Source organism: Ranitomeya imitator, chromosome 7 (assembly GCF_032444005.1).
Source record: "Ranitomeya imitator isolate aRanImi1 chromosome 7, aRanImi1.pri, whole genome shotgun sequence".
In the NCBI taxonomy this organism is placed as follows: domain Eukaryota; kingdom Metazoa; phylum Chordata; class Amphibia; order Anura; family Dendrobatidae; genus Ranitomeya; species Ranitomeya imitator.
This window is the reverse complement of record NC_091288.1, coordinates 180,502,489-180,573,164: the sequence shown is the minus strand read 5'-3', so window position 1 is coordinate 180,573,164 and position 70,676 is coordinate 180,502,489. Positions and strand designations below refer to the sequence as shown.

Below are 70,676 nucleotides of genomic sequence, written 5' to 3'. Positions count from 1 at the left end.
CCATCTAGCAAAAAAAAGATATATTTTTTTTACTTTAAGAATTATTGTCTCACCTTTTCATACAATTTTTATATATTTAGTCATTTTCAATTGTTCACTTTTCGGCACAAAGAAAAAATATCAAAAGAAAAAAGAAATGTACTTGCTCCTATGTTATTTAAAGCGAACCTGTCATCGGGATTTTGCTAAGTAAACTACAGGCACGGTCAGGTTGGGGCAATTACACTGATTAAAATGATATCTTGGTTGATTAAATCTTGTCTTGTGGTTGTTGTTTAATCTGTATTTGCAGATTTCAGTTAATGAGATTCTGGTGCTTTGGGGCGGCCAGTTAACGGCTTAACTGACAACTCTCTGATCCTTCAATGGCCTGCCCCCTATTTTACATAATGCATATAATTTTGTGAAGTTAGAAGAAAAAAATTACCTCCACAAAAATGGCGCTGGAGCCAGCCCCTGCGCAGTAGCATCTATCGATAAAAGAGAGATGGTGCTGCACATGGGCCGCCAAAAAAAAAAATTGTCTGCAGCAAGATGGCAGCGGCACATGCACAGAAGCATCTATCGGTAATCGATAGATGCTACTGTGTAGGCACCACCCTCGGCGCCATTTTTCTGGAGGTAATTTTCTTTTTCAAACCCAACACTATTATATGCAGTATTTAAAACAGGAGGCAGGTCATTGAGGGATCAGTGACCTGTTAGTTAAGCCTGTAAGTATGAATATGTCAACAGAGCACCAAATGAACCCCCCCCCCTCTCCCCGCCCCCACAGCCGGCCCCAGAGCACATGAATCTCATTAACTGGAAACTACAAATAAAGATTAAACAAGAACCACAAGACGGATTTCATCAACCAAGGGATCATTTTAATCAGCATATCGGCGCCGACCTGACACTGTCTGTAGTTTTCTGAGCAAAATCCTGACTGACAGGTTCACTTTAATACTTTAGTGCTGCACCTCAATTACAAACCTGTGCTTTTGTGCTAATTTACTCAATAATAATTTTAAATCGGATAATTTTTTCACAATGTGACACCAAGGTTACATGATAAGCACTCAATAATATTTAGTTAAAAATACTATTTTATTTATTTTTTTTAATACCTGAGAACGCAAGACCAAAATGGAACAGAGACAATAGGAAAAACTTGACTTGCAGACGAGTTAGCATTTCCATCTTTTGATCTACAGAAAAAATAAAAATAAAACAAAAAGCACTATATTAAAAAAAATACAATGATCTATAAGGGTTTTCCAGCATTTTTTGTTTCTTTTTATTTTCTTTTTGCAGAAAAAAACATTTTACAGTACCAGCACAATGAATGAGATTTAAACACTCACATGTGCATGCTTGTTCTTTTTTTCCTGTCAATTTTTTTAGCTGCTAGCATTTGTTGATACAGTCATAGCCAAAAGTATTGACACCCCTGCAATTCTGTCAGATAATACTCATTTTCTTCCTGAAAATGATTCCAAACACAAATTATTTGGTATTATTATCTTCATTTAATTTGTCTTAAATGAAAAAACACAAAAAGAATTGTCCTAAAGCCAAATTGGATATAATTCCACACCAAACATAAAAAAGGTGGTGGACAAAAGTATTGGCACTGTTCGAAAAATCATGTGATGCTTCTCTAATTTGTGTATTTAACAGCACCTGTAACTTACCTGTGGCACCTAACAGGTGTTGGCAATAACTAAATCACACTTGCACCCAGCTGACATGGATTAAAGTTGACTCAACCTCTGTCCTGTGTCCTTGTGTGTACCACATTGAGCATGGAGAAAAGAAAGAAGACAAAAGAACTGTCTGAGGACTTGAGAAACCAAATTGTGAGGAAGCATGAGCAATCTCAAGGCTACAAGTCCATCTCCAAAGACCTGAATGTTCCTGTGTCTACCGTGCGCAGTGTCATCAAGAAGTTTAAAGCCCATGGCACTGTGGCTAACCTCCCTAGATGTGGACGGAAAAGAAAAATTGACAAGAGATTTCAACGCAAGATTGTGCGGATGTTGGATAAAGAACCTAGACTAACATCCAAACAAGTTCAAGCTGCCCTGCAGTCCGAGGGTACAACAGTGTCTACCCGTACTATCCATCGGTGTCTGAATGGAAAGGGACTGTATGGTAGGAGACCCAGGAAGACCCCACTTCTTACCCCGAGGCATAAACACCAGCCAGGCTGGAGTTTGCCAAAACTTACCCGAAAAAGCCTAAAACGTTTTGGAAGAATGTACTCTGGTCAGATGAGACAAAAGTAGAGCTTTTTGGGCAAAGGCATCAACATAGAGTTTACAGGAGAAAAAAGAGGCATTCAAAGAAAAGAACACGGTCCCTACAGTCAAACATGGCAGAGGTTCCCTGATGTTTTGGGGTTGCTTTGCTGCCTCTAGCACTGGACTGCTTGACCATGTGCATGGCATTATGAAGTCTGAAGACTACCAACAAATTTTGCAGCATAATGTAGGGCCCAGTGTGAAAAAGCTGGGTCTCCCTCAGAGGTCATGGGTCTTCCAGCAGGACAATGACCCAAAACACACTTCAAAAAAGCACGGTGGCCAGCAATGAGTCCAGACCTGAATCCCATAGAACACCTGTGGAGAGATCTAAAAATGGCAGTTTGGAGAAGGCACCCTTCAAATATCAGGGACCTGGAGCAGTTTGCCAAAGAAGAATGGTCTAAAATTCCAGCAGAGCATTGTAAGAAAATCATTGATGGTTACTGGAAGCGGTTGGTGGCAGTTATTTTGGCTAAAGGTTGTGCAACCAAGTATTAGGCTGAGGGTGCCAATACTTTTGTCTGGCCCATTTTTGGAGTTTTATGTGAAATGATCAATGTTTTGCTTTTTGCTTCATTCTCTTTTGTATTTTTTCATTTAAGACAAATTAAATGAAGATAATAATACCAAATAATTTGTGTTTGCAATCATTTTCAGGAAGAAAATGAGTATTATCTGACAGAATTGCAGGGGTGTCAATACTTTTGGCCATGACTCTATCTGCAGCATGTCAATGCTTTTAGCATTTTTGCAGAGTTGTTCAACCATACTAATACATGGGGAAAAAAATGCTGCAAAGCACACATAAAAATGTGGCAAAAGTGAGACAAAACTGCATTTATTGTAAACATTTTATCATGCTACCACTATGGATTTGTTGCAGAAAAAAAAAAGCTGTAAAAATGCAAGATGTAAATACTCGTGGCAAAAAAATGCGCATTTTCATCTAATTTTTGCATGCTTTTTTTCCCATATATTTGAATGGAGGAAAAACACAGCAAAAATGATGAAAGAATTGGCATGTAAAAGAAAACAAGAAAAAAAGCAGTGTGTGAATGAGATAGAAAAATAATGCTGCAAAAACGCCACATATGAACATACCGAGTTAGAAAACTAATTGTAAAAAACAACACTGACGTTTATCATTATGATGAACACAAAAATAATTAAATTCAGGTCTTACCTACAAGGTCTCAAATATTCAAGGTGGCTGTAAATTTTGGATATGGTTAGCTGTGTGCTATTAACTTCAATATATAATAGTGGCTCTTTCCTTATTACTGTATTTATCTGCATTATATATCAAAATTTGCATAAAAATCAAAGAAAAACAACCCTCTTATGAAAATCAAGTTATTGCAATCATTGCAAAAAAATTGCAATCTTTGCCAACTCACTTGGCAAACCTATGATCTTTACGCACGCAGCATGAAGTAAGATGACAAATTCAAGGATTTTATATCAATGATTTGTTTTATTGAAGCTATATCAGCATCAGTATAACAAGAAACGTGTTGGGCTATAGCATTATTCAGCAAGAGCGTATTTATAAAGAATTCCATTTCTCAAAATATTTGGGAAAATTTAAAGAAAACTTGGCCTGTACTTAGGAGTAATTACAACAACTGCAGACTAAAGTTGAGCGGATTGATCTGCAAAGGTTCGACTTGCGTTAAATTTAATGAAACTCATGGCTTCGTGCAAATTCAAACATTCTGAGATTCGATTTGCAGTTTGCTAATAAAAAAACTTGCTCAGCACGATTTCCCACACCGCTGAAGCACCAGAAAGTGGGATATTGTCATTTTGTGTTGCTGCGCAAGCCTCCCCATGATGTCTTGCAGCTATGACATCTTCTGGATTATCTTACCTAGTACAGTGGTGGTCAGTACCAGGGCCATCTCAGATCAGCTGTTCCTTGCAGAGCACAGTTTATATGACAGAGTCGTTTTCCATCTCCAGAGTCACAGGGTAAGTATTCTGTAGAGTGTAAGCTCTTATAGTCAGTGGGGTCTTCTCTCTCCTGTAGAGTGTAAGCTCTTATGGTGAGTGGGCTCCTCTCTCTCTCCTGTAGAGCGTAAGCTTTTATGATCAGCAGCGTCATCTCTCTCTCCTGTAGAGTGTAAGCTCTTATGATCAGCGGTCTCCTCTCTCTCCTGTAGAATGTAAGCTGTTATGGTCAGCACCGTCATCTCTCTCTCCTGTAGAGTGTAAGCTCTTATGATCAGCGGTCTCCTCTCTCTCTCCTGTAGAGTGTAAGCTGTTATGGTCAGTGGGGTCATCTCTCTCCTGTAGAGTGTAAGCTCTTATGGTCAGTGGGGTCCTCTCTTTTCTGTAGAGTGTAAGCTCTTATGGTCAGTGGGGTCCTCTCTCTCTCCTGTAGAGTGTAAGCTCTTATGGTCTGTGGGGTCCTCTCTCTCCTGTAGAGTGTAAGCTCTTATGGTCAGTGGGGTCCTCTCTCTCTTCTGTAGAGTGTAAGCTCTTATGGTCAGTGGGGTCCTCTCTCTTCTGTAGAGTGTAAGCTCTTATGGTCAGTGGGGTCCTCTCTCTCTCCTGTAGAGTGTAAGCTCTTATGGTCAGTGGGGTCCTCTCTCTTCTGTAGAGTGTAAGCTCTTATGGTCAGTGGGGTCATCTCTCTCCTGTAGAGTGTAAGCTCTTATGGTCAGTGGGGTCCTCTCTCTTCTGTAGAGTGTAAGCTCTTATGGTCTGTGGGGTCCTCTCTCTCTCCTGCAGAGTGTAAGCTCTTATGATCAACAGTCTCCTTTCTCTCATGTAGAGTGTAAGCTGTTATGGTCAGCGAAGTCCTCTCTCCTGTAGAGTTTATGAAACAAGAAAGAAACGCAAACAGCAAATAGGGTTTTATCCAGGTTATGCAAGGTGGGTAAACATATGGTATATTCCCCCTCGTGGGATTGTGTTTGACACAACCAGCAATAGCGTAAAGACAACAGCTGCTGCAGCATCGACGAAAATTCAACATATAGTATATCATATAGTATATCAGAAGAATTGTATTTGTTCTGCACTACTGGAAGACAGGAACCGAGGACGAGGGTGGATAAAAGTGGTATATTGTCAACGCGTTTCAAAGTCAAACCCACTCCTTCTTCAGGACTGCCACTTGTAAAGAAACAAGTTAAATTAAGTGCAGTAAAATACATAAAAAATTAGGAGTAGTAAAATCAATATGGAAAAGACTTAGCAGAAAAATAATTAAAGCAAATTGATTTTATTTCATTTAATAATGAAGACATGTGTTTAAAGTGAATGCAAAAAACTGACGTACATCTCATGTGACTGTTTCCCCCTCACTTTGCTTTTGGAGTCTTTATTTGAATTTTTTATGTATTTAGCGGCACACATTTTCTCTGGTCACATTACTAGTAGGTGTCCCGAAGAAGGAGTCGGTTTGACTTTGAAACACGTTGACAAAAAAAACACTTTTACAAACAAAAGTCAGATAACCAGTTTTATTTATGGGCCGAAAGAGGAAAACACCCCTCCACCAAAATAAATTCACCAAAGCATATAGTGAATAAAATGGAATACTCCAGACCGATGTATATATAGAGAAGAATGGATTGCAGAAGCACCACCAATAAAATAGAAAATCGTATTTTTATTTAAATATCATAAATAACAATTTTTGAAAACATCATGCCAAATGACGACAACAACAGGAAGACAAAAAAGGAAGGAGACAAGCTGATACAGCAGAGAGACAGTGAACACCTAAATAACCAAAGGGATGTGGGAATCCTATCCCAGAGTTATGAAGACCCAAATAAGCTATTGCCTTTTTTGCAGCATTTTTTCACCTTTTCATTGGTTTCTATGAGCGGAAAAAAAACTGCAAAAAAGACTGAAAGAATTGATATGTTGCAGATTTCAAAGTCGGGTGAAAAAACAAGCATGTGCATGAGATTTCTTAATAGCTGCAAAAAGCACAGAAAAAAAGAAACACTGCAAAAATGCAACTTGTGAACATAGCATTACCAATTCAAGGTACTAAGACTGTCCTTTTGCCATCTGTCAGGCTGTTTTTTTCTGTATTTTTTTCTGCAGTGCCATTCTATATGGGGTCATGCAGTAAAGAATCCTATATGTCAGAAACGTCAGTGGAGGTAAACAGGAAATCCTGGTACATACTGTACCTCTGGCAAACATTGTAAAAAGCTGCCAAATGGTGCTTATCCTCGATGATATGTTAAATGGATACTAATAATTTGTCTATGGAAAACACATGGTGAGGTCAAATCTTGACTTATTGCCACAATTACAGCAAAATCGCATTACAAAAAAGAAAGAGGGGGTTGAATGTATGTCCAAACTAGGATTGGTCAATATGGCCTAAAATAACATTTGCGTAAATTAAAATAAAACTAAAAGTTATAGACAATTTTCAATTGTAATCTCGGAATCCTTTTTGCTAATCTTCAGGTCATAGCTAACTGAAAACAGAAAAAAATCCCTAAAATTACAAGTTTATTATTTATTCGATAGAGCTTAGGTGACCCAAAGTTTATCACTTCATGTGGTATCACGTCAATACTTCAGAAAATTATAGAAATAAAATATATATTTTGTGTGTTGCGGAATCCCAAGAATCAAACTTTTTTCAAATTTTAATCTGCATTGCTGTATGAGGAGTTCAGTATAGGAATGCTTTTTTTTCTTGCTTTCCAATAATTTTTTTTTCCAGCTTTTATATGGCGGGTTGCTCAGAAAATAGCGATTACAGCATTGTTTTCAAGGTCATTTAAAAAAAAAAAAAAGAAATGCAAAAAAATTGTTAATTTTATAATAAATAAGAGCAATACTGCACCCTCACCACCCACTCCTATTCACATGATGAGATTGGGAGACGGGGTATAAAAGACAAGGGCCCCGATTCATTGACGCTTTTATGGCAGAATTCTGATTTAAAAAGTTTTGAAAAGTTGAACAGGTTTTGCTCAACATGAGGCTAGGTAAAATTGTTTTTTACCCATTTTGCCCGGCTGCAACAAAGTGTGTAGAGCTGGGACATGGCATGGTGTCTGCCTCTCATCAAATTCATCATGAGCGGTGGCGTTCCTTACGCCTCATATTTTATTCCTAATCTCTAAAAAACATTTAGAGATTGCGTAGATAGGGAGAAGTGTAAGGTGTTGTGTAATAAAGAAAATTACAAAAAATGGTTATGGTGTAAAGATATATAGTTAGAAAATATATTTTAGGTGACAGACCACTCCTTTAAGCAAAGGTACAAAAAGGCAGCATTTGCTGCCCCTAATAGACGTGTTGGACTTATCACCACTACTTTTAAGTGTATGGGGGCCAGAATGAGGAACAATCAGGCTTGGACTGGCCCATGGGAGAACAGGAGAATCCTCCGGTAGGCCGCCCCTGTGAAGGAGTACTAATGAATAATGCTATTACACTTCGCTCACAATTTGCAGAAAAAGGTATAATCGAATCATTCAATAAACAAGCTAGCCAAATTCATATTACATAGAGGCAAAAGGAAATTTATGTACTAAGGCAAGGTGCCTGAACAGTGGTCCCCGAGAATCAAAGTTCCTGGTGGGCCTTTGTCAACCCAATCCAACACTGGGAACAATACAAATATGTGGAGGCCAGTGTGGGGGCATTATAAGCATACAAGGTCTGTACGGAGACGTTACCCCTAATACCCTCGTATCGCCACTAAGCATGTTTGTAATGCTCTAGAGTCCAGTACTCATCTGATAGTTGGCATTGTACTTAATGACGTAAGGCTTGCCATCAATTGTTCAGAAATCCATGCCAATAAGTACCAAGTACAAAGCTTTTGCTCTAATGTTGATGCCAAATGATGTTTGGACTCTGCAGTTATGGAGTCAACAGAGCATTGAATACTTTCATGGACTTTGCTCTTCAGCACTCGGTGATCCCGTTCTGTAACATTACGTAGTTTCCACTTCACGACTGAGTCCTTGCAGTTCCTACATGCTTTCACTTTTCAATATTACCACTCACAGTTGATATTAACCCCTTCCCGACCTTTGACGCCACGTAGGCGTCATGAAAGTCGGTGCCATTCCGACCCATGACGCCTATGCGGCGTCATGGAAAGATCGCGTCCCTGCAGATCGGGTGAAAGGGTTAACTCCCATTTCACCCGATCTGCAGGGACAGGGGGAGTGGTAGTTTAGCCCAGGGGGGGTGGCTTCACCCCCTCGTGGCTACGATCGCTCTGATTGGCTGTTGAAAGTGAAACTGCCAATCAGAGCGATTTGTAATATTTCACCTATTATAACGGGTGAAATATTACAATCCAGCCATGGCCGATGCTGAAATATCATCGGCCATGGCTGGAAATACTAGTGTGCCCCCACCCCACCCCTCCGATCGCCCCCCACCCCCCCGATCTGGCCGGTACACTGCTCCGGCTCCCCTCCATCCAGTGCTCCGCTCCCCCCCGTGCTCGTGTCCGCTCCCCTCGTGCTCCAATCACCCCCCCGTGCTCCAATCACCCCCCCTGCACGCCGATCCACCCCCCCGGTGCTCCGTTCCACCCCCCCGTGCTCCGTTCCAGCCCCCCCGTGCTCCGTTCCACGCCCCCCGCGCTCCGTTCCACCCCTCCCGCGCTCCGATTCCCCCCCCCGTGCTCCGATCCCCCCCCCCGTGGTCCCCCCCCCACCCTATCATACTTACCGATCCAGCCGGGGTCCCGTCCGTCTTCTCCCGGGCGCCGCCATCTTCCAAAATGGCGGGCGCATGCGCAGTGCGCCCGCCGAATCTGCCGGCCGGCAGATTCGTTCCAAAGTGCATTTTGATCACTGAGATAGATTATATCTCAGTGATCAAAATAAAAAAAATAATAAATGACCCCCCCCCTTTGTCACCCCCATAGGTAGGGACAATAAAAAAATAAAGAAATTTTTTTTTTCCACTAATGTTAGAATAGGGTTAGGGGTAGGGGTAGGGGTAGGGTTAGGGGTAGGGTTAGGGGTAGGGTTAGGGTTAGGGTTAGGAATGTGCACACGTATTCTGGTCCTCTGCGGATTTTTCCGCTGCGGATTTGATAAATCCACAGTGCTAAACCGCTGCGGATTTATGGCGGATTTACCGCGTTTTTTTCTGCGCATTTCACTGCGGTTTTACAATTGCGATTTTCTATTGGAGCAGTTGTAAAACCGCTGCGGAATCCGCACAAAGAAGTGACATGCTGCGGAATGTAAACCGCTGCGTTTCCGTGCAGTTTTTCCGCAGCATGTGTACAGCGATTTTTGTTTCCCGTAGGTTTACATTGAACTGTAAACTCATGGGAAACTGCTGCGGATCCGCAGCGTTTTCTGCAGCGTGTGCACATACCTTTAGAATTAGGCTATGTGCACACGGTGCTGATTTGGCTGCGGATTCGCAGCAGTTTTCCATCAGGTTTACAGTACCATGTAAACCTATGAAAAACCAAATCCGCTGTGCCCATGGTGCGGAAAATACCGCGTGGGAACGCTGCGTTGTATTTTCCGCAGCATGTCAATTCTTTGTGCGGATTCCGCAGCGTTTTACACCTGTTCCTCAATAGGAATCCGCAGGTGAAATCCGCACAAAAAACACTGGAAATCCGCGGAAAATCCGCAGGTAAAACACAGTGCCTTTTACCCGCAGATTTTTCAAAAATGGTGCGGAAATATCTCACACGAATCCGCAACGTGGGCACATAGCCTTAGGGTTAGGGTTGGAATTAGGGTTGTGGTTAGGGTTAGGGGTGTGTTGGGGTTAGTGTTGTGGTTAGGGGTGTGTTGGGGTTAGGGTTGTGATTAGGATTATGGCTACAGTTGGGATAAGGTTTAGGGGTGTGTTGGAGTTAGAATTGAGGGGTTACCACTGTTTAGGCACATCAGGGGTCTCCAAACGCAATATGGCGCCACCATTGATTCCAGCCAATCTCGTATTCAAAAAGTCAAATGGTGCTCCCTCACTTCCGAGCCCTGACGTGTGCCCAAACAGTGGTTTACCCCCACATATGGGGTACCAGCATACTCAGGACAAACTGCGCAACAATTACTGGGGTCCAATTTCTCCTGTTACCCTTGTGAATCTAAAAAAATGCTTGCTAAAACATAATTTTTGAGGAAAGAAAAATGATTTTTTATTTTCACGGCTCTGCGTTGTAAACGTCTGTGAAGCACTTGGGGGTTCAAAGTGCTCACCACATATCTAGATAAGTTCCTTGGGGGGTCTAGTTTCTAAAATGGGGTCACTTGTGGGGGGTTTCTACTGTTTAGGCACACCAGGGGCTCTGCAAACGCAACGTGACACCCGCAGACCATTCCATCAAAGTCTGCATTTCAAAAGTCACTACTTCCCTTCTGAGCCCCGACGTGTGCCCAAACAGTGGTTTACCCCCACATATGGGGTATCAGCGTACTCAGGAGAAACTGGACAACAACTTTTGGGGTCCAATTTCTCCTGTAACCCTTGGGAAAATAAAAAATTCTGGGCTAAATAATTATTTTTGAGGAAAGAAAACGTATTTATTATTTTCACGGCTCTGCATTATAAACTTCTATGAAGCACTTGGGGGTTCAAAGTGCTCACCACACATCTAGATAAGTTCCTTTCAGGGTCTAGTTTCCAAAATGGGGTCACTTGTAGGGGTTTCTACTGTTTAGGCACATCAGGGGCTCTGCAAACGCAACGTGACGCCCGCAGAGCATTCCATCAAAGTCTGCATTTCAAAACGTCACTACTTCAATTCCAAGCCCCGGCATGTGCCCAAACAGTAGTTTACCCCCACATATGGGGTATCACCGTACTCAGGAGAAACTGGACAACAAATATTGGGGTCAAATTTCTCCTGTTACCCTTGGGAAAATTAAAAAATTCTGGGCTAAATAATTATTTTTGAGGAAAGAAAACATATTTATTATTTTCACGGCTCTGCATTATAAACTTCTATGAAGCACTTGGGGGTTCAAAGTGCTCACCACACATCTAGATAAGTTCCTTTGGGGGTCTAGTTTCCAAAATGGGGTCACTTGTGGGGGGTTTCTACTGTTAAGCCACATCAGGGGCTCTGCAAACGCAATGTGACGCCCACAGAGCATTCCATCAAAGTCTGCATTTCAAAACGTCACTACTTCACTTCCGAGCCCCGGCATGTGCCCAAACAGTGATTTACCCCCACATATGGGGTATCAGCGTACTCAGGAGAAACTGGACAACAACTTTTGGGGTCAAATTTCTCCTGTTACCCTTGGGAAAATAAAAAATTGCAGGCTAAAAGATCATTTTTGAGAAAATAATTTTTTTTTTTATTTTCATGGCTCTGCGTTATAAACTTCTGTGAAGCACTTGGGGGTTCAAAGTCCTCACCACACATCTAGATTAGTTCCTTTGGGGGTCTAGTTTCTAAAATGGTGTCATTTCTGGGGGATCTCCAATGTTTAGGCACACAGGGGCTCTCCAAACGTGACATGGTGTCCGCTAATGATTGGAGCTAATTTTCCATTTAAAAAGCCAAATGGCGTGCCATCCCTTCCGAGCCCTGCCGTGCGCCCAAACAGTGGTTTACCCCCACATATGGGGTATCAGCGTACTCAGGACAAACTGGACAACAATATTTGGGGTCCAATTTCTCCTATTATCCTTGGCAAAATAGGAAATTCCAGGCTAAAAAATCATTTTTGAGGAAAGAAAAATTATTTTTTATTTTCATGGCTCTGCGTTATAAACTTCTGTGAAGCACCTGGGGGTTTAAAGTGCTCAATATGCAACTAGATAAGTTCATTGGGGGGTCTAGTTTCCAAAATGGGGTCACTTGTGCGGGAGCTCCAATGTTTAGGCACACAGGGGCTCTCCAAACGCGACATGGTGTCCGCTAACAATTGGAGCTAATTTTCCATTCAAAAAGTCAAATGGCGCGCCTTCTCTTCCGAGCCCTGCCGAGTGCCCAAACAGTGGTTTACCCCCACATATGAGGTATCGGCGTACTCGGGAGAAATTGCCCAACAAATTTTATGATCCATTTTATCCTACTGCCCATGTGAAAATGAAAAAATTGAGGCGAAAAGAATTTTTTTGTGAAAAAAAATTACTTTTTCATTTTTACAGATCAATTTGTGAAGCACCTGAGGGTTTAAAGTGCTCACTAGGCATCTAAATTAGTTCCTTGGGGGGTCTAGTTTCCAAAATGGGGTCACTTGTGGGGGAGCGCCAATGTTTAGGCACACAGGAGCTATCCAAACGCGACATGGTGTCCGCTAACGATGGAAATAATTTTTCATTCAAAAAGTCAAATGGCGCTCCTTCCCTTCCGAGCCTTACCATGTGCCCAAACAGTGGTTTACCTCCACATGTGAGGTATTGGTGTACTCAGGAGAAATTGCCCAACACATTTTAGGATCCATTTTATCCTGTTGCCCATGTGAAAATGAAAAAATTGAGGCTAAAAGAATTTTTTTGTGAAAAAAAAGTACTTTTTCATTTTTACGGATAAATTTGTGAAGCACCTGGGGGTTCAAAGTGCTCACTATGCATCTAGATAAGTTCCTTGGGGCGTCTAGTTTCCAAAATGGGGTCACTTGTGGGGGAGCTCCAATTTTTAGGCACACGGGGGCTCTCCAAACGTGACATGGTGTCCGCTAAAGAGTGGAGCCAATTTTTGATTCAAAAAGTCAAATGGCGCTCCTTCCCTTCCAAGCCCTGCCGTGCGCCAAAACAGTGGTTTACCCCCACATATGAGGTATCAGCGTACTCAGGACAAATTGGACAACAACTTTCGTGGTTCAGTTTCTCCTTTTACCATTGGAAAAATAAAAAAATTGTTGCTAAAAGATAATTTTTGTGACTAAAAAGTTAAATGTTCATTTTTTCCTTCCATGTTGCTTCTGCTGCTGTGAAGCACCTGAAGGGTTAATAAACTTCTTGAATGTGGTTTTGAGTACCTTGAGGGGTGCAGTTTTTAGAATGGTGTCACTTTTGGGTATTTTCAGCCATATAGACCCCTCAAACTGACTTCAAATGTGAGGTGGTCCCTAAAAAAAATGGTTTTGTAAATTTCGTTGTAAAAATGACAAATCGCTGGTCGAATTTTAACCCTTATAACTTCCTAACAAAAAAAATTTTGTTTCCAAAATTGTGCTGATGTACAGTAAACATGTGGGAAATGTTATTTATTAACTATTTTGTGTCACATATCTCTCTGGTTTAACAGAATAAAAATTCAAAATGTGAAAATTGCGAAATTTTCAAAATTTTCGCCAAATTTCCGTGTTTATCACAAATAAATGCAGAATTTATTGACCTAAATTTACCACTAACATGAAGCCCAATATGTCACGAAAAAACAATCTCAGAACCGCTAGGATCCGTTGAAGCGTTCCTGAGTTATTACCTCATAAAGGGACACTGGTCAGAATTGCAAAAAACGGCAAGGTCTTTAAGGTCAAAATAGGCTGGGTCTTGAAGGGGTTAAGGAGAGAAATGTCTAGAACTGACATGTTATACAGGTGGCATCGTCGTGAAAACCATGCTAGTATCAGTGAAGGTTTTAGAATGAGTCACACACATTAATAAAGGCAGATGGCACGGAGACATGCCGGATGTCATACAATGGGGACAATGGGATGAATGAAATCAGTGAGTAAGAAGGATGTTCTAATACTTTGGTCTATGTAATGTACTGTATGTGCCATGATGCAAATATAGGTGTATGTTATATATAATATTATTACATTTTTTAATAAACAAATCAGTTGCACTTAGAATAAAAAAAGAGTTAACAAAAAAGAAAAAGAGAAAATGTAAGAGTTGCACCTACAGTGAACTTTTTCTTGTGGCAATCAGTTTATTGCTTTGTTTTTTGTTATTGTTAAAGTATTGTGCTTACACTTACATACTGATAAATACTCTTTCTTTCTTTTTTAGCTCTCTGATGTAGATATATATATATATGTATATATATATATATATGTATATATATATATACATATATATATACATACATATGAACTGTTCAGGAGAGTATGATACCATACTCTTTAGTAAACATATACAGACATTTTTTATTTATTTATGTCACTTATATAGCGTCATTAGTTCCGCAGCGCTTTGCAGACATTATCATCGCTGTCCACCGATGGGGCTCACAATCTAGATTCCCTATCAGTATGTCTTTGGAATGTGGGAATAAACCGGAGAACCCGGAGGAAACCCACACAAACACAGGGAGAACATACAAACTCCTTGCAGATGTTGTCCATGGTGGGATTTGAATCCAGGACCCCAGCGTTGCACATACATGTATGTGTGATTTGAAACTTTCCTGAACTGTTAAGGTACCGTTACACTAAACGACTTACCAACGATAACGACCAGCGATACGACCTGGCCGTGATCGTTGGTAAGTCGTTGTGTGGTCGCTGGGGAGCTGTCACACAGACAGCTCTCTCCAGCAACCAACAATCAGGGGAACGACTTCGGCATCGTTGAAACTGTCTTCAACGATGCCGAAGTCCCCGGGTAACCAGGGTGAACATTGGGTTACTAAGTGCAGGGCCGCGCTTAGTAACCCGATATTTACCCTGGTTACCATTGTAAAAGTAAAAAAAAAAACACTACATACTCACATTCCGATGTCTGTCATGTCCCCCGCCGTCAGCTTCTCGCACTGACTATGTCAGCGCCGGCCGTAAAGCAGAGCACAGCAGTGACGTCACCGCTGTGCTCTGCTTTAGGGCCGGCGCTGACAGTCAGTGCAGGGAAGCTGACGGCGGGGGACATGACAGACATCAGAATGTGAGTATGTACTGTTTTTTTTAACTTTTTATAACATCTCTGGGGGAGTTGCAATACCTAACACATGGGTATCATATCTTGTCTCTAAGAATCAATAACTAACTGGATGGGGGAAGGGAACATATATCAAAACTGCAGGTAGGTTCTGTTATAACTGCAGAAAATGCATGGACTGAACATCAAAAAAATTATACGTTTATCTATTGTGGCTAAGCAATAATTTACAAAACTGAACATGAGGTTCTAAGTTTTAATGTTCTGATCAAACTGTATGAAGCCCACTACCACATCATGATGAACCTCTCAGTGAGCCATTGACCTAGTTTGTGTTCTGCAACAGTGTGTTAGCTACTGTGTTAGCTACTGACAGGATTGACTAATGGGACCAGCCCAGGATGGGATGAGCTAAATGGGTACAACAGAATTTCCTGTTATCTGATAGATAGGGAAAGCATTGAGTAGACCTGTGGTCTTGTTTCACGCTGACCTGCTTGTGAATGGGGGTTCGTCTACCAAGAAGGGAAGCCACATCGAATAGCATGTTCTGAAGGAAAACAAGGATTAAATAGCAGATGGATTCCATATCTCAGGCAAAGGGTCTAGCAAGGACTTAGGGTACATTCACATTGCGTTTGGGTACCCATTTGGTGGCCCCGTAGGGGACTACAGAATCACAGCAAAGCATAGTAGACTGCGTCTGAGTGTGTGCCTCCAGTAGGCATACACTCTCGAAAATGATGCAGGGCAAAGCGCACGTTCGCTCTGCCGTCACCATTATAGTCCATGGCCCTATCGGCGCATACGTCCGAACCCCGACAGCACCCTAAAAGGAGAATATGTTCCTTATCTCAGGCCAGGAGTCATAAAACAAGAACTGAACTGAAGGAAGAATTCCTTATCTCAGGAAAGCAGGTTTTTGTCAAACTATTATCTATACTAGATAAGAAACTAGAGAGTAGCCAAGGCTGACGTATCTAATCCAGCTCCAGGATGTAAAATATCAAAAAATACTTTATTCAAACATTTTAAAATTGGAACAAGGGCTTACAAATGACCAGTGTTCTTAGTCTTCAATACTGAAGACTAAGAACACAGCAGTTGTTCGAAACGCGTTCAGTCGTCCATGGCTGCTCCCTAACTATTTTGCTGGTCATTTGTAAGACCTTGATCCAATTTTTAAATGTTTGAATAAAGTATTTTTTGATATTTTACATCCTGGAGCTGGATTCCTACATTTTTCTTCCCAACAGCAGCACATACACCTGGCTAGGACCCTCGTTTTCCTGTAGAGTGGTAGCCGCGGATCATGCAAGCCACGGCTATCGTTCCCCACATTACAATACACTGACCACCACCGAGTTGACAGTGCACAAGCAGTTGACAAAGCATCTATGCTGCAAGGAAAAGCCCCCACTGCTCAAGGTCACACCACTCCCACCACTCCCAAACCTCCATCCCCAACATTATTTATTATTTGTACTCACTTATATAGCACTATAATTTTCATAGCACTTTCCAGATATCATCCTTACTTTTCCCATGGGGCTCACGATCTAAATTCCATTTCAGTATGGTCTTTGGCATGTGAGAGGAAACCAGAGGAAAACTACACAGATACACAAACGTGAGGAGAACATACAAACTTCTTCAAGTTGTTGTCCTTGGTGGGATTTGAAACGTGGACCCCAGAGCTCCAAAGAAACAGTGCTAACCACTGATCCACCGTGTTGTATGGCATAAAAAAAACTGACAAAAATTGATTTTTTAAGCAATTTAGTTGACTAGGAAAGAAAAGGTATTTTCACATTGCAGCATGGCAACCACGCATTCCATGAATTGGTAGGTTGTGAGTGATTTTTTCAGCAGTATTTTGCACCTGTGTTGCATTTGCTTTTAGAAGGGGGCTGCAGCATCCTGTAGGTAAATTTGGATGCCTTTTTTCAGCTATTTTTTTTCTTTTGCTGTGCTTTGCTTGACATTAATCTAGTAGTGGGTCGCGAGCATGTGTATTTTAGCCATAATATCGACCAATACCTGATGTATTTTATATATGTTTCAAAGCACTTTTTTTTTTCATTTTTATGCCATCAATATTGGCCTTGTAAGCCCAGGTGCCTGACTCTGTGAGTTACACTTAGGCTACGTTCACACATTCAGTACTTGGTCAGTATTTTACCTCAGTATTTGTAAGCCAAAATCAGGAGTGGAACAATCAGATGAAAAGTATAATAGAAACGCGTCACCACTTCGGCATTTATCACCCACTCTTGGCTCAACGTTTAAAGGGGTGGTTCGAAACTAAATTATATTTTCATCCTAAACCCTATTTAATGTCATAATCTAATATCTTTTTTAATATACTTTAATTAAAAACTCCCAATCGTTTCCTAAATAATCTAACTCGTTTTTTTTCAACAACTTCCTCTTTGACTCTTAGCATGAAAAGTGCAGTGCATGTTGGGATACTTAAACGAGTTGTCATCAGGAGGTAGAAGCTATGGCCGCTGCCGCAGCCTCTGCCCCCTCTCTGAAAATAAGCCTAATCGGTGAGGTCCATTTCAGGGGCTGGGCTAGTCCCTGCTCTACTGAATATGTGCTGGTCGTCAATTCTGATGGATGCTCAGTAGATTCCCTTCACATTGCCCTTAGAGCATAGTGACAACACAGTCTATCGCCAGCTCTGATCAGAAGTGACCAGCCGACAACAGAGTGCACTGTCATTACACAGTGCAGGTAAAGAACGAGGAAGTAGGGACCAGCACTACCCCCTATAGTGATGTGAAGTGACAATGAATCTACTGAGCATACATCGAAACTGAAAAATGACACATACTGAGTAGGGCAGGGACTAGTCCAGCCCCTGAAATGGAGGTCATTGAAAAAACTTTGTTTCAGGGAGCTGCAGGAGCTGCAACAGTGACCGCAGCCTCTGTCCCTTGATGACCCTTCGTTTGAGTATACCAGCGTGCTTTAAACAAAGCATCATCCAAGAGGAAGTAGTGGAAAAAAATAACACAGATAGATAGTGTAGTTAGGGAAGGATTAGGAATTTTTTTTATTAAAGTTTATTAGAGAAAAGATTAGATTACAACATTAAATAGAGTTTAGGATGAAAATAAAATGTAGTTTCAGACCACCCATTTAATAGCCTGCTTAAACAGACCGACCACTGCCGATCAGTAATGATTTACTGATTGGTGAATATTTTGTGCCGCTGGGCAGTCTGTGTGTATCATAAATGAGGGAACCTTTAAAAGATTTGAACAGTTACAAAGTCAACTCAATAAATCCTCACTATTCAGACACGCTTATCATTTGCAGACAAGGATTTCATATTTTTTATTTACTTATCTTCGATAGAAAATTTGAGCCAAATTTCCTTGCAAATTAAACCTACTGTAAATAGAAGGAGACCTTTGGCTCTTTGGCTGAGGGTCAATGGAATACAGTCTTAGAATATTCTCCTCAACTGTCGCTTTATGAAGCGCAAAGACAATCACAGATTTGTACCCTATACGGAATAAATATTTACATCCAGTAACTCACCTGTAAGAAGATGGAAAAGTGAGAAGACCGCACAGTTAATATATAACAGAGTATCTGCAAGCGAATACCACGATCTGCTGGTCAAAGATTACAAGAAAGAGAAAAACATAGAGAATTGCATGGGCAGGAACTGATGATAGAAGTGCATGTTCCCTAAGGGGGGCAGACTAGGGGAGACACCGGGTCAGGTGATAGCTGTGTCACAGTTAGGAATTATATAAAGCTCAGGAGGGCAGAGAAGGAGGGGAGTCGATGCCTGAGCCTCTATAAGGCTTGTTTCACACTTGTGTCGGTACGTGTCCATCGCTAAGCGTCGGCGCAACGTACCGACGCACGTTGTGCGAGAGATGGTATAAGGTGCGTTCGCAGCCCGGGATCCACCATGTAGAGATGGAACCTGCTGCTGAGTAATGACAGACTATATGGCGGTACAATGTGGATACACACACGGGTTAACTTCACCCTGTGTGAAGGAAGCAAACCCTGTTGCGTCACAGGGTCGCAGTACCGCACCAAGAGCACAAGCAAGGAGTCTCAGGACTCTATCCCAAGACACAGGATTAGAGTATGTACAGACCACTTGCACTCGACACCGCAACTGGGGTGTCAAAGTAACAGAAAATATAACTTAAAGCACAAGAGTGCGTGCTGTGCCGCTTTGGCGGATGCCACTAACCACCCAGACTTGGGATAGGAAAGCGCTCTATAAGCGCACAGTGCTGCACTGGCGGTTACAGCAATAGACGCTGTATCGTGTGTCTTTATGTTGACAGCTTAGTCGGGCGCTAGACAGCAAGCATCCACCTTTTGTGAACAGTCATACACAAGGGAGGGGATTTTAAAGAATGACTTGCACTCATCAACACACACACGATTCCAAATGTACACTAGCGCATGGCCGTGCGGCCATGCGAACCTTTTATAGCTGCAGCAAGAACAGGACCTTCCTAGAAGGACCAATGGGAGTCAGCCACAGAAGAAGAACACCTTCAGGACCTTCCTAAAGGACCAATGGGATTTGCTGCAGCATCTAAGCATGTGACCCTTGATCTCCAACGAGAGATCTTGCCCTGGGCATGCTCAGAAAGGGAAGAGCAGGACTTAGTCCCAAACACGTCTGCTCGCCGCTGCCCAGTACTGGCTACAATGGTAGAAGCTGGAAAGGCAGCAGTAACCAGTCGTCCAGTATCAGCCTGAGCTAGACGTTGGGACCAACGTCTCCACTGAGCAGACTCCACTGTGGCTGGAGAAGAATGGGAGACCGCAGCGGAGATGGTTCAAGATTCCCCCTCTGCAGAGGCGGGATCTCGACACCTAACATTACCCCCCCTCCGAGGGCCCCCCTCCCTGGGCCTCGCTATGCTCGAAGGCAGCAATGAGCTGTGGAGCTCGAATGTGTTCAGCAGGCTTCAAGGACCTGTCCTCTGGGCCATAACCCTTCCAATCCACCAAATAGATTTTTTTTGCCACGTACCACCTTGCACCCCAAAATAGTATTCACCTCATAATCATCCGTAGACGAACCTGATGTCCCGGCAGATTACTCGGAAAACCAGGACATGTATACGGGCTTCAAGAGGGACACATGAAAGGTGTCAGTGATACCCAGGCGTGGAGGAAGGGCCAGATGGTAGACCACAGGGTTAACCTGTTTGAGGACCTTGAAGGGACCCAAGTAACGAGGTGCAAACTTAGTGGACTCAACTCGCAGCCTGATGTTATGGGCGGAGAGCCACACCAAGTCTCCAGGAGCAAAGGTCGGAGCGGGGCACCGATGAGCATCGGCGGAGGTCCTCATTCTCTCCTTGGAGGCCCGAAAGGCATCCTGAGTGCGGTCCCAAATGTCCCGTGCATCCACAGCCCAGTCTGCCACCCTGGAGTCAGTGGAAGACACGGGCATGGGCACAGGGACACGCGGATGCTGGCCGTAATTTAGGAGGAATGGAGTCTGACCGGTGGAGTCGGCTACAGCGTTGTTAAGCGCAAACTCTGTCCATGGTAGCAAGGATGCCCAGTCATCCTGCCTGGCAGAAACAAAATGTCGTAAATATGTGACCAGGGTCTGGTTGGCCCTCTCAGCCAACCCATTCGTCTCGGGATGATATGTCGAGGGGAGAGTCAACTCAATACTGAGTAGACGACAAAGCTCTCTCCAGAATCGAGATGCAAACTGGGGACCCCGGTCACTGACAATTTTGTCTGGCATACCGTGTAGGCAAAAGATATAGTTGATGAACAACGCTGCCAGAGCCCGTGCAGAAGGTAGCCGTGGAAGAGGCACTAAGTGCACCATTTTGGAAAAATGGTCGGTGATCACCCAGATAATAGTGCAGCTACAAGACTTGGGTAAGCCCACCACAAAGTCCATCCCGACCATCTCCCAAGGCCTGTCCTCCACCGGCAGGGGGTAAAGCAACCCAGCTGGCCGTTGCCGAGGAGACTTGTTCTTGGCGCAAGAGACAAACGCCCGAACATAGTCTGCGACGTCACGAGCCATATGCGTCCACCAATATGTCCTCGCCAGTAGCTCAGATGTCTGTTTGGACCCAAAATGTCCATTGCAGTTTTGGGGAATTTACATGGGAACCCCGACGTAAGCGCTCAGTGGAGAGTGCAGAAAAACATGAACCGAGCTTAATTCAGATTTTTGGGAGGTAGAATGAACAAATAACAGTACAAGAGTAATTCTTCTTTTTTTGCTCATTTCACTGTGCAGTATAAATGATAAGGCGGATTTATTCTTTGGGTTGGTGCGATTACAGTAATACCAGATTTATATTTTTTTTAGGTTTTTCTGCTATCACACAGTAAAAATGCTTTATTATAAAAAGTAGTTTTTTTTGTCGTCATATTCTGAGAGCTGTAACTTTTTTATATTTTGTCGGACAGAGCTTACCTTCATTGCTATCAACATTTTGGAGCTTTAGCCTTCCATTATTTCTGGTATCTATTCATAAATTTTATATAAAAAAATATTTTAAATAGATTTTTCTAAAAAAAAAATAATGATTTTATTATCAATTATTTGTTACTTGTAGTTTGTGCCGGGTGTTAATACCAGACATCTGGTATAAATTTTGTGCAGTGTAAGTACTAACCATGCAGGGTGCCCAAACTTTTGTATTGGCCCATTTTCCTTTTTGTAATTTTTACAATTTAAAAGATGAAGCGCATATTTGTTTTCCCTAAATGCAAAGGAATTCTATTATCTTTAACTTTTGGCCTTTTAGAGATTATTTTATCTTGAATTGCTTAACTATTCACAATAACAGTCATTTTGACCAGGGGTGCCCAAACTTTTATACCGATACCCGATATTTGCAGTATCAGAATGCTCAATACTAGTCGCTGTATAAGTTATCCTTTAGATTGCCCTTCTATTGTAGAGCCATTTGCTCCTGTCCCTCCTGTTTACCTCTTGTGCGGAGCTCAGAATTAAGCAAAAATACCTATGACAAAGTGCACACAAAATGTTGCCATTCTTCCCGCCCCACTCACCATTATACAGTATAGCCCATTCACCTTTTCAAATACATTGCACAAATTGATCTTCATTCCTATCTGCAAACGTGAACTTTCTCTCTATGGGTAACTGCTGCTATTATTGTACATGACTATTTTCAATTCTATTACTATATGACATTTCTCATTAAAGTCCATAATCTAGATTTATTAGACACTCATATTACACTCATTTTTATTATTGTGATGTTTACTTTTGCAGGACTCGCATACTCTCTGATGATCCACTGATTGCTTTTCAATTTAGTATTTGTAACTCAAGTCGTATTATTTGATTACTTAATCCATTTGCATAGTTTTTCCTCCTCTATTTTAAAAGTCAACAAACTAGCTGGCCTGGACAATGTATAATCAGCACATCAGCAAACATCATTATTCAGTGACCATGCATTAAAGAAGAGTCAGCATTTCAGAATCTTGCCCAACTGAAGAAAAAAACTCATAAATTCAAAAAATCAACATATAGATAACAGTCTATTCTTCCTGGCGTGCTGAAAATAGACATCTTGCTAATTAAGATGCAATGCTGTGTCCTCACATTGCTTATATGTTTATGCTTTAGAATATAATGGTTATATTTCTCACTTATTTTATATACCTCCAGATGCGTTGTCTTGCTTTATAAATAACATTTTCCTACAGTTTGTACAGATATTCTTGAAAAAAAACAAATTGGTTGAAACCTTGGATCAATATTATTTGTAAAATGCACTGGTCAGTTTAATTAAAATACAAACAACCATTGGATTTTTTGCAAATATTTATTGGCTACGCAATGTTATGTTATGATATGCTCCATTGTAATGATATAATGCACAGTTTACTTAGATTAACAGGGATGGACAGGTTCTGCGATAGATTTCGCCACCAGTGGCAGGTGACGGCAGGTTACTTGATTATATGGTCTACAAAGGCAGCTGTCACCAGGGGCGCAGTGCAAGGCTAGACGCCCATTTATTTAAATGAATATCAACAGATGATGAACTGAATCAGAACTCAATAATTTGCTTCATAGACTTTATTTCTATTTACAAGATATAATTAAGAAAAGTAGACACTACATATTGTCTACTGTAGAGTAATCGCTTATGTTACGCCTCTAAGATGCAGCAGATATGGGCAATTTGGAAAATGAAAATAGTGATTGATTAGTTCCTACAAACTATCGCTCTAGTTTTCATCTGCAGAACGTTTATTTATGAAGCCTTGTCCTGTGATGGTGAGAATTAGGAGACTACTTGACTACTCATGTACTGGGAAAGTATTTCAGCCACTATTGGGCTGCTGTGCTCTTTCTACTCCCTCTTGTCCAAGGTTTATCCAAAGGCATCAACCTTGGACAACCACAAGTAATGAAAGTATAACGACCAATAATTGAAGTCAAGGCTCACGGGACAAAACAATGTCATGCAATCCCCGGGGGACCCGGCACTGACATGGTTGGGAGGTGAATATATGGTCTTGTTATTTTACAAGGGGGACTACAAGAGATGTACCGGTAAAGGGCAAACTCTTTAAGAAAGTCTGGCTAGACAGGACCAATCAAAACCATAACGAATAGACAACTACTGACCAATCTTTTATCACCTTTGTTCTAGCTCATGTAGGAGAGCCCTCAGCAGGGATCTTGAAGGATGTCCATATGCTTTATTACAGGATATATAGTCTTCCCCTGACTATAGTGTATATTATGCATAATATACAATATGTAGAAAAAGTATTAATTTTGCATAAATTTTATGAGTAAAGCTATTTATACCAGACATTTTTGGCTTCTGATATAATCTACATCTGCTTCTAAGAACTGGCAACAAATGATGCTATATAGCCGAACAATCAACAACAATGAAGTCCATGCTACACAAGACATAGCGGTTATATAAAGTTACTATACGAGATAAATATGCTGAAGATAATAGATACTGAGAATATGGATGTCACTCCACTGATGGTCTACAGAGACCAAACTTGGGTCATCAAAAAGAGGACAAGGCCAAGGAGACCAGAAGATGCGTGAACTCCTGGAAAAGAAGAACATTTTGAATAAGAATTTAAATGATGAATTCAGTTTTAAAAGTCTTTTCCAAAATAATACAATATTTCTCTACCCGTAACATTACATAAAATATTGTATATTATAACACATAGTTTAATGTCTAGTAAATCAAATATTTATTAATGCTTCGGTGGGGATGGTCTAAAGCCGAGGTAGACAGCTATTGTGACAACTACCAGTTTTTTATCACCTATATGTAGAGAAGGACATCTTGATTCTAACGATGTGTCTCTTACTGGGCTTCTTGTTGTAGTTTTGATTTTAAAAAATCACTGATTCATCAGCAGGAGATTATCACTAGAGAACTAGTAAACCTGCTGCCCTGTAGTCCTCCATATTCATGAGCTCAGTATAACCCCACCCACATCACTGATTGGTTGCTTTCTGCTTATGCACAGTGTACACAGAAAACTACTAATCAGAAGTGTGGGCGGGGTTATACAGAGCTCAGCATTCAGAGAACTGCTAGATTTGCAGCAGATAAAATAGTAATTAAAAAAAACATAGCAAACAAAGCAAACGGCCCAGTAAATGAAAGATTGCTTGAATCTGGGTCCCTGTCCCTACATTATGCTGCTTTCAGATGGGTAGAAAAAAATCTTTAAGAATAGACCTTAATTACTCGAAGAGATTGTATCAAGCTAACGTAGGTGATCATTTGCACATAATTGGGACATCAGTCTTGAGAATAAAGTTCCACAGTACCATGTCTGATTGGTGCAGGAGAAGAATCACTCCATTAAAACACCACTCCAGCAGTTTTTTTGTATTGCACCTTTGGGGTGGTGACTTCCGGCCAATCAGAAGCTGCGCTCACAGGATGGCACCGCGGGACCTGAGTGGTGCCGGAAAACTATGAAGAACCCGTAGGGAGAGCAAAGGACAAAGCGGCAGGGGACTTATATCTAAAGCGCCTCTCCAGAGCTGGAAAAAAATGCTGGAGTGGTGCATTAATTTATCTGTTATACAGCTGGAGATAGTCAAATACCGTCCCAATCAAATTGTAGGGGTCCTAAAGTTTTCAATGGTGGTCTGCCTATCAAATTGACAACCTGGTCATTTGTCGTTATCTGTTATCTCGGCACATTTAATAATAATAATAATAATAATAATAATAATGTTTATTTCTATTGCGCCACAGTTCATTATTTCACATTAAAAGGGCAGGAACCATGAAATCAGGATGTCATTACCATTAAACATTTAGTAATCTCTGTATTACCACAGCACACCGCTGCTTCACATCACTAATGATTGAATATGTACCAATAAATGCCGAACTTACCCATGCAGCCGGAAGGAGAAGTTGTTGAAGAATCTGTAAAAGAATACATATGAAGAATAATCAGTATATATATATATATACTGGCTATACAGAAGACAGAACTTTATTACTGCCTACTAAATTACCACTACTACTAAACTGAAAAAATGTTAGTGAAAAAATGTGAAAAAAGGGCATATTTACTTTATTCACATTTTCACCATATCAGAAAAAAAAATCAAATATAAAAAGGGCCTAAAAACTTGACCTCACGTATCATGAAAAAGAAGGCAAAATTATCTGAATGACCAAGCAAAAATAAAAAGCTAGCCTTGTCCTGCTTGACTGACAGCCACTGTGTGACTTCAGGCAAAGGAGCTGTCAGTCAAGAAGGAAGTGGCGGCGCTGGGCAGGGAATAGAGCTGGAGTGACAGATGCTTCTGATCCTCATCCTCATTGGCATTTCAACTTGAACGCTGATCTCTCAGAGGAACAGACCGGCCATGTAAAAGTATTGTTGGACTTGTCTTTGAAAGAGCTACACGAATAGTTTGGGGGGTGGTTACATCATGCTGATAGATGCACTTTAAAACCACTTGTATAAAAAATAATTTCAATCACCCTTGTTAGGAAAGGGGGGAAATTGCTCTTTCTTGAAGTGGATGATTAATTTCAAGCTAAGGATGGAAAAAGACTTGAACTAAGAGAATGGGCGTGGATATACCTTTGTTTAGACCCTTCTATAGATGCAGAAACAAGTTAAAAAAAAGAACATAAAGCATTAATAAAACAACTCAAAATGGACAGATGTGTGTTAGGACTGGCGGAACGCACCAAGAGAGATGATATAGATGCGTTCGCAGTCCGGGGTCCACCGTGCAGGTGAAACCTGCTGCTAGGAAATGACAGACAATATGGCGGTATTCAAAAGTATACACGCGTGGGTTAAACCTCACCCAGCGTGAAGAAAGCGATCCTGTTGCGTCACAGGACCGCGGTACCGCACATACAGCGCGAGCAAGTGGTCAGCGAACTAAACCCCAACAGGGATTGTAGTCCGATTAGACCCTTGCTGGCACTACACCGCTACTGGGTGTGAAAGGAATTATATAATTAAGGCACCGAAGTGCGAACTGTGCCGTGCTGGCAGGCACCACTAAGCACCCAGACGTGGGTCAGGAAGCGCACACTGGCGCGTGGCACCACACTGGCGGTCACAGCAGTAGACGCTGACACGTTTGTAACACGTTGAGTGATAAGTCGGGCGCTAGATAGCAGCCATACTCCATACGCGAACAATCATACAATAGGGTAGGGGTATTTAAAGAACGACTTGCACTCACAACAAACACACGTATTAAATTGTACACTAGCGCATGGCCGTGCGGTCATGCGCAGTTTATATAGTTGCAGGACAGGAAGCGGCCACAGAAACTTTGCCCTTCCAAGACCTGCCAAGAGGACCAATAGAATGCGCTGCAGAGTCTGAGCACATGACCCTCGATCTCCAACGGGAGATCTTGCCCTGGGCATGCTCAGTGTGCGCAGACAAGGACTTAGTCCCAGAGAAGTCCACTCGCTGCTGACCAGTATAGGCTTTACAGGCAGAAGCTGGAGAAGCAGCAGTAACTCTTCTCACAGAGTCAGACTGAGCGAGACGCTGGGATCGACGTCCCTGCTGAGCAGGCTCCACTGCGGCTGGAGGAGAATGGGAGACCGCAGCGGAGATGGATCGAGATTCCCCCTGTGCAGCAGAGGAAACTCGACTCCTAACATTACCCCCCCTCCTAGGGCCCCCCCCTCCTTGGGCCTCGCTACGTTCGAAGGCAGCAATGAGCTGTGGGGCCCGAATGTTTTCAGCAGGCTCCCATGACCTGTTCTCTGGACCATAACCCTTCCAATCCACCAGATAGAACTTTTTGCCGCGTACCACCTTACACCCCAAAATAGCGTTCACCTCGTAATCGTCCGTAGACGAACCGGATGTCCCGGCAGATGACTCGGAAAACCGGGACATGTATACGGGTTTCAAGAGGGACACATGAAAGGTGTCGGTGATACCCAAGCGTGGTGGAAGAACCTTGAAGGGACCCAAGTAGCGAGACGCAAACTTAGTGGACTCAACTCGCAGCCTGATGTTACGGGCGGAGAGCCGCACCAAGTCGCCAGGAGCAAAGGTCGGAGCGGGGCGCCGATGAACATCGGCGGAGGACCTCATTCTCTCCTTGAAAGCCCGAATGGCATCCTGAGTGCGATCCCAAATGTCCCGTGCCTCCACAGCCCAGTCTGCCACCCTGGAATCGGCGGAAGACACGGGCATGGGCACAGGTACCCGCGGATGCTGACCATAGTTAACCCTGCTGTTCTGTTGGTCAAAAATGACCGACTTTGAACTTCAATATTCTTTAAAATATTCAAGATGCGGCTCTGAAACCCGTGGCCGACCGACCCATCCTCATTTAAGTCAATCAACCACAAGTTTCAGAACCGCATCTTGAACACCCCAAAAAATACCAAAGTTCAAAATAGGTCTCCCCAGACCGAACAGAACAGCAGGGTTTTAAGGAGGAATGGGGTCTGTCCAGTGGAGTCAGCTACAGCATTGTTAAGAGCAAACTCCGCCCACGGTAGCAAAGATGCCCAGTCATCTTGTTTAGCAGAGACAAAATGTCGCAGATATGTGACCAAGGTCTGGTTGGATCTCTTCACCAACCCATTCGTCTTGGGATGATATGCCGAAGAGAGATTCAACTCGATACTAAGAAGGCGACAAAGCTCTCTCCAGAACCGAGACGCAAACTGGGGAGCCCGGTCACTGACAATTTTGTCTGGCATACCGTGAAGACGGAAGATGTGTTTAACAAACAATGCTGCCAAGGCCCGTGCAGAAGGTAGCCGGGGAAGCGGCACCAAATGCACCATTTTAGAAAAATGGTCGGTGATAACCCAAATGACAGTACAGCCACGTGACTTGGGCAAACCCACCACAAAGTCCATCCCGACCATCTCCCAGGGCCTGTCTGCCACCGGCAGAGGGTATAACAACCTAGCTGGCCGTTGACGGAGAGACTTATTTTTGGCACAAGAGACACGAGCCCGAACGTAGTCTCCAACGTCACGAACCATATGTGGCCACCAATACATTCTCGCCAACAACTCAGATGTCCTCTTTGCCCCAAAGTGTCCACCCACTCTGGACGAATGAGCCCACGAGAGAACCTCCGGACGCAAATTGATGGGGACAAAAGTCTTGCCCGGAGGCACAGACTCAAGCGAAACCGGAGCTACGGTTCTCAGACTTTCTGAAGGGACAATGAGCCGAGGCTCGTCCTCCTCCTCCACAGTTGACACCAGGGAGCGAGAGAGAGCGTCAGCACGAATGTTCTTCTCCCCGGCGAGATAATGTAGAGTGAAGTGGAACCGGGAGAAAAACAAGGACCATCTGGCCTGACGAGAATTCAGCCGCTGGGCTATCTGTAAATAGACCAAATTCTTGTTGTCCGTGAAGACTTGGAATGGGAACCGAGCACCCTCCAAGAGATGTCTCCATTCCGAAAAAAGCCAACTTCATTGCCAGCAACTCCCTATCCCCGATGGAGTAATTTCTCTCCGCTGGTGAGAAGGTTTTTGAGAAGAAGAAGCATGGATGCTTCCGACCTTGAGCATCCTTTTGATAGAGGACTGCTCCTGCACCAACGGAAGAGGCATCCACCTCCATTAGGAATGGCTTATCCACATCGGGACGATGTAAGATGGGAGCGCTAGCAAAGTGGGACTTAATAGAAGTGAAGGCCTTGGAGACCTCTTCGGACCACGATTTAGGATTCGCTCCCTTCTTGGTGAGGGATACCAAGGGAGCTACCAGGGTTGAGAAGTGGGGAATGAACTGACGATAGTAATTTATGAACCCCATAAAGCGCTGCACCGCTTTCAGAGAATGGGGTTCCTGCCAGTCCATCACTGCCTGTAGTTTGGCAGGATCCATAGCCAATCCCTGGGCCGAGATGATGTAGCCCAGGAAAGGTAAAGACTCCTGCTCAAACATACACTTCTCCAATTTGGCATAGAGGAAGTTTGCCCGTAGGAGGTCGAAGATTTGCAAACATCTCTCCAGTGGGAGTCAATATCTGGAGAGTAGATAAGAATATCATCCAGATAGACTACGACCGAGGTGGAAAGCATATCCCGGAAGATATCGTTCACAAAGTCTTGGAAAACGGCTGGGGCATTACAGAGCCCGAAGGGCATCACCAGATATTCATAGTGCCCATCCCTGGTGTTAAAGGCCGTCTTCCATTTGTCCCCCTCACGGATGCGAATCAGGTTGTAAGCACCCCGCAAATCTAATTTAGTAAATACCCTTGCTCCCCGAAGTCTATCGAATAACTCAGATATCAAGGGCAAAGGATACTTATTCTTAACGGTGATGGCGTTAAGACCCCTGTAGTCTATGCATGGGCGCAATTCCCCATTCTTCTTCTGCACGAAGAAGAACCCTGCCCCAGCAGGTGACACTGACTTCCTAATGAATCCTCTTGCCAGATTTTCCTGGATGTACTGTGACATTGCCTCCGTCTCCGGGAGAGATAGCGGATAGACTCGACCCCGGGGAGGCTCAGCACCAGGCAAGAGATCAATAGGACAGTCATAGGGGCGATGAGGCGGAAGGACCTCCGCCGCCTTTTTGGAGAACACGTCTGCATAAGACCAATACTGCTTGGGGAGAGAGGATAGATCTGCGGGTACCTCAGTAGTAGCAACCTGAACGCACTCCCTCTGACACCTACCCCCATAAGATTCACCCCAACCCAGAATTCTGCCTGAGGACCACTCGATATGAGGAGAGTGGAACCGTAGCCAAGGTATTCCCAACAGGACCTCATCAATTCCTTCCGGAATGACGAGCAGAGAAATTATCTCCTGATGAGATGGCGACATGGACAGAGTAAAAGGTATGGTCTGGTGTGTTATCTGTGAGGGCAATGTCGACCCATTCACCACTCGCACCGTTACTGGTTGAGCAAGCATAACCAGGGGTATTGCGTGACGTTGGGCAAAGGCAGAAGACATAAAATTGCCCTCCGCCCCAGAATCCACGCAGAGCTCTACCGAGTGGGAGAATGAGCCAATAGTAATTGTCCCCTTAAAGGACAACTTAGAGGCAAACGTTGCCGTGTCTAGTGTACCTCCACCTACTACCACTAGACGCTGACGTTTCCTCGACCGCTGAGGACATCTGGTGGCTAGATGTCCTGACTGCTGGCAAACATTACAGACCCTGAGTGCACAAGCGGTCCGGGACTTAGATCCTGCTTGTGACACTTCCCTGGCCTCATGTGACTCAGGAACCAGGACCGGAAATTCCAGAGGTTTGGCGAAAGTAGGAGCCAGCCGAAACCTCTGCCTACACTGGGCTCGCTCTAACCTCCGCTCGTTAAAACGGAGGTCAATTCGAGTGGAGACAGTTATTAACTCCTCCAGTGTGGCAGGAATCTCCCTAGTGGCCAGAGCGTCCTTTACGTGGTCAGCCAAGCCCCTCCAAAATATGGGGATAAGAGCTTTATGCGACCAATCCAGCTCAGATGCTAAGGTGTTGGACGGCAAAATGACTGACCAAGGACTCACCCTGAGTTAATGCCAGCAATTGGAGCGCAGTATCATGGGTGACTTGAGGTCCTAAAAAGACCTGTTTCAGAGCGCTCAGAAACAGCGGAGCACTCTGCACCACATGATCGCCACGCTCCCACAGCGGCGTAGCCCATTCCAACGCCCTGTCCGACAATAGAGACAGAATAAATCCCACCTTAGCCCGCTCTGTGGGAAAACGTGTAGCCAGGAGCTCGAGGTGAATAGAGCACTGACTCACAAATCCCCTACAAAACTTGCCATCACCAGAAAATTTTTCTGGCAGCGGGAGGCGAGATAATGTCGGAACAAGGGTGGCAATGGACATAGTAGCTGCAGCCACGCTGGCAGCCTGTACAGCTACTGCAGTAACATCCACAGCTGAGGTCGCGCTCTCGAGAGCCGCCAACCTACCCTCCAGCTGCTGGATATGCCGCAGAGATTGCTGTTTGTCTGTCATCACTAGCCAGACCCTGGCGCTAGTGTAATGTTAGGACTGGCGGAACGCACCAAGAGAGATGATATAGATGCGTTCGCAGTCCGGGGTCCACCGTGCAGGTGAAACCTGCTGCTAGGAAATGACAGACAATATGGCGGTATTCAAAAGTATACACGCGTGGGTTAAACCTCACCCAGCGTGAAGAAAGCGATCCTGTTGCGTCACAGGACCGCGGTACCGCACATAGAGCGCGAGCAAGTGGTCAGCGAACTAAACCCCAACAGGGATTGTAGTCCGATTAGACCCTTGCTGGCACTACACCGCTACTGGGTGTGAAAGGAATTATATAATTAAGGCACCGAAGTGCGAACTGTGCCGTGCTGGCAGGCACCACTAAGCACCCAGACGTGGGTCAGGAAGCGCACACTGGCGCGTGGCACCGCACTGGCGGTCACAGCAGTAGACGCTGACACGTGTGTGACACGTTGAGTGATAAGTCGGGCGCTAGATAGCAGCCATACTCCATACGCGAACAATCATACAATAGGGTAGGGGTATTTAAAGAACGACTTGCACTCACAACAAACACACGTATTAAATTGTACACTAGCGCATGGCCGTGCGGTCATGCGCAGTTTATATAGTTGCAGAACAGGAAGCGGCCACAGAAACTTTGCCCTTCCAAGACCTGCCAAGAGGACCAATAGAATGCGCTGCAGAGTCTGAGCACATGACCCTCGATCTCCAACGGCAGATCTTGCCCTGGGCATGCTCAGTGTGCGCAGACAAGGACTTAGTCCCAGAGAAGTCCACTCGCTGCTGACCAGTATAGGCTTTACAGGCAGAAGCTGGAGAAGCAGCAGTAACTCTTCTCACAGAGTCAGACTGAGCGAGACGCTGGGATCGACGTCCCTGCTGAGCAGGCTCCACTGCGGCTGGAGGAGAATGGGAGACCGCAGCGGAGACGGATCGAGATTCCCCCTGTGCAGCAGATGAAACTCGACTCCTAACAATGTGTCCCCCCAATTCCAAATGGGGATCAGACTGGATAAACATTCCAAGAATTTTTTCTAAATTGCTTTTTCTAATATGAAATTTATATGAACGTCACAACCAAAGATGGTAATAATGAAGGCTACCTGAAAATACAGAATTGTTCTGCAGATCTCCATAACCCTATACATTCTCCACACACACCCCATAAAAAGTCTTCAACCAGTCATCACAAGGCCATATCTGCCCATCGGTTATCACCAGATCTTCTGTACACAGTTGTGATCTGACTAGTGTAAGACCTTGGATTATGAAGGACCAAACGAAACTCACCTTCTCTCTGCAATCTTTACCTCTCTCCATCTGTTCCTCAAAATCACGCTATCGCGGTCCCGATCTCCTTTCTCTCTTGCCACAGAACCCCCAATGCATGCGGCACTGCTCACACTAGACCTTAGGTCCTTTGTCTGCACACTCTGCTCGCTTTCTAATATGCTAGCAGGAAATCTGTATCGGTCCCTTGCACTATCCCCTCCCACTATGGGCTGATCCCAAACATTAACTCTAACTGTCCCTACTCATTGTCTGTTGCTAGGCAGAACTCAGCTTTCTCGCAGTACAGTGCAAAACATTACAATACATCAACCTTCACACATCATTAAATATGACATATCACAATAACATTGGTGTCTTCAAGGGGGAACAGGGCAATATGTCCATCTCCCTACAGGAGAAAATTTCAGATAATCAGTGCAAGTGCTGGATGTTGGACCCCCACCAGCCTCATATTGATGACCTATTCTACGGATAAGACATCAATACATCAGTCCCGGGAAACCCGTTATAAGCAAATATATGGTTATTATTCTTGTCATTATTGGTTTATTTCTAATACTGGAGAGCATAATTAGAATGGATATCACTGCACAATTGTATTTGGTCTAAATGCATTAAGTCTGTGAAAATATATATACTGTAGATAAACAGGATTCTTACCCTTAATACCTATTGGACCAACGTTTAGCATATAGCTTTGTTCAGTTGTTGCACTTCGGGACGAAATTCCTGAACACGACTGCAATAAAGCAATGATATCATTGTAAGAAAATTGTACTTTGTAAAACTTTACAAAATATAAACTGATATAAAGCAACATAACGTAAAAAAGCACCAAAATGCACAGCCGTACTTACAGGGGCGCAGGATCCAGCAGTGACGTCGCACAGACTGACAGCGCAGTGAACGTAGAAAGAGTTATAATTGCCAACAAATTTAAACACTTGCAGAGACAGGCGACCTTTTCTTGAGACGCCATTTTCTAGTACAGTGATTGTGGAGTCCTGTTTGTTAGGACAGCTACAGAGAAAAAATAATATAAACGCAAGTTACAGTAATGCAGTCAACATCTACAAAAATCAGTATGAAGTTTTTACATGCCTAAATAATTCTAAGAGGTGAAGATTCTGCTTGTGGAGAACACTACATGAAAACAGGGAGACTTATAGGCCATGCAATGTTCCCCTGAGAATGTAAACATTCAGAAAGTAATAGGATGGGAACCCTAGCACAAACCACAGGAAGTAGCAATCCTAAAAGTCATTATCGACTCTTTAAAGGGCCTTACCACATGACTTAGGATAAAAGCCAAACCGTACACTATATTTGCACACACGTGTATTGAGCTTCTTTCCTAAGTAATGTCGCAAGACCATTTAACCCTTTCACGACCCATGACGTATTTGTACGTCGTATGTTGTGTCTCAGTGCCAGAGCCTGCATCTTTCCCCACACATGACAGCTGATTTAATCAACTATGATGTGCCTTTAACAGCCATGGGTGGAGCGGAGCTCCATTCAAAACTGCTAATCAGTTAAATCCCGCTCTCAATACCTTAAAGAGTGATTTAACATGCACCAGCAACGTTTTACACAGGTCTTTGCTCAAGAGATATGTGTAACCCGTTGAGCCCTCACCCTTAACACCTCCCCTAATAATAGTTGACGGAAACCCAGAGTTTCCAAATTTGAGGATTGCAGAGTCTTGCCTCCAACATCGTTCATTTCAAAATTTGAGGATTGTAGATTCTCGCCTCCAAAGTCGTTCCCTACAATACTTGGTGCACTGGAAGGGTTATGGTCCAGAGGAAAGGATGTGGGTTTCTGCATCAGACGTGAACGCCCTCAAGTTGGTTCGTTCATTCCACACCTCTTATCCTGAGAAACCTTGTCTTGAGTGTCCTTGAGACCCCTTGTAGAAGGGATGGGACTATCACAGGTGTGTCAAAGGCTGCAGACCATCGCTCTGCATCTCACTGCAGACGGTCTCAGCAGTTTGCTTTGCAGACTTTTTCCTGGTCCTTCGACGCTATGACCCAGTGGCAACCCTCTCCTGGCTCTAGTTGGCACACCTGGACCAGGGTGTTTATAACTCCCAGCTTGCTGCTGGGAGTTGCCAGTGATATTTCCATTTCCATTTCCCTGTTGAGGCTCTTAGCTATAGCAGTCGGCTATCTACCTCTTTGTTGTTTGGAGGATGTCTGTGTTTCTCTCTGAGTCTACTCAAGCTAAGTATTCCCCTTGTTTGTGTATCCTAACTGTTTTTAGTTGTTGTGGGGATTGAATAGTGATTATCCTGTCCTTCCCTATGCAGGGCTTACTGATATTGTCAGGCAGGGTTTAGGTATCATGCTCGGCGATAGGTGCAGAACCTATATAGGGACGTTAGGGCAGACAAGGGTGGTGTTAGCTCTGCTTAGGGGTCTCCACTCCCCCCTTCTCAAGTGTTGGGTTCCCTTCCCCTTTTCCCTTCATGTTACACTCAGTCTTTCCTACATAGTGCGTTACAGTTATATGGCTTCTTTTTTGGATGATAGTACTTTAAGTTGCATATCTTGATTACAAAGTGAACTGTTTTCACAGATAATGATTTCTGGAAGTATTCTTGAGTCCATGCAGTGATTTGCTTAACTGAATCATGAAAATTTTTAGTGCAGTGCCGCCTGAGGACCTGAAGAACACAAACATCCAATACTGACCTTCGGCCTTATCCTTCTGCACATTAATTTCTACAGAATTTATTAACCTTTCAATGCTATTGTGTACTGTAAAAGGTAGGCTGTTCAAAGTCTTTACAATCTTATGTTGAGGAAATTTTTTTTAAAATAATTCCGCAGTTCTTAGATGCAGTTGATCACAAATTGGGGAACCTCTGACAATCTTCGTTTCTGAGAGGCTCTGCTTCTCTAACATGCTCTTTTTATACACACTTGCCATATTGTAATTGTTAGGATGCCAACCTCCGCAGCACCGTAGGCGTAGTTTTTAGAAAATTATAGGGAATTATTAGTTCCCACCCCCCTCCCCCAATGTCCTACCAAAATATTTTTCATGGGTCCGATATGCTCCACTTATGGATAATTACACCTCTATAATTTTTAAACTTCGGAATGTGTTTTTTTTTAGAGCATTGTTAATTTAAAAAATAATTATTAAAATCTGTATTTTGGGGGTCTACTTTCTCGCTGGTTATATTATATACCATTTACTTTTCCAGCTTTTTTTCCCTCTGATTTTAATAATACCCGATATAGCATTAATATTATATCAGGTAATATAAAAATAATCCTTTGTAAATCAGTTTCAGAACTTACTAGCTGAGAGACTATTGGTCTGTACCTGTCTTTAATGATGTCATACTTCAAGGGATCATCTGGGTTTGCTGAAGGTGTTGCATAACAGTTCTTCATTACAAGACTGTACTGAGAATAGTCTCCTCCCTGAACGAAGACACCAACATACATCATTGACTTAACGGGAAGCACAACTTGTGATCCTTCATATGGAGTAATATAGCTGCTGTCTTGATAAAGAGCCATGTATGCTGTGAATTTTCCCGTCCCTCCAACAGTGATATTCGTTGAGCTGTAGATATGAAAAGACTTATTTATAAGTAGTGTTCTACCGTGTCTAAGTGCAAAAAAGCAATATTTAAAAAATCAGGTAAAGTATCTGTCACACTGACAAACATTTAGCCAATAGATGTTAAATAACAAGGTTCATAGAGAAACTCCAGTCTTGTGACCTTTTTTACATGCGACAAAGAGACCACACCACGTATATGTAGGAAAGAGGTAAATAAATGATTTACCTAAATATTGGATTCACTGCTAAATTCAGACTGATCATCATGTCCAGTGCGTACGCACAATATATTCTCACAGTCAGTTCTTCATCTCTGACAATTATACCAGAAGATTCCATCGTAAGATACAATGTGTTCTCGTAAATTGCATGAGTTGCATTTTTCTAAATAGATATAAGATAAAAAAGACTTTGTACATTCCATGAAGTGTACCAGAGACTTACTAAGCAGTAAAGTACCACATAGACATACATATCAACCAGAGATAAGCGGACCTGACTAAATTCAAATTCGCCAAATCTTGCAGATTTTCTCGGAAATTTGGAATTGCAGTGAAGTTTTTCTTTGCGAAATGAATGGCCCTAATTATGTAATGTTGTTTCCTCAGATTCCAGAGCAAAATAAAGGTAAGATGTTAAAAACAAACAGAAAAATAATACTCACCTGTTCAGCCCCTCCTATGATCACTGGCCACTGTCCGGCCTTCAAAGCTGCCTCCCCTTTCGCCCACCACCAGCCACATCTCTTGGCTTTCTCACTCTAGACCTCTTCCTCCTGAAAATCTCAGCCTAAGGTGAATAGGCCCAGAGATGCACCTCAGGAAGAGAAGAGGCTGCTCTGCCGACCAGACAACGGATGAGCAGAGGAGAATATAATTTTTAGGAACAATATTTTGTGATGGCTCATATTATGTTCCATTAACCAGACATAATAATACCACCATACACAAGTAAAGAAAATAACTTGGATTATACCACTACAATGGCACTCATAAGGAGTGTGAAATATTGGAAAGTCATTAGTTCTTCAAGAAGAATAGACCAGAATAGTAATTTCAACAATGACAAAATTGTGATGGCTAGACAACTGGATCAGAAAGTTCCGAAACCAGCAAGTCTTGTGGGCTGTTCCACATATGCAGTGGTTAGTACCTACCAAAAGTGATCCAAGGAAACACAACTGATGAACTTTCAACAACTTCATGGATACCCAAAGTGTGTGTGGGAAGGCTAGCCCGTCTGTTACAATTTCTCAAAATAACTACTATAGCACAAATTTTGGAAAAGTTGATTCTGGCTAATGGCTATGATAGAAAGCTATCTGGACACTCAATGCTGCTATGCATGGGGGAGCATAGCACCAGAATGGACAGCGTACCTTTGGTGACCTCTGTTCAATGCTGAAATGGCCTACAATAGGCAAGCAAAGATTTGAATTGACCTACAGAGCAATGGAAGCAGGTGGCCTGAACCAATCAATCATATTTTCTAAATCATATAGAATGCCTACGTCCATGAAGTCTAAAGATTAAACTAATGGTTCTAATTTCTTTGGACAGGGTTGGTAATCTGGTAATCAAATGCCTGTGTATTTCTTTAATTTTTACTAGCTGTAAGCCGAATTCTAGAAACTTTCTCTTTAACTGAAAATCTCATGGCGTAAAAAAAAATGATATGCAGCTTTGACAGTCCGGTTTTATTCCTGGCACTATGGTGCTGCTTAATCAGGGAGATATGAGGTTCATTCTTGTCTGGTTTTATTATTCCTTCCTAAGAGCCCTGGAAGACGCTATCAGCAAATTAAACTCCTGAACCTCTGACTTCTACTGCCAGTCAATGAGTTCATCTTTTCTGGACAATAATCCTAATCCTTGCTCTTGTTCTATCTACTGATGTCTTCTGACCTCCTCTTGTTTTTTGACCCCCTGCTTGTCTTTAGATTTTGTCCCCAAAGTGAATTCTTTGTATTGACCCTGCATTACCTATTTTCTGGTTGCCAGTTTGCTCCCCCTGTCAGCAGGTGATTCCATGGCCCCAGCTCAGGGGATCCTGTGTAAGTTCAGATGGCCATACAGAAGTTAAATGGTGAAGGCCAGGTCAACCCTTAGGATCTGGTAAATGGAGTGGCTTGTGTTAAACCTGCCCATGGAATTATTAACGACTGCCTGGCTTCCACAAAAAGTGCAACTGTGACAGAATTTTATCTTGTGAGCCCCAGAGGCGAGAGCGATGATGAAGTCTGTAAAGCGCTGGGTAATGCATGGCACTTTTTAAGCATGTAAAATACAATATGAGCCATCTGCTCAATGTGTGGAAAGAATATAATAATCAAAGTTTGTCACATACCGTTATCTGAAGTCCGCATACTCCTGCTTGAAGTGTGGATGATACCGTAAATGTGTTTGTGCTCGAATCATCATGAATTCCAAAACAGCCAGCATTTCTCAGGTTAATATTAGTAGCATTGATGTTCTGGCTCGTCAGCTGACATTTATGAAAGGAAGCTCTCATGTCGTAGACATCACAGGTCAGCTCAGGACGGATGTCTGCAAGAGCTGCAATATGAGGTACAAAAAATGTTAATTATTTTACGTTCAGCCATGAAAGGTATTTAGGTCAAGGCCATAATGATGCTCATTAATCAAACATGATAATAACCTAAAGTCATCTAGACTTGGAGGCATTTTGTGTGGAGCCATGATGTTCCGCTCCATACACTATTTACAACATGTCACCACTGTAAGTTATAGCTGATCGGCGTGGTACTGAGAGTTACGTCATTCCAAACTCTATACTGATGACCAATCATAAAGATAAGTCATCAATATAAAGTACCAGAAAAATTATTAATTATGTCTTTTTTATTAGCACATTCCTAAAGACATTATTTTTTCACTGATGTCACTGAATAAGGATTTGTTTTTTTACGAGATGAATGGGAATTTTCAATTCCGCAATTTCTAGATACAGTTTACAGATTATATTCTAACTTTTTATATTTCCATCAACCGAGCTATATAAGTGTTGTTTGTATAATTTGTCCAATTTTGAGGTTTAAAAATATTTTAATAAATGTATATTCCTTTTCGGTAAAAAAAAAAAATATTTGGGAATTATTTTTTTTTCAATGGCTTATACCAGCCACCTCTCACTCTACTATGATCTTTCCTTTGGTCATACTGCTTTTGTATTGCTAGTGGAATATATGCTCTTTGAAAGTCCATATTACAGGAAAGGTACACTGAATGGTTTCCTGCTATTGGGATATTGGTTGGCTTGTCGTGACATTAAATAATGGTCCTTGACAATGTCGTTCCAGCTCGTTAATGTTGAATGGGGAATTTTCATAAGGAGTAAATCATTAGATTCACGTCTTTTAAAACATTAATATTTGAATAACCTTTTAAATTTTGGGATTTTTCTAGGAGGCTTTGTGTTATTGTGTCAATTACTATGAAAGACTTGGTGTTTTCCCATCCTCCGACTACTCTATATCAAACATACCAGCGACTTCATATTGGCTTTTGCAGTGACATCCATAAACGCCATCTTTCATTTTCCAATCTTCATCTGCGGCACAGGTCTTTGTATTATTTGTTGTGGAAGGATCTGAAAATAAGAAAAGGAATATTCTGCATCAACCAAGTCATCAGGTTGGTGATTGGTGACTGTTGACTATGAGATGACATGATAACCGGTGTCTGAATCCTGGTAGAGCCGTTGAGCTCTGGGCAGCGGTGTGTTATTATCAGGTAGGCCAACGATATATCAATGACTGTGGAATGTCCTTTAGCATTAAATCTTATATGTTTAGAAATTACAATGATTCGCATTAGCAAAATAAATATAAGTTATGGCGCTTATTTGTTACTATTCACACAATAATGTAGGTAATGATACATGATCCCAGTAAAATAGATCAACATCAATCAATGTCAGACATAGCCTATGGATAAAAGTGGAGCTCTGTGTCTTGAAGAAAAAGTAGACCTATCTTTTCATCTAATACAAAGTCTGCTCGACAACAGCTCTTCTTTTGTTAATAAATAGCCGAGTTTGTTTGGGCTAGTCCCTATAAGGACTGGTCTATTTAGGGCATCAATATGCAGAATTCTTTATATTTATAACAGCATTCCAAGAATGAAAACTAGGGCAATAAAATCAGCAGTAACCATAGTTGCCTACTGTCTGTCCCAGATTTCCCGGAACTCCTGGCCTTTGGGAGAATTGGCTTGCTGGTGTTTCAGGGGGAATTGGAGGCCATTTCCGAGACTGTTAGGGGCATTCCATAGAGAGGTGGTGCTGGTGGCAATGTAACCATTATCTCACCAATGTGAGAAGGTCATCTTACAATCCCATGTGTATTCAATCAGAATTTTTAGGCTTTTTATTACAGTTAGTAATGTACTTAAAACTAAATACCTGTGCAATAGGACAAGGAGCATGCGTTACTTGGGGTTCCTTCCAGTTTATATACATGGTATCCTCCAGGACAGGCTATTATCTGGACCGTTGATGACCATAAACAGCAGGATCCACTCCAGCTAGCACAAACTGTGCGAGTCACCTCACCATCACTTAGCATTGGATGTTTGCCATTCAACCATACTCCGGCATGGGTACCACAACCAAATTCTGGGGCACAACTTTCTGGCATGCGAACTCCCCCACTCCCAATAAAGCGATACCATCCGTGTTTGTAATAGTCACAGTTATACCGGTAATCGTACATATTGGATGTACTTCTCCAGGGCTCATCAAGAACAGTGTGGTTTGAACATGGATCAGAGCAGCGGTAAGACCCGAAAGATTTTATGCACTCAGTCCCCAGGCCGCAAACTCCATTTTTGCATTCGTCAACTTCGCAATGGAAACCATCACCAAAATACCCGTACTGGCAAACACAGGAATAGGAGCCGTAGTAGTTAATACATGATGCAGAAGAATGACAACGGTTTAGTTCAGGACTGGCACATTCATCTATATCAACACAGTAGCCCATTGAGCTGTAGTTGAAACCACTTGCACAAACACAAATGTAGGAGCCAAAGGTATTTTGGCATATGCCATATGAGCAATTATTTGACCAAGAGTAGGCACATTCATCTACGTCCGAACAGGAGAAACCATCTCCAATGAATCCATCCTTGCAGTTACATTGCACGTAGCCAAAATATTCTTCACATGTAGCATATGGGTGACATTTGGAACAATTCTCTGCAGCTGTTACAAAAAGAAATTAAGCATTAATTTTAATCTATAGGTATACACCAAAAAGTAATATCTAGAATACCCATCTCCTCCTATAATTCTCCCCTCCCCCACCATGTTAAATTAATAGGATACTTACATGAAATATTCACAGCTGAAAAAGAACAAAAGAATAATGTTAAATAAGCTGGTCATATTAAGAAAAGTGAGCACGTTCTTGGTAATTGTATGGACTTCCCAGTCTATATCTGTATAAATGGCAAATAAAACCTTCCAACTACATCTGAAAGAGCACAAAGAGTGCACGTACGAAGAGTGAAAGGCCAACCATGTCTAGCCTCCAGTATACAAACCCTTAGAAAGAAAAACTTCAAGGTTTTATCCAAAGGATTTGTGCACGGATCGACTTTTTCATGTGGATTTCGCTCTGAAAACCACCTGAAAAAGAATAACATGGATGCTAAAAATAATAAACAAATGCATTTCAATGCAAACACAACTTGCTGTTCATATTTTCAGGCTTTTGAGCGTCTTTTAGCCACTTCAGGTTTTCTAGTGATTAAAAAAAAGTGATCCGACCATTTTTCAGGCACTGTAGGTGCTCTATATTTTATATTTTTAATATAAGTCAATATGAAAGCTAAAAACACGTCCGTTTAGACAAATCTTTCAGGCATCTTTTTTTTAGCATTTTACAAGCGTTTTTTATGTAAAAACTGGCAGCAATGCCTTCATTGTTCAGTGACGTTAAAAAAGTCCAAAAAACACGAGTAAAAAATGCTCAAAAAGCACAACAAAAATCTGCAGTCAAAAACATTAAAAAATGCTCAAAAAAGTAACTAGATGATGCTAAAAGGACGCTTCAGGAAAAAAAAAGCTGGCATATCCTGAGGCATATTCCTCCTGAAAAACTCAGCAGGTTCATCTGTCTGAAAAAGACGTTGTGTGCACATACCCTTACAGTGCAGCCCTTGTGTGGGACAATACAATATTAACTTTAATAAGGCAGCAGACAATGAACAATAGTGGTGTTGTTTCTGAAAAAAAAGCCCTAATTCATAATTTGCTTTTTTTGAGTAAATTTTCGTTTTTGTCGCGTGTTATTTTTTTGTGCCAAATTCTTTAAAATGAATTTTGCGCAAAAACAAATATGCTCCTTTTTTCTTGTTTTTCAACTTTTTGGGAGCAAAAGGTCATATGATTCTAATGACACATCTGCTGTAGAATGTAAAATTGCAAAATAATATATAGGCAAAGATCAATATTCTCTCTACTTTTCTTGGTATAATGTAATTGTTAAATACTGAGATAGGAATCATTTCTATGCATGGATCGACGACACAGCAGGCATCCGGCACCCCAGATTTTACACCGGTTGTTAAAGTTTGAATAGACAACGATTGCCAATAGTAAATTACCTGTGAACCCCTCCACTCGTAAAGAATATCGACTTCCTGCATATATCACTATGGTCCATACTCCATTTCCTGGGTTTTTCAGCAAATACATTGAGCCCCAAAGTTCTGATACTATCTGTTTTAGTGGAAGTTCAAGAGCTACAGAAAAGAGAAATAGATATGTAACTATACATCAAGTGAGTGAGGTTCGTATTATGTCCATAATTATGGTACCTACAGTCAGGCCCCAATACTTGTATGGAATAGATCACCCCATCTGTGGTTATCACTAGGGCCGTATAATTGTCTTCTACGGCAAAGTTTGTAGAATTATATCCTTCGCTATACTCCCCAGAGAAGAGCCGCACCGAGCTGTTTGACGGCCTTGAAAGTGTGAAGTCCAAGTATTTAAAGACCTGAAAATGAAGAACATTATAGTTCAAAGTGTTTATAACAGGCAGCTCCACCAAACCAGGTTGGGCATAAGACCGGAAGGATTTTTCTTAAATGGGTTGTCCACATCTCAGATAAAATAACACCAAAAAAAAAACATTGGTGGCGCCCTACCGGGTTCATCATCCTTACCCACCCATCTTCCCCAGACAAGAATATAATTGTGAGCAATGACTGGTTTGGTTTCCTTTCACTTCCACAATTCAGATGGGGCCTGGTTTGGCACATGAAGAGGTAGCACATTAGTAAACATATAAAAAAGCAGCACTGCGTAATCCTGTCCAAACGAGAGAAGCCAGGCAGCCAAAAATCCAAAATGTAGAACAATATGCCCGAAACTCATGTATAGAAAAAGGGTGTAGTGCAGCCATCCAATACAATAGTCCATTGCAAGAAACAGGCCGCAACGTTTCGACTCTAAATGAGTCTTCCTCAAGTTAATGAGGTAGGACATAAGTGATAGGGAGCATCCATGTTTAGGTATACCTTGATACGGTTGGATGGCTTTTGTGCCCTTTGATCAAAAAACACTAAGTACTCTACTTTATTAACTTTTACAGCAATAGTGGAGTTCATGTATTTATTAATCGCAGTGTGCTGATGAATCATGTATGTATGTACTTTTCTCTGAGTGCATGTACTTCTCCCTGTATGGTGCTGACAAATCAACAGCAAAAATCAATACTCATGGAAATGGTGCCCCAAGTCATACGTTTTCCAAAATGAGCAAAAATGCCCCCAAATACTGCCATACTCAAAATTACATCCAGGGGAAACTGGAGTGGCGGTGCATCAAATTGTGAAACTTTATAAAAAGTCGCAATTGATAAATCCGGCAAAAATATATGAAAGTCTGCCAACAAAGCAAAAAAGAACAAAAAAAAACAGGCGAGCGCATATAAAGAAGGCTCAGAAAGTGTAAACAAATCAAGGCGTAAAACAAAGGAAATGAAAAATGAAATCGTAAAATGAAAATGTAAAATGAAAAATGAAAGGCAAAGGAAATGACTGATCAGGACTGATAACTTTTAAGGGAATGTAGAATACAACACATGATCTATACAGAATATAACTTATAAAAAGTCATTTACTTTATTCAGGTCTGAAAGGGAAACTTGAAAAACATGTCCGAAGCTGGCAGCAGCGATATCTCGATAGATAAGGAAATCTGCATCATATATGCTTCCGCAGAGGCCGGTTATAAGGAAGAAAACCTGAAAGGAAATATAATAATAAAGTTAAATTATCCATTAAAGATTCTATTCTTTGTAACTGATTTTACTCATTTCCTCAACGTCTAAAAAATATGATCTTCAAATATATTTGCCACCTATGGACAGGGATCACTTGGCAACAAAGGCAATCCATGCCCAGCCATGCATGGTTAGGTTGCACTTTCCTTTTCTCACCACGGCTTGCACTAAATTAGAAAAACAAAGAAGATATCTACTAGAAACAAAAACACTCCTGTAAATGTGGTATTGCAACTGAAATAAGTAGGGCTGTGCTCATGCTGTGAGACGAATAATTGGGGGAGTACACGGATTCATCAGAGCACACAGCACCGCCTCATACTAGGTACAGTCTGCCTACCTAGGGTAAAATCAATATTAAAGGAACCTGCCCTATTATACATGCTGTCCGATCTGTGGACAGCACAGAATAAAGGAGAAGCTGAGCAGAAATAAATATAGCTTTGTTGGAAAAAGAAATATTGCATAACTTGCATTTATTTATTGCAATCGCTAGTGTTTGTGTCACAGTTTTACCACTACAGAGAGTGGACAGAAGAAAGCAGCATCTGATTTCACGCACTCCATCATTGAATAGAAGCATTTATCCTTTATATTAAATGGTACAGGTTTATGTCAGAAGTGCATTCTTGTAATGCCTGGTGTGGAGTGGAGGTGTTGGTTGTTGGTAGAGTTGTTTGGAGTGCTGATCTGTAACTGTTGCTTAGTGTTTCGACTTTGTGCAAATTCTCATCTTTTCCTATTTAGTTTTCCTTCCTTTTCTCCCCAATGTTCCTCTCTTTTGTCTATGAGTGCATATTTGTTTGATTGGTATTTTCATTTATCCCTGTATGTCATCCCTTGTTAGTCTGGTTTGTGTATATACATACATTATTATTCCCCACTTCCCTGGGTGGGGAAGGGGACAGATATAGAGCTTATTGAGGAGTTCAGCAAGTTATGTGGACCTCTTCACCATCAGAAGTAAACCTGAGAGCAGGTATAGCTAAAGCACCCCTAACATTAGGGACAGGGAAGGAGCCCCTGGCCCCATGTAATCCGACAACAGAGTGTAAGAGTTTGTATGCATAGCATTACACTTGGCAGTCCTACTCAGTAATTGACAGAAATCTTCATGAACATTCATACAGGGAAGATTGTCAATCACTAAATAGGACCGCCCACTGGACTCCTGCATAGTGGTAGCCTAAAAATGTATATAAGCTCCTCCTACTCTATAGCATCCCACCTGCAGATCAGATACCATGTTCAATATGTGATTCCCTTTAAAAGGGAAAGAAAAGCATATGCAAGTAACACTGCGGGTAATTTTGAACATCCCTTACTGCACATAACCGAATACAAATCTATCTAAGGAGGGATTGTAATTTTTTTATTTATAATGATCCGTTAATTTCATTATCATCAACATCTGATAACTATATTATTATTCCAATAACTCTATTTTTCATACCTGGGATTGCGTTGATGCTATTAGTGAGTAGATATTGTTTACCAGGGCCGTTTCCCAGTAATCCAAAGCAGACGCATCTGTTAGTACCAGAATGAAAGAGTTGGGTGGGGAGTTTTGCAATGCCAGTTGAAGCCCCCGCATTGCCAACTCTGGACAATCACCACCTCCGTTGGCCACCAGACTGTTGAAAAAATAATTAAACTCATTCTTGGACGATGTTATCCTCACCGGCCCTACAGCTGCAACACAAATGAGGAAAAATAATTAATATTATTAAAGAAGTTTCCCAGCTTCTTACAAGATGGTCTCTGTCATAATTAAAGGGAACATGTGATTGGAAATTGCTATCTGATCAGTAGGCTGGAGATAAATATATATCTCCTATGAAAAGTTTCCCAATAATATTCATTGAATTACCATGTGTGTTTTGTATGAATAGGATTCCAGTGGGCGGTTCTATTCACAGATTGACAGTCTTCCCTGTATAACAGTGCCGGCACATAGCTGTCAATCTCTGAGGAGGACCGCCCACTGGACTCCTATATATACAAACACCAGGGATTTCAATGAATAAAATACAATTTAGACCAAAATTAAAAAGAAAAAAAATGATCTATCCTTGTTCTCAGCTTCGCCTTCTTTATACTGTGCTGTCAACAGATCGGACTCCATGCACAATGTTACAGGATCAATTTAATGGTCATTTGTCACTTAAAGAAATATTGTACGAAAACAGATAGGACTGGGAGCTCTACAGATGCTCAATACTAGTTTGGTGGTTTATGACTATACACCAAGGGTTCTGGAAACAATGACTTGTGTTTTCTTTGTGCTCTGGTCCCTAATTCATCCTCCTGATTGAATGACAGGTCTGATCTATTGGTGATCTGCCTCCTATTTTAAAAATCACATCGGCACTATAATTGCGGTGGTCTTGGCCTCTAAAAAACCCCCATTGTGTCAAAATAATTGGTGTTGTGGTGCATGCATGGTCATAGGTCCAAGTTATCCTCCTTGTTCTTAATCTGCGCATGTGCCGTCCACTGCCTTCACTAGCTAGATGTTTTGAGCAGTGCCGATGCATGTCTTCTCTACAGCCCATACACTGTATACAGAGGACCAGAGAGTGAGCACGCTGGAGAGGAGACCTATATCTCTGCTGCTCACAACGTCTAGCTATAGTGAAGGCAGTGGACGGCGCATGCGCAGATTAAGAGCAAGGGGGATAACTTGGAGATGTGACTATGCATGCACCGGCACCAACACACACAACAAGTGCTGTGACGGCACAATGTTGAAATAGAAGACTGATGGATAAATGACCTGTCATTCAAGCAGGACGATGAATAAGTCACCAGTGCAATGAGAAAAGACCCTGCCCACAAGCCCACCCCGATGATCGAAAATATCATTAAATGAAAACTTCATGCAAAGGTTACACAAAAACCACCAAATAGATTTCTTCATCATAGGTATCATTTTAACCCCTTAAGCCCCGAGGGTGGTTTGCACGTTGATGACCAGGCCAATTTTTACAATTCTGACCACTGTCCCTTTATGAGGTTGTAACTCTGGAACGCTTCAACGGATAATGGTGATTCTGACATGGTTTTCTCAAGACATATTGTACTTCATGATAGTGGTAAAATTTCTTTGATAATTCCTGCATTAATTTGTAAAAAAAAAAATGGAAATTTGGCAAAAATTTAGAAATTTTGCAATTTTCCAAATTTGAATTTTTATGCCCTTAAATCACAGAGATATGTCACACAAAATACTTAATAAGTAACATTTTCCACATATCTACTTTACATCAGCACAATTTTGGAACCAAAATTTTTTTTTTTATTAGGGAGTTATAAGGGTTAAATGTTGACCAGCAATTTCTCATTTTTACAACACCATTTTTTCTAGGGACCACATCACATTTCAAGTCATTTTGAGGGGTCTATATGATAGAAAATAACCAAGTGTGTCACCATTCTAAAAACTGCACCCCTCAAGGTGCTCAAAACAACATTCAGGAAGTTTATTAACCCTTCAGGTGTTTCACAGGAATTTTTGGAATGTTTAAAAAAATGAACATTTAACTTTTTTTTGTTTTCTTTTATTTTACCAAGAGTAACAGGAGAAAATGGACCCCAAAAGTTGTTGTACAATTTGTTCTGAGTACGCCAATACCCCATATGTGGGGGTAAACCACTGTTTGGGCGCATGGCAGAGATTGGAAGGGAAGGAGCTCCATTTGACTTTTCAATGCAAAATTGGCTGGAATTGAGATGGGACGCCATGTTGCGTTTAGAGAGCCACTAATGTGCCTAAACATTGATACCCCCCAGAAGTGAAACTATTTTGGAAAGTAGACCCCCTAAGAAACTTATCTAGATGTGTGGTGAGCACTTTGACCCATCAAGTGCTTCACAGAAGTTTATAATGTAGAGCCAAAAAAATAAAAAATTATATTTTTTCACAAAAATGAACTTTTCGTCCCCAATGGTTTATTTTTCCAAGGTTACCAGAAGAAATTGTACCCCAAACATTGTTGACCAATTTGTCCTGAGTACACTGATACCCCATATGTGAGGGTAAACCACTGTTTGGGCGCATGGCAGATCTCGGAAGGGAAGGAGCGCTGTTTGACTTTTCAATGCAAAATTGTCTGGAATTGAAATGGGACGCTGTTAGGGCTAGCGGAACGCACCAAATAATAAGACAGATAGAGTATGGTGCGTTCGCAGCCCGGGGTCCACCGTGCAGAGATGGAACCTGCTGCCAAGTAATGACGGACTATATGGCGGTACTCATAAGTATACACACGTGGGTTAAACTTCACCCAGCGTGAAGGAAGTGATCCTGTTGCGTCACAGGATCGCGGTACCGCACATAGAGGGCGAGCAAGTAGTCAGCGAACTCAACCCCAACTAGGATTGAAGTCTGATTAGACCCTTGCTGGCACGACACCGCAACTGGGTGTGTAAGGAAGCTCAATAACAATATTAGGGCACAAGAGTGCATGCGGTGCCGCACTGACGAACGCCACTAACCACCCAGGCTTGGGTAAGGAAAGCACAGAGGAAGTGCACGGCGCCGTACTGGCGGTCACAGCAACTGGACGCTGTAATGTGTGATTAGTGCTGTAGGATAAGTCGGGCGCTAGATAGCAACCATACACCTTCCGCGAACAGACATTCAATAGGGAAGGGGTATCCAAGGACGACTTGCACTCACAACAAACACACGTAAGCAAATGTACACTAGCGCATGGCCGTGCGGTCATGCGCAGTTTATATAGTTGCAGCACAGGAAGTGGCCACAGAAACGTTGCCCTTCCAAGACCTGCCAAGAGGACCAATGGAATGTGCTGCAGGGCCTGAGCACATGACCCTCGATCTCCAACGGGAGATCTTGCCCTGGGCATGCTCAGTGTGTGCAGACAAGGACTTAGTCCCAGAGAAGTCTGCTCGCTGCTTACCAGCACTGGCTTTAATGGCAGAAGCTGAAGAAGCAGCAGTAACTCTCTGTACAGAGTGAGACTGAGCAAGACGCTGGGACCGACGTCCCTGCTGAGCAGACTCCACTGCGGCTGGATAAGAATGGGAGACCGCAGCGGAGATGGCTCGAGATTCCCCCTGTGCAAAAGCGGGAACTCGAGACCTAACATTACCCCCCCTCCTAGGGCCCCCCCCTCCTTGGGCCTCGCTACGCTCGAAGGCAGCAATGAGCTGTGGGGCCCGAATGTTTTCAGCAGGCTCCCATGACCTGTCCTCTGGGCCATAACCCTTCCAATCCACCAGGTAGAACTTTTTGCCGCGTACCACCTTGCACCCCAAAATAGCGTTCACCTCGTAATCGTCCGTAGACGAACCCGATGTCCCGGCAGATGACTCGGAAAACCGGGACATGTATACGGGTTTCAAGAGGGACACATGAAAGGTGTCGGTGATACCCAAGCGTGGAGGAAGAGCCAAACGGTAGACCACAGGATTAACCTGTTCGAGAACCTTGAAGGGACCCAAGTAGCGAGGAGCAAACTTAGTGGACTCAACTCGCAGCCTGATGTTACGGGCGGAGAGCCACACCAAGTTGCCAGGAGCAAAGGTCGGAGCGGGGCGCCGATGAACATCGGCGGAGGACCTCATTCTCTCCTTGGAGGCCCGAATGGCATCCTGCGTGCGGTCCCAAATGTCCCGTGCCTCCACAGCCCAGTCTGCCACCCTGGAGTTAGCAGAAGACACAGGCATGGGCACAGGAACACGCGGATGCTGGCCGTAATTTAGGAGGAATGAAGTCTGACCGGTGGAGTCGGCTACGGCATTGTTAAGTGCAAACTCTGCCCACGGTAGCAGGGATGCCCAGTCATCCTGCCTGGCATAAACAAAATGTCGTAAATATGTGACCAAGGTCTGGTTGGCCCTCTCTACCAAGCCATTCGTCTCGGGATGATATGCCGAAGAGAGATTCAACTCAATACTGAGTAGACGACAAAGCTCTCTCCAGAATCGAGACGCAAACTGAGGACCCCGGTCACTAACAATTTTGTCTGGCATACCGTGTAGGCGAAAGATATGCTTGACGAACAAGATAGGCAACGCCCGTGCAGAAGGTAGCCGTGGAAGAGGCACCAAGTGCACCATTTTGGAAAAATGGTCGGTGATCACCCAGATAATTGTGCAGTTACGAGACTTGGGTAAGCCCACCACAAAGTCCATCCCGACCATCTCCCAGGGCCTGTCCGCCACCGGCAGAGGATAAAGCAAACCAGCTGGCCGTTGCCGAGGAGTCTTGTTCTTGGCGCAAGAGACACACGCCCGAACATACTCTGCGACATCACGAGCCATATGCGGCCACCAGTATGTCCTCGCCAGTAACTCAGATGTCCTTTTGGTACCAAAATGTCCACCCACCCTGGACGAGTGTGCCCAAGAGAGAACTTCCGGTCGCAAACTGGATGGTACAAAAGTCTTGCCCGGAGGCACAGACTCTAGCGAAACCGGGGCCACAGTTCTCAAGCTCTCGGTGGGGACAATAAGCCGAGGCTCCTCCTCCTCCTCCGCAGATGACACAACGGAGCGAGAGAGAGCGTCAGCCCGAATGTTCTTCTCCCCAGAAAGAAAATGGAGGGTGAAATGAAACCGGGAGAAGAATAAGGACCATCTGGCCTGGCGAGAATTCAACCGCTGGGCTGTCTGCAGGTACACCAAATTTTTATGGTCTGTGAAGACTTGGAAGGGAAAACGTGCTCCCTCCAAGAGATGTCTCCACTCCGAGAAAGCCAACTTCATGGCTAGCAACTCCCTGTCCCTGATGGAATAATTCCTCTCTGCTGGTGAGAAGGTCTTGGAGAAAAAGAAGCAAGGATGCTTCCGACCTTGAGCATCCTTTTGGAAGAGGACTGCTCCAGCACCAACAGAAGAGGCATCCACCTCCATGATAAATGGCTTATCAACATCGGGGCGATGTAGGATGGGAGCGCTAGCGAAGTGTGACTTTATAGAGTTAAAGGCCTTGGAGACCTCCTCAGACCACAATTTGGGATTCGCCCCCTTCTTGGTGAGGGCAACCAAGGGAGCTACCAAAGTTGAGAAGTGCGGAATGAACTGGCGATAATAATTAATGAACCCCATAAAGCGCTGCACCGCTTTAAGAGAATGGGGTTCCTGCCAGTCCATCACAGCCTGTAGTTTGGCAGGATCCATAGCCAATCCCTGGGCAGAGATGATGTAGACTAGGAAAGGTAAGGACTCCTGCTCAAACATACACTTCTCCAACTTGGCATAGAGGGAGTTTGCCCGTAGGAGGTCGAAGACTTTGCAAACATCTCTCCGGTGGGAGTCAATATCTGGAGAGTAGATGAGAATATCATCCAGATAGACAACGACCGAGGTGTAAACCATATCCCGGAAGATATCGTTCACAAAGTCTTGGAAAACGGCTGGGGCATTACAGAGCCCGAAGGGCATCACCAGATATTCATAGTGCCCATCCCTGGTGTTAAAAGCCGTCTTTCATTCGTCCCCCTCACGGATGCGAATCAGGTTGTAAGCACCCCGCAGATCTAGTTTAGTAAATACCCTTGCTCCCCGAAGCCTATCGAAGAGCTCAGATATCAAGGGCAAAGGATACTTATTTTTAACGGTAATGGCATTAAGACCCCTGTAGTCTATGCATGGACGCAATTCCCCATTCTTCTTCTGCACGAAGAAGAACCCTGCCCCAGCAGGTGACACTGACTTCCTAATGAATCCTTTTGCCAGATTTTCCTGGATGTACTGTGACATTGCCTCCGTCTCCGGGAGAGATAGCGGATAGACTCGACCCCGGGGAGGCTCAGCACCAGGCAAGAGATCAATAGGACAGTCATAGGGGCGATGGGGCAGAAGCAGGGGCGGATTATCAGAGGGTCAATATGGGCGGTAGCCCAGGGCCCAGTGGTCTGGGGGGGCCCTGGGCTACCGCACTGTTGACCCTCTGATCATCTGTTATTCGAATGCCGCTGCCGGCGGCCGCCGCCGGCATTTATGTGCCCGCCCCCGGCCCCCTGCCGTAGCCGGTGGGCAGAGAGAGGGGGCCCGCATCGGGCCCCTTCTCATCTGCTCACCGGGCCCCTTCCGGCGCTGCCTGCGGCGGTTTCCTATTGACGTGCGGGCACGCGCCCGCACGTCAATAGTTAACACCAGCCGCCAGCCAATTGGAGGCTGGCGGCTGATGTCGGCCGCAGGCGCACACGGCGCCGGCGTCTGACGTCATTGTCAGTCGCCGGCGAGTGTGCTCTGTTGGAGGGAGCTCACCGCGGCGCTGGAGCGAGGACAGGTGAGGAGACTTTGTTTTTTTTTTGTTTTTTTTTTTACAACGGTGGACTGGACACACTGAGGGCAATGCTGGAGGACACTGGGGCAGATGGCTGGAGGACACTGGGGCAGATGGCAGGAGGACACTGGGGCAATGCTGGAGGACACTGGGGCAGATGGCTGGAGGACACTGGGGCAATGCTGGAGGACACTGGGGCAGATGGCTGGAGGACACTGGGGCAATGCTGGAGGACACTGGGGCAATGCTGGAGGACACTGGGGCAATGCTGGAGGACACTGGGGCAGATGGCTGGAGGACACTGGGGCAGATGGCTGGAGGACACTGGGGCAGATGGCTGGAGGACACTGGGGCAATGCTGGAGGACACTGGGGCAATGCTGGAGGACACTGGGGCAGATGGCTGGAGGACACTGGGGCAGATGGCTGGAGGACACTGGGGCAGATGGCTGGAAGACACTGGGGCAGATTGTTGGAGGACACTGGGGCAATGCTGGAAGACACTGGGGCAATGCTGGAGGACACGGGCAGATGGCTGGATGACACTGGGGCAATGCTGCATGACACTGGGGCAGATTGCTGGATGACACTGGGACAGATTGCTGGATGACACTGGGGCAGATTGCTGGAAGACACTGGGGCAATGCTGGAGGACACTGGGGCAATGCTGGAGGACATTGGGGCAGATTGCTGGAGCTGGAGGACACTGGGGCAATGCTGGAGACACTGGGGGAAATGCTGGACTTACTGGGGCAGATTTCTGGACACTGGTGGTAATATTCTGGACACACTGTCTGGGGGCAATGCTGGACGCACTGGGGCAGATTGCTGGACACACTGTCTGGGGGCAATGCTGGACACACTGGGGGCAATATGCTGGAGACACTGGGGCAGATTGCTGGACACTGGGGCAATATGCTGGACATACTGGGGCAGATTGCTGGACACAATGGGGGCAGGACTGGAGGCATGGGCAGAATGTAGACACGGGGCATGATTGGAGACACGGGGCAGAATTAAAGACATGGGGCAGGATTGGATCATGTGGCAGGATGGATACGATGGAGACATATGGGGCAGGATGTGGAGATCATATGGGGTAGAATGGATACTCATGAGGGCAGGATGCGAGAACATATGGCTGGAGCCAGGAATGAGACACACGGGGCCAGAATGTGGAATATTATTACCATAGGGGCTAATTTAGGGATATTATTACTGCAGTGATGTATTTATTTTATTTTTTGAGTATACTGTTTTAAATGGGGGGCGGTCCTGTTACTGTGCAGAGTGACACTATATCACCTTTTTTTCTTCATGTGGTGTAATGTAGAAGTTGTGAAAATTAAGTAATGTGTTCTGCAAGCGGAGCTCGAGATAACTGTGTTATTTCCTGCAGAAACGAGTCCTGGCTGGAAGAAATGATGGCGGTCTGTGCTGGCTGAAAGATGAAGGACTTCACCCAGAGACGTCACTGGTGAGTCAGTGTTACCTATACACTGACACTATACAATGTATACTATATTGAGCTCCTGTGTATAATACCACCAGTGATCTCTGTATTACCTCTACACAGACACTGCATACTAAGTACAGATCTCCTGTGAATACTGGCACTTATGGTGATAGTATTGTGTTGTTGTTTTTTACTGATCAGTATTGTAGTATTCAGTCACTATGTGGTGGTAATATGTGGTCTGGAAATGGTGTTGTGGTATTTGTCCCTTGTATGTGATATTATTCGATCACTGTGGTTGTAATTTGTGGTCTGGTCATGGCGCGGTGGTATTTGATCCTTGTATGTGATATTATTCGATCACTGTGGTTGTAATTTGTGGTCTGGTCATGGCGCGGTGGTATTTGATCCTTGTATGTGATATTATTCGATCACTGTGGTTGTAATTTGTGGTCTGGTCACGGTGCGGTGGTATTTGTTCCTTGTATGTGATATTATTGGTCAAAATATACCTAAATTGTATTGCAGATTCTAACAAATATTTAATAGGTTACAGTAGAGTAGGGCCCGGCCATTTTTCTGGAATAATCTGGTTCGGGTATATCATGACCCCCGTCACATGACCCCCGTCACATGACCCCCGTCACATGACCCCCGTCACATGACCCCCGTCACATGACCGGGGGGGGCCCACAGTGTCTGAACAGCCCGGGGCCCTGGCTACCCTTAATCCACCCCTGGGCAGAAGGATCTCCGCCGCCTATTTGGAGAACACGTCTGCATAAGACCAATACTGCTTGGGGAGAGAGGAAAGATCTGCGGGTACCTCTGTAGTAGCAACCTGAACGCACTCCCTCTGACACCTACCCCCACAAGATTCACCCCATCCCAGGATTCTGCCAGAGGACCACTCGATATGAGGAGAGTGGTACCGTAGCCAAGGTATTCCCAACAGGACCTCATCAATTCCCTCAGGAATGACGAGCAGAGATATAATCTCCTGATGAGATGGCGACATTGACAGAGTAAAAGGGATGGTCTGGTGTGTTTTCTGTGAGGGCAGTGTCGACCCATTCACCACTCGTACCGTTACTGGTTGAGCTAGCATAACCAGGGGTATTGCGTGACGTTGGGCGAAGGCAGAAGACATAAAATTGCCCTCCGCCCCAGAATCCACGCGGAGCTCTACCGAGTGGGAGAATGAGCCTATAGTAATTGTCCCCTTAAAGGACAATTTAGAGGCAAACGTCGCCGTGTCTAGTGTACCTCCACCGACTACCACTAGATGCTGACGTTTCCTCGACCGCTGAGGACATCTGGTGGCTAGATGTCCTGACTGCTGGCAAACATGACAGACCTTGAGTGCACAAGCGGTCCGGGACTTAGATCCCGCTTGTGACACTTCCCTGGCCTCATGTGACTCAGGAACCAGGACCGGAGATTCCAGAGGTTTGGCGACGGTAGGAGCCAGCCGAAACCTCTGCCTACACTGGGCTCGCTCTAACCTCCGCTCGTTAAAACGGAGGTCAATTCGAGTGGAGACAGTTATTAACTCCTCCAGTGTGGCAGGAATCTCCCTAGTGGCCAGAGCGTCCTTAACGTGGTCAGCCAGGCCCCTCCAAAATATGGGGATAAGAGCTTTATCCGACCAATCCAGCTCAGAAGCTAAAGTGCGGAATTGAACGGCAAAATGACTGACCAAGGACTCACCCTGAGTTAATGCCAGCAGTTGGAGCGCAGTATCATGGGTGACTTGAGGTCCTAAAAAGACCTGTTTCAGAGTGCTCAGAAACAGCGGAGCACTCTGCACCACATGATCGCCACGCTCCCACAGCGGCGTAGCCCATTCCAACGCCCTGTCCGACAAGAGAGACACTATAAATCCCACCTTAGCCCGCTCTGTGGGAAAACGTGCAGCCAGGAGCTCGAGGTGAATAGAGCACTGACTCACAAATCCCCTACAAAATTTGCTATCACCAGAAAATTTTTCTGGCAGCGGGAGGCGAGAAAATGTCGGAGCAGGGGTGGCAATGGACAGGGTTGCTGCAGCCACGCTAGCAGCCTGTACAGCAACTGCGGTAACATCCACAGCTGAGGTTGCGCTCTCAGGAGCCGCCAACCTACCCTCCAGCTGCTGGATATACCGCAAGGATTGCTGTTTGTCCGTCATTACTAGCCAGACCCTGGAGCTAGTGTAATGTTAGGGCTAGCGGAACGCACCAAATAATAAGACAGATAGAGTATGGTGCGTTCGCAGCCCGGGGTCCACCGTGCAGAGATGGAACCTGCTGCCAAGTAATGACGGACTATATGGCGGTACTCATAAGTATACACACGTGGGTTAAACTTCACCCAGCGTGAAGGAAGCGATCCTGTTGCGTCACAGGATCGCGGTACCGCACATAGAGGGCGAGCAAGTAGTCAGCGAACTCAACCCCAACTAGGATTGAAGTCCGATTAGACCCTTGCTGGCACGACACCGCAACTGGGTGTGTAAGGAAGCTCAATAACAATATTAGGGCACAAGAGTGCATGCGGTGCCGCACTGACGAACGCCACTAACCACCCAGGCTTGGGTAAGGAAAGCACAGAGGAAGTGCACGGCGCCGTACTGGCGGTCACAGCAACTGGACTCTGTAATGTGTGATTAGTGCTGTAGGATAAGTCGGGCGCTAGATAGCAACCATACACCTTCCGCGAACAGACATTCAATAGGGAAGGGGTATCCAAGGACGACTTGTACTCACAACAAACACACGTAAGCAAATGTACACTAGCTCATGGCCGTGCGGTCATGCGCAGTTTATATAGTTGCAGCACAGGAAGTGGCCACAGAAACTTTGCCCTTCCAAGACCTGCCAAGAGGACCAATGGAATGTGCTGCAGGGCCTGAGCACATGACTCTCAATCTCCAACGGGAGATCTTGCCCTGGGCATGCTCAGTGTGTGCAGACAAGGACTTAGTCCCAGAGAAGTCCGCTCGCTGCTGACCAGCACTGGCTTTAATGGCAGAAGCTGAAGAAGCAGCAGTAACTTTCTGTACAGAGTGAGACTGAGCAAGACGCTGGGACCGACGTCCCTGCTGAGCAGACTCCACGCGGCTGGATAAGAATGGGAGACCGCAGCGGAGATGGCTCGAGATTCCCCCTGTGCAGAAGCGGGAACTCGAGACCTAACAGACGCCATGTTGCATTTGGAGAGCCCCCTAATGTGCCTAAACATTGAAACCCCCCACAAGTGACACCATTTTGGAAAGTAGACCCCCTAAGGATCTTATCTAGATGTGTTGTGAGAGCTTTGAACCCCCAAGTGTTTCACTACAGTTTATAACGCAGAGCCATGAAAATAAAAATTATTTTTTTTCCCACAAAAATTATATTTTAGCCCCCAGTTTTGTATTTTCCCAAGGGCAACAGGAGAAGTTGGACCCCAAAGGTTGTTGTGCAATTTGTCCTGAGTACGCTGATACCCCATATGTGGGGGGGGGGAACAACCGTTTGGGCGCATGGCAGAGCTCGGAAGTGAAGGAGCGCCATTTGGAATGCAGACTTAGATGGATAGGTCTGCAGGCGTCATGTTGCATTTGCAGAGCCACTGATGTACCTAAACAGTAGAAACCCCCCCACAAGTGACCACATATTAGAAACTAGACCCCCCCAGGGAACTTATCTAGATGTGTTGTGAGAACTTTGAACCCCCAGGTATTTCACTACAGTTTATAACGCAGAGCCGTGAAAATAAAAAATATTTTTTTCCCACAAAAATGGTTTTTTAGCCCCCCAATTTTTTTCCCAAGGGTAACAAGAGAAATTGGACCCCAGAAGTTGTTGTCCAATTTGTCCTGAGTACGCTGATACCCCATATGTTGGGGTAAACCCCTGTTTGAGTGCACGGGAAAGCTCAGAAGGGAAGGAGCACTGTTTTACTTTTTCAACGCAGAATTGGCTGGAATTGAGATCATGTCACGTTTGGAGAGCCCCTGATGTGCCTAAACAGTGGAAACCCCCAATTCTAACTGAAACTCTATCCCAAGCACGCCCCTAACCCCCACCCTAACCACACCCCTAACTCCAACACACCCCTAACCCTAATCCCAACCATAACCCTAACCACACCCCTAACCCTGACACACCCCTAACCCTAATCCCAACCGTAAATGTAATCCAAACCCTAACCCTAGCCCTAACCCTAGCCCTAACCCTAGCCCCAACCCTAGCCCCAACCCTAGCCCCAACCCTAACCCTAGCCCTAACTCTAGCCCTAACCCTAGCCCTAACCCTAGCCCCAACCCTAGCCTCAACCCTAACCCTAGCCCTAACCCTACCCCAACCTTAGCCCCAACCCTAGCCCTAACCTTAGCCCTAACCCTAGCCCTAACCCTAGCCCTAACCCTAATGGGAAAATGGAAATAAATACATTTTTACATTTTTTTTATTTTTCCCAAACTAAGGGGGTGATGAAGGAGGTTTGATTTACTTTTATAGCGGGTTCTTTAGCGGATTTTTATGATTGGCAGCTGTCACAAACTAAAAGACGATTTTTATTGCAAAAAATATTTTTTGCGTTACCACATTTTGAGAGCTATAATTTTTCAATATTTTGGTCCACCGAGTCATGTGAGGTCTTGTTTTTTGCAGAACGAGTTGTCATTTTTATTGGTAACATTTTTGGGCACATGACATTTTTTGATTGCTTTTGATTTTAATTTTTGTGAGGCAGTATGACCAAAAACCAGCTATTCATGAATTTCTTTTGGGTAGGGGGGGCCTTTATAAAATGGATAAAGCAGTTTTATTCTTCGGGTCAGTACGATTACAGCAACACCTCATTTATATCATTTCTTTATGTTTTGGCACTTTTATACAATAAAAACTATTTTCTATAAAAAATTATTTTTGCATCGCTTTATTCTGAGGACTATAACTTTTTTATTTTTTCGTTGATGATGCTGTATGGCAGCTCGTTTTTTGCGGGACAAGATGACGCTTTCAGCGGTACCATGGTTATTTATATCTGTGTTTTTGATCGCGTGTTATTCCACTTTTTGTTCGGCGGTATGATAATAAAGCGTTGTTTTTTGCCTCTGTTTTTTTTTTACGGTGTTCACTGAAGGGGTAAACTAGTAGGACAGTTTTATAGGTCGGGTTGTTACGGATGCGGCGATACTAAATATGTGTACTTTTATTGTTTTTTTTTTATTTAGATAAAGGAATGTATTTATGGGAACAATATATTTTTTTCTTCTTTATTTAGGAATTTATTTTTTTATTTTTTTATTACACATCTAAATATATATATTTTTTTACTTTATAACATTGCCCCAGGGGAGGGGCATCATGTTATAAGGTCAGATCGCTGATCTGACACTTTGCAATGCACTATGTCAGATCAGCGATCTGACGTGCACTGCTCCTGGCTTACCAGCGCTTGCTCTGAGAAGGTGCTGGTAAGCCATCTCCCTGCAGGACCTGGATGCAGCCCCATGGCCATTTTGGATCCGGGGCCTGCAGGGAGGAGACGCTCGGTACAAGGTGAGCACAACGCCTTGTACCGAGGGTCTCAGGGAAGCACACAAGGAGCCCCCTCCCTGCATGATGCTTCCCTATGCCCCAGGAACGCTGCGATCATGTTTGGGGGTTAATGTGACGGGGCGGTCCGTAACCACTCCTGGCTCATAGTGCCGGATGTCAGCTGCGATAGTCAGCTGACACCCGGCCGCGCTCCCCCCCGTGAGCGCGGCCGATCACTGTGACGCACTATTCCGTCCCTAGGAATTAAGTCCCAGGTCACCTTGACGGGATAGTACGTCATATGGGATTAAGGGGTTAATCAGTATTACTGCACCAATATGACTTTACTTAGCAAAATCCTGCTGACAGGTTCTCTTTAAGCAAATTCTCTATCTACTATATAATTGTCTAAGGGTCACTTCCGTCTGTCTGTCTGTCTGTCCTTCTGTCACGGTTATTCATTCACTGATTGGTCTCGCCAGCTGCCTGTCATGGCTGCTGTGACCAATCAGCGACGGAAACAGTCCGGAATAAAATGGCCGCTCCTTACTCCCCGCAGTCAGTGCCTGTCACCCGCATACTCCCGTCTGGTCACCGCTAACACAGGGTTAATGCCGGCAGTAACGGACCACGTTATGCCGCGGGTAACGTACTCCGTTACCGCCGCTATTAACCCTGTGTGTCCCCAACTTTTTACTATTGACGCTGCCTATGCGGCATCAATAGTAAAAAATGTAATGTTAAAAATAATTAAAAAAAAAAAAACCTGCTATACTCACCCTCCGTTGCAGCTCGCGCCGGCCGCCATCTTCCATTGCAGGTTCCGGTGGCAGAAGGACCTGCCATGACATCACGGTCATGTGACCGCGATGTCATCACAGGCCCTACGCGCCTGCGCGACAAGGACCTGCCATGACGTCACGGTCATGTGACCGCGACGTCATCACAGGCCCTGCGCGCCTGCGCTACAAAGACCTGCCATGACGTCACGGTCATGTGACCGCGACGTCATCACTGGTCCTGCGCTAATACCAACCCTGGGACCGGAACCTGCCGTGGACTACAAGGGCTCCCTTGGAAAGGTGAGTACATGTTTATTTTTTATTTTTTCACCTGTCACAAACCTGGCTGGGCAATATACTACATAGCTGGGCAATATACTACGTGACTGGGCAATATACTACGTGACTGGTCAATATACTACGTGGCTCTGTGCTGTATACTACTTCACTGTGCAATATACTATGTGGCTGGGCAATATACTACGTCACTGGGCAATATACTATGTCACTGGGCAATATACTATGTGGCTGGGCAATATACTACGTGGCTCTGTGCTGTATACTACTTCGCTGTGCAATATACTACGTGGCTGGACAATATACTACGTCAATGGGCAATATACTACGTCACTGGGCAATATACTACGTGGCTGCGCAATATACTACGCGGCTGGACAATATACTACGTGGCTGCGCAATATACTACGTGGCTGGACAATATACTACGTGGCTGGCCAACATATTACATCACTGGGCAATATACTACATGGGCTGTGCAATATACTACGGGGATGGGCAAATATACTACGTTGCTGGGCAATATACTACGTGGCCATGCATATTCTAGAATACCCGATGCGTTAGAATCGGGCAACCATCTAGTAAAGCTATAAAGCCCTATTTCTTTTACCCTTAATAATAAAGACCTTCAGTTATGAACTGCATTTTGTGATTACTTGTGTTATCTTTGTCTAATATCAAAATTTATTTGGTGATCTGAAACATTTACCTGTAACAAACATGCAAAAGAATAAGAAATCAAGAAGGGGGCAAATATCTTTTCACACCACTGTAGGAGTGATATCCTGTTGAGATACTTTTAATTTTTGTGCTTTCTTTCCACACTTTTATTAATACTACTAGTATCAATGTTCTTTCATCTCTACACTTAGAAGATTTTCATGTATTGAAATTAATAATTTTTGGTAAATGAACTTTGCAGTTTTGTGGAATTTTCCTATATTGTTTCAAAAGTACTATGTATACTGTAAGTATGCTCTAAACATTTTGCATTAACTTTTTTAATAAAGTAATGATAACAACCTGCAAATATTCAATTCATAGTATAAAACGTGCATGTAAATCCATTATTGCCTTGTAAGCCCAATTACAGTCATGGTAACATACTTGGATCATTGAACTCCACCATGGTATATTGGCGAACACCGCAAGGGAATCGAGCGGTCACACGGTCCAGGAGCCAACTATTTACAGCCTTCAGCTCTATGAAATCATCATACATCGACCCTGTGGTGTCCACCAGGTAAGTCAAGGAAGATGATTCTGGAGGAAACAAAAGAATATAATAGTGATTTGATAAATCAAGCGACACCCTATAGATCTAGGGCTCTTGGAAGTGTTCACTTTAATATTACTTAAAACTATTGCTAGCCTTGTGAAGTCTATTTTCATGAAATCCAAATGAATAATAATCTGATAATACTATAGTGAAGTGTGTTGTACAATGTGTTGCATTATTCCGCATCTCTAGGTTGGAAAGTTTCCTTATTTTCTTGTGATGACTATGGTTTTACAACAAAGGTTAAGAATTGCTCATTATTAGTTACAATTTTAGCTTTGTTCATTGTTATAGATGTAAGTGATGAATATATAGCAGCAAATAATAAACATTCCACCTTCTTAACAGTATTTTCAATAGTAAAAGGAAAATAAAAAAAATCCTTCTGAGCAGTAATGAACTCTCGTTCCTCATCAAGAGAGAAAATAATATTTCTTCGTTAGCCCACAAGGTCATCAGAATTGGGGACTCAACTGGCAAACTAAGTGAACTGTATTCAAAAACTCAGGAATTAAAGCATAACAGTAAAAAACTCAAGATGACAAGAAACCAATGACCATATTCCTGGGTGTTACATGTACTAAGTATCAAAAACTGATCATCACTACCAAAAGAAAGACAAATGTGAACAGGTGCAAGCTAACAGAGCCACTCTATATATGACTAACAAAATAAAGCTGCACTCTGAGACGCTATAGTAGGGGAACATTGAATATATGAAATTGGCCAACTCACATGAGGCCAACAGCCAACGAAAAGGCTTACCCTATATTGTTAGTCATATACAGAGTGGCTCTGTTAGCTTGCACCTGTTCACATTTGCCTTTTTGTTTGGAAGTTTCCTGAGCTGATTGATTTCCATGTGCTTGAAGCAGAATTTTAAGTTATCAGTGTTCAGTACAGAGTATCTCACTCTCCCTGACCCTCTTCCTGTCCCTCTCCATGTCTCTCACCCTTTCCCTCCTTCTATCTCTGCCCCTCTCCCGCTCCAAATTACTCTTCCTGTACTTTCTCTTTCTCTCCCTCTCTCCTTCATTCTAGCCCTCTCCCTCTTTGTATCCCTCTCTCTTTTATCCCTCTCCCTCTTTCTTCCCTTCTCTCTTTTCCCCCTCTCCCTCCCGCTCTCCCTTTCCCCCACACTCTCTGTCCCTCTACCTCCTCTTCTCCCTCCCTCTTTCTATCCCTCTATCTCACTCTTTCTCCACCTCTCTCTTTTCCCCCTTTCCCTGTCTCTCTACCTCCTCTTCTCCCTCCCTCTTTCTATCCCTCTATCTCACTCTTTCTCCACCTCTCTCTCTTTTCCCCCTTTCCCTGTCTCTCTACCTCCTCTTCTCCCTCCCTCTTTCTATCCCTCTATCTCACTCTTTCTCCACCTCTCTCTCTTTTCCCCCTTTCCCTGTCTCTCTACCTCCTCTTCTCCCTCCCTCTTTCTTTCCCTCTATCTCACTCTTTCTCCACCTCTCTCTCTTTTCCCCCTTTCCCTGTCTCTCTACCTCCTCTTCTCCCTCCCTCTTTCTATCCCTCTATCTCACTCTTTCTCCACCTCTCTCTCTTTTCCCCCTTTCCCCGTCTCTCTACCTCCCTCTCTCAGTTGTCTTATTTTGTGAACCCAAAAATACTTTATTGCAATTCTGTCCAATTCTTACCGGTTGGGGAAGAACAATGTTTTTCACCATCTGTAAAGTCAGTAACTGTAAATGTATTAAAAAAGATGATTATTATTACCATGTATAAGCAAATATATACATACGATGTAACTAATTTACAAAAACAGATATCAGATAATCTCAAGGATACACACAAATCTATCGATATACATGTGGGGTATGAATCTATCTACGGTGGTAGCTACTTAGAGAGAAGAAGGAGCTGCCATAATCAGAAGTGGTGCATGAGGAGTTCAAAGGTTTTATTGCATAAAAAGACGCAGGTATTAAAGATGTTGATCCACTAACAAAAATACATTATAATCAATAGATCTTGGAATAATAGTAAATTCTACAATTATATGTATTAAAAAAATGTTAGTGTGCTGAGATAATCTTACAAATGTGTCCCTGCTGTGTACTGTGTAATGTCTGTGTCTGACCATGCGGGAACATGGTCTAATCATACCACAGCTCCTGGGTAGGGGAGGAAGAAAAAGAGAGAATATAGACAAGTCAGCATGGGATCACAGCTGGTTATTCCGTGAGTTTAAACATTTCCCTGCCTGTTTTATGACAGGCGTAAGTTTCTGCCATGGCACCAGCTCTCTGAGCTCATCATAAATTAAATCAGAGGAAGCCAGATGGTGAGCTCAGAGGGTTGGAGTTGAGGCAAAACTCCCTCCTGTGATAAAACAGGCAGCAAAAAAAAAAGTTTTACCTCTCAGAAAGCAGCAGCTACAAGTCACTGCTATGTCTTCTGCATAATCACTTATTATTCCTCCCATGGCCAGCAGCTGTGGTATCTGCTGACCATGTTCCTGTACAGACACAGCCATTACAGGAGCACGTTTCTAAGATTATCAAGACATGAACATTTTTTTTTTCTGTGCAGTTCATTCGAAGATCTGTTCTACAGATTGTGCACTTACTGTACGAGAAGGTTGTTGATGTAGCGTCTCCTGGAAAGAGTGAAAAATAAAGTTCAGCACAGAAGATGTATCATCCCAATTTTTGAGACACCAACAATTAATTCCATAGTTTGCACCCACCTATTGATCCTCTCGTGAGTAGAAAAATGAAGGTCAGATAAAGTGGATACATGATTATATTATCCAGTGACTGTCATGAACAATTGATAGTTTCTTGGTAGGTCTTGTGAGGTCTACTCTATGGAAGATGTCTCTTGCCCTAGTTTTATAAAGTTTAGAAAGGGAGTGACCAGTCCGAAGACAGATATCAATCATATTTTTTACATCCATTTCCTTGTGCCCTAATTTCCCTATGATAATATTGTCTTTTGAATTAGTGTCCACCCAAGAATTTGAGTCAAAGACATTGGTGCTTTTAGTGCCAACAATAAATAGTTTTGTTGAACTAATATGCATTCTCCAAATGCCTTACGAAGTTATAAGCCAACGGCTGCTTTTGTCCTATAGCTCTGACAACTTCCTGATTAATAATGTTGACTACAGTGTCACTCACTCTTTTGTTCACTTACTGTATGTTCTCCTTGGATTTCACAGTGTGAAAGTCATGTTTAGAAGTAGGTTCAAGACTGAATCGAGTCGTTGCTATGGATAGCGTACAATATAGAATCTAAATACCAGATAACCCCCCATTAATCCCAGTATGCATCCTACCATTCCATTTATTGTCTACGGGTCTCTTGAATTTAGCTCAAAACTATCTGAGCCATCAGAAATGGATGAAGCAGTTGGGCTCATCCAGGACCATTGTTTAATTCAAACAGGGCACTGATGAGGCCCTTGTGTGGGATCATTAGATGATCCAATAGTGAAGATCTGCAGCAAGTTAACGCCTATCCTTTCCCCTAACTACACTAACTGCTTTTCTATTTTTCTTTTTTCACTTCCTTTTTTATGACGCTTCATTTGAGAACCCCCAGAGCCTGGTGAGATACTGAAATGAAGAGACATCAGGGGCAGAGGCTGCAGTCATTGCTGCAAGCCCAGCTCCCTCCTTGAAACAAAATGTCATCAGTGCTGCTTGTTTCAGGGACTGTTCTCATCCCTATGTGCTGTGTAATGGCAGTGCACTCTCTTGCAGGCTCAGATCAGCTGTAGCCAGCCTGCAACAGAGCACGATGTCGGAAAACACAGCATGCAGAGATCAGTGATGTCACTTGCACGGGTGGACCTAGTCTTTGTAAAGGGAGAATTGTGACACTGCTGTGTTGCTGGCTCGTTATCGCTGATCTGAGTTAGAAGGAGAGTGCACTGCCATTGTGCACACTGCTCTGTGTACAGCTTGCAGAGACTAGCTCAGCCCCTGAAATAAGCGTCACTGATCATGCTTTGTTTTAGGGACAGGACAGAGAGTGTGAAAGTGACTACAGTCTCTCTCCACTAATTACGCTTTATTTGAGTATCCCAGCCTACAGTAGGATTATCAAATAAAGAATCATCAAAAATCAAGTGAGAAAAAAAGAGCGAAAAGCAGTTAGATTGTGTAGTTAGGGAAGGATAGGGAATTTTTAATTTGAGTATATTAGAAAATAGTTTAACTTATGACACTGAATGGATAGGGTATTAGGAGGAAAATTACTTTGGACTTCAGACCACCGTTTTAACTTATAATACCATCCACGCTACATACAATACATAGATGCTGGAAGGTTTGGCATATATTCGACTTACAGGAGTGATGTGAAGGGATACCAGGGAGAGTGCCAACATGCCTCTTTGTTCTTGCCAATGTATTTACATTGATGATGTAAATAGATATAATCATAGCCCCAGGTAAAAGAAGACTGAGCATGACTAAGCTTGAGTTAATACTCCCGTCAGCATGTGGAAATTCTGGCAGTTAATCTCTGAGACAATTCAGCTTCCTGGACAGTTCTATTTGTGTCCAATCCATAGATACAGTCAACAATACGTCAAGTGCTAAGGAGGCAAATGAATGCAACATCTACGTGACCAAAATTGTCGAGGAACAATGTTCGATTTACCAAGTAGACTTTATTCATCATGGCTGTATTTTGTTCCATATCACATAAATGATTTCAATGAATTATTGCATCAAACACCAAAAGACTACCTTCACACAAGGCCAGTAAAATTCATATAAACTTTATTACTTATAATAAATACAGTAATCCATAATGGGTATATAACCACAGCACAGGCAAAAAGCGGTGGGACACCCAGGCAGAAACTCCAACAATAGTGGTCAAAGTAAACATTTCATAGTATAATAACCATGTGCAATTGTGTCATGTGTCCATGTACAAAAATGCAAATAAAAATGAGCAAGTAAATAACGAGTGTATAAATAAACAAGTAGTATAATAATTACCTAGGGAGCGCTCCTGGGGACCCACCACACCCGACGCGCGTTTCGCACTGGAATGCTTCCCCCCTTTCCCTGTACAAACTTTATTCCCATTCCCCTCAACACTTTTATTTCTCGCCCAGGGCCATGGACCGGGTTACCGCTGTCATGACCACCCCTTTAAGAGCCTGCGACCCGATTCTGAGTACCCCACAGCCCTAGCGGGTGTTGCATATGATCTTAGGGAGGTGATTATGATGCTACACGTTGAAACCAAACATAGCTTTGCTTTCTGGCTTCTGCAAGCCATTTTAAGTATCTACCCACTCTGCTATGCTAGAACGAATCAAGACCCTGGAAGGTGTTTGGTCCAGTCCAGAGATCTCAAAAATGTAACTGGTCTGTGACCATGATATACTGTATGATAAGTTCATATTCTCCTTATAAATTCATTGCTGCCTCAGCAAAGCAGTTAGACCCCATGGTTTCTGTTTTGCAAGCAAGGTTTTTGGTCTAAGCTTAGCTGGCTCACTATGTGAAATCTGTCACTCACAGCCTTTTGAGGCTTGACCCTTTTGCTGAGCTAGGTGCTAGGTCCCCATCTGGACATGTAACCTTTCTATCCCATGACAGATTAAACTTTTTAAATCACCATTGTGTGATGCTATAAAATGTTTAGCTACTCTCAAGTATTTGTTGTTACTCTTAATTACTATTGTAGATATACGTTTCTTTATTTTCCTCATCTTACAGTCAATATAGAGCAAATTGCATATAGTGCATTCCATACAATATATAATATGATGAGTATCACAATTCATAAACGTTTTTCTTTTATATTCTAAATACATACTATATTATATACAGTATGTATTTTATTATTATTGATCTTTTTAATATCTTTATAGTATGAACTGTATGGAGTACTAAAAGTGGGTATCACGTTTTTCTTCTGGGGTTTTTGGGGTTCTTTTGATAGATCTTCTTGTTTTCAATTTTTTGCTTTTTTACATGTTATGTGAATAATCAGTCTCACTATTTTTAAAGCCTCTATCTTTTAACCTTTTTTTTTTTTAAAAAATTGTGCTTTCAACATTTAAATTATTTCTCGCTTGAACAAATTTGTTTAGTTCTTAAAAACTCTCCATAGGGGATAGGTGTAACTGTACGATCTGGGTGGCAGTTGTCCGTACATAGCAGTTTGTTGCCACTAACTGGTTGCCTAGACATAGCTGGGTGAATGATACCCAAATCAGGATCTCTCGACAATTTAATGTCTATAATTTGATGACTTTTCATAGTAGGAAGCCGTAAATTTCAGACAGGACAGGCAGGGAGTACAAATACAGGGACCTTACAACTAGGTAGCAGGATTGCACACTGATAACTAATGTTGCTAAGGCACCCATCAATAGGGGACTGTGCCTTAAATATCAGATGTCTCCCAACTATTGGCTGGGAACATTTTCAGAAGCAAGTGCTGCCTCTTTAAAAATTAGGGAGCGCTCGCATGTCCTAAGCACACTCCCAGGAAACCTGCTTGCTATGCGCAAATCCTGTAAGGAAGCAAATGATGTGAATACTGAGCAGCACGGGAGGGTAGGTGAACACGCTGGCGTCCCTGCTGAGAGGAGGAAGGGGATGTGTGCATGGGCACCGGCGATCTGCTAACATATACCATTACATTTCTCAATATTGATGTTATCTGTATTATCTGAAAAAAATGTCTTTTAGTAGTTAGATTCCAAGAGAATTTGCAAAGATTGAAATATATCAAATGTCTGATTCCAAACAAAATGTAATCATTTCAACATCACTTATTTTTGTTCCTTTGACATTATTGTCAGAGTGAGTACTATATTATTATCAGTTATTGAGTTGTTGATTCCATTCTCTTCTTCCTTGTGAAATACCTTGTCATACCGTCCGTTTTTCTTCTACTCCTTCTTCTGTTTTTCCTCTAGCGTTTTTTAATAGTTGTTGATTATCAGCGTTTTCTTTTTTTGAAGTTTCTAGACATGAGTTTGAGGTATCATATTTGGTCAATGAAAAATTGACTTTACTCTTTTTATCCTCCCCTTGAATTTGTTTTTTTGTTAAAATGTATTTCTATGTGTTCTTTTTTCAAAATGCTGTTTTCCATTCATACACCTTATTATTTTTATAATCCATACAATCTCTATGAAATGTTCTTTTTTTGACTTGCATGATGGATTTTTCAAAATGATTAACATTATCCATGAAATTATTTTTGCATATCTGTGTATTGCCAATGAAAAGATAATTTTATAGCCTCCATTTTATTATCTTGGATTTGCAGTTTGATAACTAGTCATTTATTTTGTTCCTGAAATCTAGTTACTGTAAATTTATTAGGTCAAGAGAGCCTTTAGATATCATTCCATTTATCAAGAAAGTAATCCTAAAAATGCATAATAAAAGTAAGTGTGGGCTTGATCAAACTATTTGAACAGGTTAGATTTAGAAAAAACAGACATGGGCTTTAATTTTTGGAGAGACCTATAAGATTGATAGTGGAATGGGGGCCTCTGCCTCCACTACGGGATTTGGAAGTGGCCCATGTCCACGATTCCCATTTAAACTTACATTTACAGTATGTATTTATTTACAGTGACGATCCAGCCATCTTCAGGGGGTGGGGGATAGGTAGAGATAGTGAATGGGCTACACACACACACCTTCACATAAAATGACTTTGATTAGGGAACGTGATAGGCCACTTTGAACAAATGTATTTTGAGGGAGCGCCTAACTGTGCACAACTGTGCAAGTTGTGGCTGGACCTAATTTTTGGGGTAGAGCATTCCAGAAGACTGGCGCTATGCGGAAGAAGTCTTGGAGTCGGGAGTGGGAGGTATGGATTAGTGCAGAGGTTAGTCGAAAGTCGTTTGCAGAACGCAGTGGTCGGTTAGGCCGATAGACAGAAATGAGGGAGGAGATGTAAGGGGGTGCCTCACTGTGGAGAGCTTTGTGGGTGAGAACAAGTACTTTGAATTGGATCCTGTAATGAATGGGCAGCCAATGTAACGACTGGCAAAAAGCAGACGCATCCGAGTAACGATTAGCCAGGTGGATGACCCTGACTGCTGCATTAAGGATGGACTGGAGAGGGGAAAGTCGAGTAAGGGGGAGGCCAATTAATAGAGTGTTACAGTATTCCAGGCGGGAGTGGATCAGGGCGACAGTGAGGGTTTTTGTTGTTTCCATGTTGAGAAAAGAGCGGATTCTAGAGATGTTGTTTAGGTGTAAGCAGCAAGAGCGAACAAGAGATTGTATATGGGATGTGAAGGAGAGATTGGTGTCAAACACAGCGTGCCTGCTGCCGGGGCATTATTATGGTGCCACACGGAGAGGGAAATGTCAGATTTAGGGAGGTTGCAAATTATGCAT

The 70,676-nt window shown here is 43.3% G+C and overlaps 1 protein-coding gene across 1 annotated transcript; it reads right to left on the bottom strand.

Annotated features, from left to right (window-relative positions):
- Nucleotides 1-22,866: 22,866 nt before the first annotated feature.
- Nucleotides 22,867-65,159, bottom strand: LOC138645088 (uromodulin-like). Its single transcript, XM_069734135.1, has 18 exons — nt 65,021-65,159; nt 64,901-64,930; nt 63,969-64,013; nt 62,151-62,306; nt 46,190-46,428; nt 44,575-44,697; nt 43,269-43,446; nt 43,052-43,189; nt 41,773-41,787; nt 40,845-41,645; nt 39,927-40,031; nt 38,769-38,977; nt 36,649-36,806; nt 36,177-36,422; nt 33,695-33,857; nt 33,498-33,576; nt 25,466-25,498; nt 22,867-24,145 (listed from the first exon to the last, which is right to left on the bottom strand). The coding sequence occupies exons 1-18, from the start codon at nt 65,070-65,072 to the stop codon at nt 24,078-24,080; spliced, it is 2,838 nt and encodes a 945-aa protein (XP_069590236.1). The 5' UTR covers nt 65,073-65,159; the 3' UTR covers nt 22,867-24,077.
- Nucleotides 65,160-70,676: the final 5,517 nt, after the last annotated feature.

What these genes read in the sequence shown, in the direction of transcription:
- LOC138645088 (XM_069734135.1), bottom strand. Translation starts at nt 65,072, where the DNA reads ATGTATCCACTTTATCTGACCTTCATTTTTCTACTCACGAGAGGATCA. An exon ending in ACAAGTATTGGGGCCTGACT is followed by an intron (nt 43,190 to 43,268) that starts GTAGGTACCATA and finishes TCTTTTCTGTAG; the next exon opens with CTCTTGAACTTCCACTAAAA. An exon ending in TGGTCCAATAGGTATTAAGG is followed by an intron (nt 25,499 to 33,497) that starts GTAAGAATCCTG and finishes ATTCTTTTACAG; the next exon opens with ATTCTTCAACAACTTCTCCT.